This window comes from Manis pentadactyla, chromosome 13 (assembly GCF_030020395.1).
Source record: "Manis pentadactyla isolate mManPen7 chromosome 13, mManPen7.hap1, whole genome shotgun sequence".
NCBI classification, from domain to species: domain Eukaryota; kingdom Metazoa; phylum Chordata; class Mammalia; order Pholidota; family Manidae; genus Manis; species Manis pentadactyla.
In genome coordinates this window covers 20,680,962-20,753,050 of record NC_080031.1, presented here as the reverse complement: position 1 = coordinate 20,753,050, position 72,089 = coordinate 20,680,962, and the positions used below count along the sequence as shown (strand labels likewise).

At 45.1% G+C, this 72,089-nt stretch overlaps 1 long non-coding RNA gene across 2 annotated transcripts; it reads right to left on the bottom strand.

The window, feature by feature from the left end:
- Window positions 1–26,136: 26,136 nt before the first annotated feature.
- LOC130680363 (uncharacterized) lies at window positions 26,137–63,168 on the bottom strand. Of its 2 annotated transcripts, none has more exons than XR_008993351.1 (3): window positions 63,048–63,168; window positions 61,074–61,129; window positions 26,137–26,476 (listed from the first exon to the last, which is right to left on the bottom strand). It is a non-coding gene; the product is annotated as an uncharacterized LOC130680363 (long non-coding RNA). The 2 variants fall into 2 exon arrangements; XR_008993350.1 differs by lacking the exon at window positions 26,137–26,476 and adding an exon at window positions 52,703–52,860.
- Window positions 63,169–72,089: the final 8,921 nt, after the last annotated feature.

Sequence of the window (72,089 nt, the reverse complement as noted above, 5' to 3'; positions counted from 1 at the left end):
AACTTAAACAAGCTATCAAACTTCTCAGTACCATCATTTGCTCAGTGACATGGGACTAGTGTCAGGGCCAAGGGGGAATAAATGGGAGAATGCTTCTGAAACACTTGGCAGTGTGTTCCATGGGACACAGTAAACACTCAGCCACTGGGAGCTCTCTTTCCAGGTGCGTACACACACATGGATACCAACCAATCTTTACTTCCTGGCATGGTTGTGAAGATTTAATGAGATGTTGTATAAAAGCACCTTGCAGTGCCTGGTACTTAACAACCACTTAAATAATTTGAGTTCTTTTTCTCCTGACCTCAGTTTCCAAATTCGTAAACTGAGTCCAGAAAGGCCTGATTCACAGAGTTGATGCCAGGATAGATTGTAACAATATACATGAAAGTGCTTTGTAAACTTGGGCATTCTATCCAAATGTCAGTTAAGATTATAGCGACGAGCCACGCCCATGTTTTTGTATTTTCCCAGGCTGCCCAGAGTTCCTGATGAATTATAATGATAAATAGTCACCTTATGGCACAAATTAGCCTAGGCCTAGAGCTAAGGCTGAAAGAAGAAAGAAATAGGTCTGGGAACCTGAGAATAAAATTAATAAATATTTAAATGCAACCTACAGTAGTTGGCCTACACCCTCCCTGCCCTAGATCCGCAGGCATTGTCTCATTGTGAGAAATGTTTGTGGGAGGACACAGATCTTTACAGGTGATAGAGTCAAAAAGGAAAACAGAACAAAATCAAAACTGAGCGATGCTCTGCTGTCACTCTTGTACGTCTTCTCTGAAGCAGACACTCCTCAGCAAGCAACGCCAGGGTTTGGCCCATGCACTCTGGAAGCTACATTAACTCAGGACAGCCGTGCTGGTTAAAAGTACCTGAATGTGACTTCCCGAAGGTCTGATCATGCTGGATCTTGTCCTCCTCCCCAAAGTAGCCTTTTAGAAAGCGTGAGAACGTGGAAGAAAGCAGTAAGCAACAGTCAGCAAAGAGGATGAGAAGAGCAGCCGAAGCAAGAAGAAGAGAGTCAAAGCTGCATATTCAGCAGATGCCCATCATGTGGGGATGGCTTGGTGGGCACAGCTTGGTGGGCAGTGGCTGGAAGGAGGGAGACCACTTAAGCATTACCGCAGCGATTCAGGGAGACACTCTGGCTTCAAAGTACAGAACAGGACTGTCATTTTCTCCTGACACTGGCCTCCAATGTTAGCTGGTGGGCTGTAGGGCCACCTTGTCTTTGAAAGCATTGCTTATTGATTCTAATAAGTAACTACCTCATCTTGATTGAACACCTACCCTGCACCTGGCTTTTATGATAGACACAGCAGAGGGAGGGAGTTGGGGAGGAATTCAAATCTTCACCATCAAACACTTACCATGTCCCAGGGGAAGTGGCCTTAGCTGTGAAAATGCAGCCAACTTTACCAGCAGTCTTTGCCCAGCACAGACAGATTAAATACAGAGAGGCTTCCAGAGAGGGTGAGCACACTTCCTACTGGTGGCTGGGTGTGATTTCTTGTAGGAGAAGACAGAGAAGGGTGTCCTAGCAGAGAGGATGGCAAAATCAGAGGCAGTGAGACAGAAATGCTCTGGGCATCTTGGGAGATGGTGGGTAGACCAGTTTGCTTAGAGTGGAGGCTTCACGTTGAAAACTTCATGAGAAATAGAAAAGGGGGGATGGGAAAGGATCTTAAATGTCAAAGTAAAGATTTGGGATTTGCATGACATTGTCAGGGAAGAGTACTGACAGGGCAGGGGCCGAGGGTAATAGGTTCAGTATGCACTTTCAGGAAGATTCCTCTATACTGTGGGTTATTAGGATGGAGGCTGAAGGAAGGGAGATGGCATAAACAATTACCACAGTTATTTCAAGGTAAGAGTCCAACCAACATGGTGCCAGAAAGGGCATTTCTCATATGAAATAAGGTGAAAGAAGAAATGCCAGGATTTGGCGATTAGATGTGAGGGTAAGAACAAAGGAGGAGATAACAGATCTTAGAACTGAATGATCAGGAGCTGAGTGGAGATGATGGCACAGACGTAGTCGAATCACCCCGGTGAAGCAGAGGAGAAGAAGACACAGGGGCTTTGGAGCTTGGACACCAGATCTGCCTCTCTCTGCCGGACGGATCATGGGCAAGGCCTTTATTCCTTCTGAATCTCTATTTGCTCCTACATAAAACAGACGTCAAAGTACACACCTCGGAGAGATGTTAGGAGTTTTGAGTGAGAGAATAAACATAAACGGCCTGGCAGAGCAGCCGGTGCACCGTAGACCCTCAGGAACGGGGAGCTCCCTCTGCCCTCTTCCCCCTCCCGACTGCATGAGCAGTGGCAGGCGTCTCCCCCCAACCTGTGACTTCTCGCGGCCCTGGGAGGGCTCAAAGCAGTGATGGAGGAGGGCTCAGCAGATCAGCAACTTGAACTCTGTAGAGTGAACCAGAGAACTGGAGAAAACATCATTCACGTTTTAGGCCAAAGTTTAAATGAAATGATATTTTGTCCACCTGCCTCTTGTTCTAAAATAGTGCTTGACTTAAAAACCTAGTCACACATATTTCACCATGTCAGTTTAGACCCACTGGGGGCCAAATGCTTTAGGCTAATGAATTCCAGGGCTCTCTAGTATCAGAAGCTAACAGAAAGAAAATTCTTCCAAATTCATTCCTAAAAAGTTTTTAAAAACACAAGAAAAGTTGCACATCTTTCAGACCTCACAGGTCCCGAGGGGAGATGGACAAGCTTGGACTTGAAATCTAAGGTGCACATCAGCTGCCAGGCAGGTGTGGACTAGGCCGACTTCAAACGAGACGGGATAAACGATAAACCAGGGGGTCCCTGGCCTGCAGGCTTCCTTGAGGGGAGGCTGGTGCACCGGGCGTAGGTCCCGGGCAGCTTCGCGCTCACTGCCGGGCTCTGAGGGGAGAGCGAGCGCTGCGGCTGCCCGAAAGCTCCTGCACAGAAGAGACTTGGTGCGAGTGCCCACGGGCCTCCCTCCTGGTTGCTTTGCCAGCCCTCTAGCCCACAATACAGCAGAGTCTTTAAGCTGCTCTGCATGCCAAGGACAGAGCCCCATCAATTCAAGTGAATTTCTCATGCACATGTAAATACTTTCAAGCACATTGGGTAAGTGGCCGTAAGTACCCAAAAGCATGGTTGGAGAGGCTCACAGGAACAGAGGGAACCCCTTTGGCTTTCCACTCTCTAGTTTTAGCTGCTGTCTGAGACCAGGGTCTTTATAATTAATACTGCCAGACTTTGGCAGGTAGGAATAGAGAATAGGGGTGGCCCAAAAAAGGGAACTCAGTTAATAAAGACCTAGAAATACCAGGGGAAAGATCATACTCAGAAAACTGCCTAAGGTTGACACAGAAGGCAAATACAAGAGTTTATCGACAAATGAGAAGGTAAAAGCCAAACTATGGGGAGTCTTAGTTGCCAGACTAAGAAATTAAAATATTTCTCTGTAGGTATTGGGAGACCATAAATACTTCTGCGTGCTGGAGAACTAGAGTCAGATCTGCCCTCCGGAGCAGAGTGGATGAAGGAGCCGAAGCAGGCAGCGCAGACTGGTTTTCGCAAAAATCCAAGGGAGAAAGGACATCGAGAAAGTCAGGGCAATGGAAATGGAAAGTAGGAGACAGTTCAAGAGATACTCATCAATACAACTCCACAGCCTATGGCCTGCAGGCAGTATCACTGACCAGGCAGGGAACAAAGGAGACTGCCTATGTGAGAACACGTGATGAAATCTCAACACGGCAGGCATGTGATGGGGCACGTTGCTCTTATTCAGATGCTCATCTTCTCCCAGGACTTTTCTCTAAATAGGTAAGTGGTTTCTACTCTTCATCACTTTTGTAAATTTCCTTTTCTTTACATTGAGCAGAAAAGTTTGAAAGAACTCTACCTCTGTCTTTCACCCATCAGAGTATCCATGATTGCCAATCATCCAATCAAGAAAAAGGTAGTATGCTGGCATCACATGCTTCAAATAATTTATTTTATGCACATTTCTGAATATTTTCTTCTCCTGTTCAAGTTATTTTTACATTAAATGAGTTATGATTGCTCCTTTTTGTAGTATTGTATTCATTGCATACTTATCTTCATCCCCTACTTGACTATAAGACCTTCACGGGACATATTGTTTCTTACTCTGCTGTGTCTAGCATGCTGCTGGCTCATAGGAAAGATTAAACAAATCTTTAATGAATTGATAACTTGGCTCTGCTAAAAATCCGTAGCAGACATGTCTTTACTCTTACCCCCTCTTGACTTTTGGAAAGATTCATCTCTACATCAGTGCACTAAAAATGTCCATTTGCAGTAGGCAAACAATCTCTAGAGATAGGCAATGTAGAGAGAAAACAACAGGCAGTAGATAGTTTGACCCTGTTGAGATGTGGAAATGGCCCATGAGCACGAGTCCGCCTGCCTGAGAGAAGAGGAAGGGGATGGAGAGTCGGAGCAGAAAGATTCCCTCTTTGGAGGCGTGAGAGCTAGAATAAAATCATGGAATCATAGGATCAAAGACTATTCCAGCCAGAAGGAGCTATAGATACCATCCACCCAACACTTCATTTTATAGGTAGGAAACTTGTGGAACTGAACCATGGAAATTCTGGGTCTGGAAACCAGAATGGATAAAGGAAACAGCTCAGATATCAGGAGACTAAAGGAAGATTGGCTGTAAACTTATCTGGGCTTTTTACACCTGTGGATATCATATGTCATGTCTTCATATGCTGACCTAGGGTCCTCTCCCAATATTTCTCTTCCTGTTTCTCTATCCTTCCAGCCTATTTCAAATGCCAGCTCTTCCGTGCAGCCTCCTATGCCTCCCCAGAGCTGGCCAGTCTTCTTCTGGGCTCCCTGAGTATTGTACCCACACTCATTACACTCCTAGTCATACATTATCATAATTATAGTTGACACGAGAGAATCACTGTGAGAGCCTCAGAGGCAGAACTTGTGTGATAGCTTTTTTATCTAACCCCAGTGTCTGGCACAGTGCCTGCTGGCTTCTCCTTAAGTGTTGAACTAATGAAGGGAGGGAGGAAAGAGCCATTCAAAATTTGCTCTCTCCTCACAAACCATAAGATGTGGGAAGAATATAAACTCATCTCATAGGGTAAAACAGAGGTGAGTAGCCCAATTCCTATTAAATATAAAAGGCTGGATTTTCTAATACGTGAATTTGAAATATGCCTACATATAGACTCTTTATACTAGAAACTCCTTGTACTCTAGTGAAAAAATACTGCCCATCTTAGTAATAATTACCCTATTTTAAATTGCTACCTACCCCTCATGCTAAATTCTCTATCCCCCTTTTCTCTTCTCTTTTTTCCCCATAGCATTATCATCTTCAGATTTACTATCTACTAACTTATTGCATTTATTGTGTTTAACCCCTCTGACTAGAATGTCAACTGCCTGAAGCCAGATATTTTTGTCAGTTTTGTTGACTGCTGCATCCTAGAACAGTGACCAGCACATATTTAGCAATTGGTATTTGCTGAATGAATGAATAACTGGATGAGTGAATAAAAATCTGATCTCCTTAGCAGGGTCCACATACTCCTTCGCGCTCCCTCCGCCATCTCCCTTTCCATCTCCTCTTGCTCTTGTTCAGTGGTTCTCAACAGGGACCAGTTTTTCCCTCCATAAAATGTCTAGAGATATCTGCAGTTTCACAACTCAGGGAGAGGGGAGGATGCTGCTGGCATCAGGCAGGTGGAGGTCAGGAGCACTGCTAAACATCTTGAATTGCACAGGAACCACCTCTCCTCAGCCAACAAAAATTATCCAGCTCAAAATGTCAATAGTGTCAAAATTGAGAGAACCCTACTTGTAGTTGTAATTTCCTTTTAATCTATGTTTCCACCCTGTGTTGTGAGCCACTGAAAGCAGGGACTGGGGTTACTCTCAGAATCATAATTAGCACAGGTCTTGGAAAATAGATGGTGTTTAGAAATACTTTGTTGAGTAAATGAATGAATCCTTTGGGTGGTGGAGCCATCATAAAACCTTTCTCCAGGTGCCTCCAGCCCAAATTATCCTGTCCCACCTCTAACCAACTATAAGCTCTTAAAATCTATGTCACAAGATGTTGCTTGTTTACTCCATAACATGTCACTTTATAATTGTTCCACAGACGAATTACCTACTAAGCTCTTGGAACACACAGTCATAGTGTCTTCTTGACTTTCTCCCTCACAATGTACAATGTCTCTGGCACTAAGGTAGAAACCAAAGAAGCTGCTTGATTTGCATTGACTAACTTCAGCCAGATGACATCAATAGATGTGGTGGAAATTAATCTACTTTAACCTAGTCATGTGAAGAAGACTGTCAGGCAACCTGGGTCTGGACCTACCACTTGAGGGCTTTCAAGTGTTGATGGCTATATCCACGAACGCCACGAAAGGACAGATTCTCACCACAGGGGATCCCTTAGTCACTTCACTAGATCAGGCATGAAATATCTTTTTCTGATATTAGGAGCATCAGCTTAAATATGGGCTCCTTATTTTGTTAAAATTCAATAAGAAAGGATCATACTGAGCTTCTAAATCTAGCATAGGCCCAAATTTTGTATGAAGTAAATGAAGCACTGAGCACTACGCAAAATATTTATTATTATAATTAACAGAAATATTCACTATTTGCCTCTGACTGGACTAGTGAATTTTGCCAGGAACCAGATGCAAGCAAATAATAAACACTGACTGAAGCACTTACTCAGTGCAAAAGGCTGTGCTAGGGGCTGGGGAGAAAGCCATTCAGTTGACCTAGGTTCTATTTTAAAGTCTAGCTGCTTTTCAAGATATTGCATTTCCAGTAACAACCTATTCATTTCCTAAGCAACCTACATGTCACTGTGAAGAGATAAACAGCTGGCTCTATTATTAGTCATAACCCTACTTGGTCAATCCCTCCTCCTTTCTCATAATATTCTAGGATAACCTGTGGGGTTTAGATTTGTATGTTATGTGGGCTGGTCTGCTGAGGTGTGTTTAAGTGTTCTCTTGGTAAACAGCACAGCTTGCTAAAACCTCTGGTTAGGTTTGCCTGATGATAATAACGATAGCTACCATTTATCAGACACTTACTCTGTGCCCAGCACTGTGTAAGGACTTAGAAGATGTCAACTCATTGAATCCTCACTTAGGTTTGCATTCTGATTTTACTGCTTTATAGCTATGCCACTTTGGGAAACTTATTGAGCCTTTGTTCCTCCACATCAATGGGCCATAGCATGCAGGCTGCACACAGGGAGAGCAGCGCCTTTGGGTGGGACATCTCTGTTCCACCAAGGGACCTCCTGGCTCTACCGTGAGTGGCCAGATGGCACCACTCCAGACACCTGGGAAAGTGGTTGCAGCCAGGAAGGGAGGATCTGAGTGGCACACCACAGCATCCACTACAATGGAGTTTGGCAGAAACCCAGAGTGAAAGGAACATTAAATTTTGTGCTTTAAAAATAATGATAAATGTTTATGAATCATGTTTGTAAAGTTTTTATGGTGAGGGTTGGATTCTCTTTCTTCACTACGGTAAAGTCATTGATTACTGCTTGTTTCACGTTTTTATAAATAACATTATACACAAGGCACCAAACTCTCCATTTGAATGGACTGTTGTTCTATTTGTCCTGTTTTCTCCTGTTCTGTTGTTTGGTGTCCTAGAAGCTCTTCCCTGGGAAGCATCCATCCCTTTCTTTGCAAATCCCAAGCTGTCCTGCTAGGTGCCCTCTCTAATTTTGGAAACAGATGTGTTCAAGAATTTTAGGAGGCTGGGTTTTGAGTAGAAAATGTGCCCTGGTCCCTACTGGAGATGTCAGTGGACCGCATTCCTCAATGGAATTGTGGCATTTATGGGATTTCCATTTGGCTCATCAAGACGGCTAATAAATTACCAGCTTATTAGGAGAACAAGTTTAACAATGAGTGCTTCTTTTCCCAAATAGCATTTGGAGTGTGCGTTGAAAAATCAGGGTGAAGGGTCTTGGCTATTCTGAAAAGTCACTGCTTTCCTCAGGCCTGAAAACATGAATACGATGCATTGAATACCCCAAGGGAAATTACAGTTAGTTTATTGATAGAAAGCAAAAGTTAGCCATCCTGTGTGTTGGGGACTTAGGAAAACACTTTTAGAAATGGTGGTATTTTAAATGGGTCTTTAAAAAGGGAGAGGATTTTGTCAGGTAGAGATGGAAGAAGAGGGCCTCTATAATCACATATTCATATAGTCATACACACACACACACACACACACACACTCTCTCTCTCTCTCTCTCTCTCTCTCTCTCTCTCTCTCTCTCATATCCTTTCATACATCCAACACAAATAATTATTCAGATCCTGATTCTATGCCATACAACCAAAGAGAACTATAGTTTAAAAAAAAAATGAAGAAGAAAGAGGAGGAGGAGAAGAAATTGGTGGCACATGTTGAGTTATAGGGGCAGACAGGATGCACAGGGGGAGAAGCATTGCTTCTGTTCCGCTCTTTCACTGCTCCGCCTGCAGTGCCCTGTGGCATCTCAGGCAGAGCAAGCCCTCTGGGAATGAGAAGAGTCAGAACGATAACAACACCGGACACTCTGAGAGCCTGTGTGCGCCACGTCCTGCAATGTATTAAGTCACTCCTCGTAACGACCCTGTGTGGTGGACATTGGTGGTTCTTCTCATTTTATAACAAAGGAAACTGTGCTGCGGAAAGCCTAAGCTGAGACGGCACTGCGGGTGAGAGGAAGCCCTGGGACTCTCCTCTGGGCTATTACTCTGTAGATTTCGTGCACATACCACCACTTGCTATATTACACTGCAAGGAAAAACAAAGAAAAGAAAAGAAAGAAAAAAGAGCCAAAGATGGGTTGCAGCAATTTTTTTCTTTTCTTTTTTTTCTTTTGGTATCATTAATGTACAATTACATGAGCAACATTATGGTTACTAGACTCCCCCCACTATCAAGTCCCCCCCACATAGCCCACTACAGTCACTGTCCATCAGCGTAGTAAGATGCTATAGAGTCACTACTTGTCTTCTCTGTGCTATACTGCCTTCCCCATGCCCCTGCCCTACATTATGTGTGCTAATCGTAATGCCCCTTTTTCCCCCTTATCCCTCCCTCCCCACCCATCCTCTCCATCCTTTCCCTTTGGATAAAGAAGATGTGGTACATATACACAATGGAATATTATTCAGCCATAAGAAGAAAACAAATCCTACCACTTGCAATGGATGGAGCTAGAGGGTATTATGCTCAGTGAAATAAGCCAGGCAGAGAAAGTAATGCAATTTTTTTTCTTTAAAAAAAAAGACAAAGATTCTTTTGGGTCTGTCCCAGGCCTTGTTTGCAAAGGGGTTTGTGAATTAGGAGGGAAGCCTTTTGACCCACCCCATTCTCTGAGTCAGGAGCAAACTCCTGGGCTTCCACAAATACTCCTGGGTGAACTGCAGCTGACGGACCCCTAGGTATGCCAGGCAAATTCCAGCTGCCCAATCTCTAGAGAACTTAGCCCAAGATAAACTGGACAAAGCATCAATGAGCCAGAAATTTATATAATTCACCTGAGATTTTCATAATTTAGATAATTCACCATGATTTGGGTGGCTCCTAAATGGTTTCCTGTAAAGATAGGAAAACCACAGAACTTCTTCCCAGCACACAGGCCCATGAACTCTTTCTTCTGTATAAATTAAGTCACTAGAGTGGTGGGTAGCTTCTGAGATGGTCACCTTGGATTTATTGACTTGCTTATAAAGAACAGAATAAGGCAGTAGTGATGAGATGTCATTTCCAAGATTAGTTTATACGTACTGTGACCTCTGTCTGGGATGATTCCTACTCTCCCTCTCTCCTCTCTTACGTCCTCTTAGATTGCTCACCTACAAGAAGTTAGCTGCCATATTGTGCAGCAGCCCTAGGAGGCACCTATGTGACTGAGCGTGGACATCTGAGGCCTTCCAGCAACCCGATGAATACTCTCGGAAGCAGATGCTCCCCAGCTGAGCTCACAGCCCCAGACAACAGTCTGACTGTAACCCCATGAGAGACCTTGAACCAGAGGCACCCAGCTAGGCCACGACTGGATTCTTGACCCACAGAAACTGTAAGACACCAAATGACTGTTGTTCTAAGCTGCTAAATTTTGGGACGATTTGTTATGCAGCAATTGATAACTAATGTAGTACTCAAGCTCTGAGAAATCTGGGTTAAGAATAAAAACTAATCATTACATTGGTCTGCCATTCAATGAAACTCCCCTTGGTAACTACTTATAAGAACTTTTGGCAAGAGGTTGTGAGTCATTAATTGTATTCCAGGAGACGCCTAGTCCCAACAAATATTCCTATTCTTATAACCAGATATTACTTTATTTGATGTTCAAATAAATGATCCCTAAAGTAGGCACAGACTCCTATCCCTTTGCGTTCATTTAAGTAACAAAGACCCAGCCAAATGAAGCAAATTACCTAAGATCATAGATAATTAGCATCAATCACTCACTAGTCATAAAAATTTATTGAAAATCTACCAGTTTTTGACTTGGGGGTCTTGTGATCCTTCCCATTGTTCCGTGTTCCTTCTGGAGTTGATGTGAATGCCTATAATCTATCTTTAGAAACACAATTGTATTCCATCTCAGTGACTGATGCCATCATCCACTTAAACATGCTCCCAGAAACTGGAGAACGATCCTTGACATCTCTCTTGTTCTCATAGCTCTATCTCTAATGGATCGCCAAAGCCTGCTGATATTGCTTCAAAAATACCTTTCCGTCAAATCCACCCACTTCTTCCTGTCTCCATCACCTACTGCCTATATTAATCAAAACGGGATCTCCTCTATACTTCGGTAACAAATAAACTTCAGTGTCTTAACACAACAAAGATTTATTTCTCACCACAACTAAACACAACCAAGCATCCCTCACCCTTGTTGGAGCTCTGCCATTCAGAGCTCAGATTCCCCAAAGTCACCACAGAAAGGGAAGAAAGAAACAAAGGCAGCTCTCCTGATGCGGCCCAGAAGTGATACAATGATACACATCAGGTCTGTGCAGATGCCACTAGCAACAACTAGTCACATACACTAATCAAACCATAAAGTAGATTGGGAAATGCCCAAGACCAGTCTATATCCCACCACCATAGACACCCTAGACAGAACTACCACCATCCCTGACTGGGACCACTCCAACAACCTCTTTAATGGCATCTCATCTTCCACTCTGGCCTATCACTTAGCTCTTCTTTCTGGAATAACCTTTTTTACTGAAGATATGAAAGGCCATCATCGACTTCCCATTGTTCTTAGGATGTAAATGCAGTGCCTTGACACAACATGCAAAGCCCATTTGATGTAGTCTGTCTGTTCCTTTGGGCTGGTTTTCCTTCTCACCTCCCCTCCCACCCTGTTGCTTCCTTATTTTAGACACACTTGCTTTCTAGTCCCTCCAGATGGCTGTTCTCCGTCCTATGCCAGGTCAGTCAACAAGCTCAGGTCTGGGATTGAAAACTAAAAATGTAGTGAAGCAGTGTTGTTTCTTTTAGTTGGCTTAATCTCAGTTTCCCATTGGCTCAGCAAATGAGCAGTGTGAAGGATATATACAAGATAAAGGTAGAAAAGACTAGACATTGCTATTCATTGACTTCTAACACCTCATACAAGGTAGAGGAGTTGGGTTGTCAATTTAGCCACTCCTAATGAGAAGGCACTAGGTCAGAGGAGCTCAGAGTTCAGGCTCATGCATATCATACCATTCAGCTGGGGAAGAGCCACATAAGCACATAGTGTCCAGTTCCCATATAATGCATTTTTTTGCTGCACACCATTATATACATTCCTATTTTATTTATTTCTGTGTTATCAGGCACCCCACACCTTTCACCACAGGGTCTTTGCATGCCTTCTTGTTTCTTTCCAGAATATTCTTCCCTCTTCTCTTTGGTCAGTTAGTCTCTACTACTCATTTTGTACCTCTCCATTTCTTATGTCATGTTCTTATAGCACCAGGTACTTCCTGTTCAGAGCATTGTCACATTTACAGATTTACGATTATTTGTGTGATATTTGATTATTGATAGTCTTTCCCACTAATCTGCAAACTTCTTGAAGGCGGGAATCAGTTATAGGTTTTGTTCATCTTGGATGCTGAGCCCCTGTATAGTGCCCACACATGGCAGCTGTCAAACAAGATTTCATGAATAAATACATCAGGAAGATAGAGCTTTCCCTGTTTCCCCTCCTTCTTTGAATTAGATATGCATAAAAATCTATTTAAAACTCAACTCTCATCATGTCATTTATTTCCTGAAAAACCCTCAATGATTGCCCATCATTCAAAGAGGGAGTCTAAGCTGAGAGACACGGCCTGTAAATAGCGGGCCCAGGTTTACCTGTTACGTTTGTTATTCTAGCATAATTATTCAAAGTGTCCTTTCATTCTCAGAAGCGTTCCGGTTTGTAAACAGGTGAAGAGGATAAAGAGGTACAAACTCAAAGTCACAAAATAAATAAGTCACAGGGATGAAAAGTACAGCAAGGGGAGTATGGTCAATAATATTATAACCAAAACGAACTGTCCCAGTTTGCATGATAAATTTCACAGGATAGTCATCCTGTTCAAATGACGTCCAACATCTGGCCCCTTATTGACTTCTCGAATCTTATCACTTCACAATTTATGCACCAGTAACGCCAAAGTGCTTATAAGTCCTCCGTTGGCCTACCTCGTGGCTTTGTGCTCCCGGACGTTTGCAGGCACAGTTCCCTCTGGCCACAGTTCACCCCCCTCCTCTCTGACCTGTCCTGTGAGATTCAGCTCATTTCCCACCACTGCAGAGAGCCTTCTCCAAGCCGACAGCTCCACCCCACCAGAGGTCAAGTTAGGATTCTCTCTGCTTGCATCCTCCCGGGCCTCTAATCCTCTATGTATTGTTCCTTCATTGCATTTTCACACTGAATTACCAGTGCTGGGGTATGCCTGTCATCAGCCCCACCTCTGCACACACGCACGCCATGCCCTGAGGACGCGGACTATGTGCCATTCGACTTTGTGTGCCCCCTGCCTGCCACGTGCTTGACTCATAGGAATTACTGGTTGAACAAATCAATGTTTTTGAAGATATATTTATTCAACAAATAAAATTTAGTAAATAGTTCATTTTCCTAACTTTATTAACTCAAATCATTTATAGCTTCTTCTCCGAATTTCTACCCAGCATGAGCACATTAGTGATACCCTCACTGAGTTAATATAATCACAGCCAAAACAAAGAAAGCTGGTGCTTGAATTACCCTGTGTTTTCTCCCTTATCTTAGACTTTTTTAAATAATGAAAGTAGCTCTCATACTTCCAGGATTGTAGGCTTGCTCTAGGCCAGCTATTTCTTTTGTTTTACCCCAAATAAGAATGTTTGGCTCTAAGCCTCCCCCTCCGTTTTCCCCCCTCCCCCTCCCCTTGTCTCATCCCTCTCCCCCTTCCCCTTCCCCTGTCCCCTGCCCCTCCCCCTTCTCCCATTCCCAACCCCTCCCCCTCCCCTTCTCCGGTCCCCTCCCCCTCCCCTTATCCCATCGTCCACCCTTTCTCCCCACCCCTGTCCCCCTTCTCACCATTCGCCTCCCACTTCCCCCCCACCTTCCCCGTTCTCCCCGTCTCCATCCCCGTCTCCCCATCTCCCTCCCCCTTCTTCCCATTCCCCTCCCCTTCTCTCTCCCCCTCCCCTTATCCCATCGCCCACCTGTTCTCCCCACCCCTGTCCCCCTTCTCACCATTCGCCTCCCACTTCCCCCCAACCTTCCCCGTTCTCCCCGTCTCCATCCCTGTCTCCCCATCCCTCTCCCCCTTCCCCCTTCTCCCCACCCCCTCCCTTTTCTCCCATCCCTTCCCCTTCCCCCTCCCCTCCCCATCCCCCCACCCTCTCCCCTTCTCCCCACCCCCTCCCTTTTCTCCCACCCCATCCCCTTCTCCCCACCCGCTCCCCTTCTCCCCTCCCTCTCCCCCTAGCCTTCTCCCCTCCCCCCTTTTCCTCCCCCTCCCCCTTCTCTCCATCCCCTTGTGGCCCTCCCCCCCACACACACACACACCGAGGTCTCCTGAGTGTCCTCCCCAAAGCACTTGGGGCACAGTAGGAGTCAAATAATTTTTGAATGTTTCAGACTTCCATACTAAATCCAGTGTGGATGCTGACTGCCTAGCCAGGCTTGCCAAATAGGTTTCTTGGAGGAATTATTTTTAAAATCCTTAAATTTGAATATCAATGAGACATATAACATTTCTGCTGAATGTGTGGAATAAAGTCTTGTTGCTGAGAAGGAGAAGTTTCCAGGGAAAGCCTTAGACTTTGACTCAAACCCTGGTTTGTGTCTGGCCCTGTCAGTTCCTAGATCTGCTCACACAGGCTGTGCATTTATCCGTCAAGCCCGTGCTTCTTGGTCTATCAGCTACGATGGGCATATGGGCGTCACAGGGCTGCTGGGAGGACCCAGGGGGAAGCTGTGCAGCAGCATTTCCTTAAGTAATGTCCTTTAGAAGGGAAGTACTTCCATGGTGCGCCCCCCACCCGATGTTGATGTGAATTGTTTTTATGACAGTGTGACGTAAATACGAACAACCATAACACTGGGTATAAATTCCTTAATCTTATAAAATTAGAGATCAAAATAAATTTATAGGTTAAATATAAGCCAAAGAAATTAAATACAAATTTACAAATTAAATATGAGTCATACTTCAAATTACAACCAATATAATGATTGACCACAATTTAATGGGATAGTTGACGTTATTTACCAATTCTATATCCTCATTATTAGCATAAAATCTGTACCTTGCTCCTTTTCTTTTGTAAGGAATCTGAGCTTTCATGTATTCAACTGTAAAAGAGAGAGAATTAGACCACATAATAAAGGACCTGATACCATACAACAGAGTCAGAAAGTCTGATGAAGAGGAAATGGAAAGACAACTGACTTGACAACAAAGAATCATTCAAGGCCTCGGGCCAGGACTCCAGGGGAAGTGGGGGGACTGGGCAGGCAGATTGTATTTTTTCCCCTCGGAAGATATATCATGACAGTTAAGGGCTCACACTACAGAGTAAGACCCGTGTTTGAATCCTGACATTGTCACCACCAGCTGCACAGCCCACTTAGCCCTTCTCAGCCTCAGTGTCTTCATCAAAACAGTGAGAGGAAAAAAATTCTATCTTCTAGCGTCGTTATGAGGACTTACTCAGAACATGCACGTGAGAGCCTCCGTGAGTTCTGTTATTACCATGTGAGACCGGGAAAGGCTCAGTGGCCCCTGGACAGACAGGGAAAAGAAGGGGGTCGCCCTCTGCACTGTCGCCACCGACTGGGTGCTCAGGGGGAACCTCCTCCCGGCGGAGGTGCGGGGTCTGGGAAGCGCACGGTGCAGCGGGCGCAGCTGTTCTGGGAAAATCCAGACCCCCGAATTTTGAAACCTTGGTGAGGACGATAAAGTAGAAGAAAACCATACTTTTAAATATTCTATGTGGTTTTTGCTGTTGTTCTATGTGAGATCAAACCTTTTCAGGGAAAGTTCTTTCTCTGATCTGGGAGAACCCACCCAGGGAGGCTTTCGGGTTTTTTTTATAAAGAAGCAAAATGACTTTCTGCTGAAATGAAGCTCTTTAGAGATGCTGAGGATCCAAAGAGTTAAAAACACAGATGCAGGATAGGAAGAATTACACCTTAAAGAAATCATGGTACTTTAACTTCGGGAAGAACCGGGTTTGAGCTGAGGGGAGCAGCAGCTGTCAGGCTGTGCGCCCCGCCCAGCCGGGAAGGTGTGCAGAGGCCCTGGGCAAGGATGAGGACCGAACCCCATGCTCCTGCCCAGCTGCGACTGTGGGGAACTCTGAGGCCAAGCAGGGCCATCGGGGCCAGGGGATGGCAGGGGGCATGGACCTCGGGAAAGGGCCATTCTTCCCGCCTCTCATCGGACCCCGTGCCACTCTGCATCTCTGAAAACGGACAGCTCTCGGGGCCCCTGGACACGACAGTCTGGCAAAGGCATCATCAGACTTCTGAGAGTACCTTTGCCTTGGAGACACGAAGGAGAGCTAGCAAAGGGGAGGTGGGCCTCTGAGGAGGGAAGGCCAATCCCTCTGGAAACCGCAAGGACAGGCCGGGCAGAGAGTCCATGTGAGTATCTGAGAGTGACTGGGGACACTGAGAGAAAGGGTGGAGTCCTGGCGTCACGCGGGTGGGAGGTCAGGCCATTATAATTTAGACATGTGGAGTCCACTTGGCAAAAAACACGCTGATAATATCAATAAAAACTAAATCATCTGCAAATCAATTTAACAATAAAGACACAGGGCCAATACTGAAGAAAACTATGAAATGTGATTAAAGCATGTGGAATAAATGAAAAGATAAACTGTGTTCTCAATATATATAAATATTTAGCTTACCATATCAATTGCTCCAAAAGTAATGTAAATACGATCAGAATCCTATTTTTTAGCAACTGCATATAATAAGTTTAGATTTCTAATGGGAGAATAAATGTCTGAGACTAGCAAAAAAAGTGTATGTATATGTGTGCATACATATATATTTGAGAAAAGAATGCTGAGAGTAAATTAGCCTTAGTAGATAGCAGATATTTCATGAAGCCTTCATAATAAAAATATTCTGGTATTGGATCAGAGTAGAATAAAGAGCTCGGAATAAATACAAATAGAAATGGAAACAATATATGACAAAGCAGACTTGTGAACTCAGTGAGAAATGGAGTGTTTAATTAATGCTGCTGATACAGTTGGCTGGCTGTCTAGAAGAAAACAGAAATTCTTAGCTAGTACTGTATAACAAAACATTCTAAGTGGATTTAAGATTTAGTTGAAAATTGTATATTAGAAGAAAATTTAAGAGAATACTGATATAATGTTGAAGTGGATTTTCCCAAGATAGGCAAATCAGAAGCCATTGTGGAAAACACCAACATATTTGACTAAATTTTTTTGACTAAATTGTTAGAATAAATAAGCAAAGTCAGATACCAATAGTGACCTGGAGAACATTTTACAATACATATGGTAGACATAGAGTTAATATCCTTAATGTACAGGGAGCTATTTTAATTTGTAAGAAAAGAAAAATCAGTGCAGTATAAAAACAGTCAAAGGGTAAAAGAATTCACCACAGAAGAAATTTTTTAAAGTTGTGAAAAGTTGATCAACCTCACTTGTAATCAATAAAACATAAAATAAATTAAAGAAGAGTGATCATTCTGCCTATTAGATGGGCAAAAATGAAGAAAGAGAGAAAACTCAGAATTGGCAAAAATTGGAAGAAATTTTCACTGTCACATTCTAGAAAGGCTTGACTTGCTAGAACATTTTAGGGAAATAAACTAGAAATGTCTATTAAATTAAAAAATACACAAACCCAATAACCCACTTCTGAAAATCCATCCTGTAAGAATAAAATTGCTAGCACGTAAGTATTTACATCAAGGATGTTTATTGCCAATGTTGTTTATTGTCAAGTTGATAAGGAAATAGTTCATGCAATTATTGTATGCCCTGAATATGAAATATCATGCAGCTATTAAGAAATGGCTTGGTCTGTATGGATTAGCCTAGAGGGAAGTCCATGTTGTCTTATTAGGTATGAAAAATAAGCCACAGAGAAACAAGTCTACTATGGTTCCATTTTTATAAAAACAAGTACCATCATCCACCACCTCATATATGTTGTATGCATGTTTGTAGCAACAAAAAAGTGTGGAAAGTGCAGACAGTAAAAATAGCAGTGGTTGCCAGGGGGTTGGGGTGTGGGGTGGAATGGGCAGAGCACAGAGGCTTTTTAGGGCAGCAAAAATACACTGTATGATACTATAATGGTGGGTACATGTAGTAATACCTTTGTCCAAACCCGTAAGCTGTACACCCAAGAGTGAGCCCTGATGCAGACTGTGGACTCCGGTGCTCATCTGTCAGTGCAGGTCTGTTGATTGAAACAAAAGTACCACCCTGGTGGGGGATGGTGGGTGTAGGGCGGCCATGCCTGTGTTGGGGGCAGGGGGAATATGGGAAATTGCTGTGCCTTCCTCTTAATTTTGCTGTGAACCTAGAAATGCTAAAAAAAAAAATGTAATTAGAAAACAGTGAGGAAGGTATGACCTTGGGAACAGAAATGAAAGGAACAGTGGGAGCAGAAATTATTAACTTCTGTTATGTATTTTTGTATTTTATCAAGTAAATGTTCATGTAGGACTTATTTATTTAAAGATGTTAATAAAGAAGACAACGTTTTAAAAAGGAATGTGACCTCTTAGGCCGATGGGGCCTGGTCCGCAGGAACTGTTGTTTCTATAGAGGATTTGGAAGGAAACGGATGGAAGGGGAGAGACGGGGAGGAAATCCGGGGTGCATTCCTCCCTCTAGGAAGCCCTTCTAGGGATGCTGAGCTTTCTGCCAGTGGGCCGGCTTCAAGAGCTGCTGCCTCTCATTATCCAGTTCTTTGCATGTAATTTCTAGGGTTTGCATACCGCCTACTTAGGTGGTCTAATTTAGGCCATATGCACACACTTAGGAATGTGTCTGTTGCTAGTATATAATATTTTCACATTTAGATCCTTTAAGAGTCTTCATTTGAATGAAAAAGTGACTGCATCTGTGTCCATGTATCTCAGCCAAGCCCTACCGCAGGGGGGAGGGGGGAGGGGGCTGGCCAGTGTCTGGGGAACCTGGCCAGGCTGAACTCTGGCGGGAACACACCATTCCTCCTCAGCCACAGCCAGACCTTTCCAGGCCTGAGGTAGATTTACATAGAACAAAGTTTAAATGAGGAAAATACTACTGGGGAGGGGCTTTAAATTATTTACATTTGTTTGTCTCTGACAATGAATAAAGCCTCAGGGGCACAGACCCAGGGACGAGAGTCTTCCCACTGAAATACAGAAGAAGCATCTTGATTTTATTACTGTTTCCAAATATTCTAGAAATCTATCTGGGGCATTCAAGACAATGAAGAACTAGACTTGCTTTTAAAAAGCTAGTTAAGTTAATTTTGGCTGCTGTTGGGGTTTAGAATTCTGAATTTTTAGAAAAGCAAGGTGTGGGAGTCAGGGAGCATGACCAGGAGATAGCTTGCTTGTCCCTCTTAAGATCTAAAAAAAGAAGCACATGTTTCTTAATATCTAATTTCATAGTCTCACCACCCACCTGGTCAGAAGGCTGGGTGTCTTTCTAAGTGTTGCTGCTGTGAGTTAAGTGTCTTCTCCATTCTGGCAATGGAAGGTGGGGAGAGTTAAATGGCCACCTGGTTTAGGTCTTATCTCAAGCTTGTGCTGAGTAAGGAATACTTAACTGTCAATCAATCTACAGAACTCTTTTCACAGAAAAGTACGTTTGAGAATCAAGGAAGAAGGAATTATTTTTAAAATGCAGAGACCCAGATTGCTGAGACTTAGCTAGATATCACCAGTAATCAATGGTATAATGAGACCCAGAATCCCTGGTGTCCTGTGTTAGTTGCTTCTTGCTAAGATAGAATCCTCTTATTTGACTTTACCAGGGGAGTGCAGAACAGCATTCTGGATAGAAGGAACACAGTATGGAGAGAAAGAAGGCCTGAAAGAACAGCAGTGTCTGGGGAGCTTTGGACCACTGATGACGAGGGTACAGGAGTGCAAGGCGACAGCTGGGAGGGGGCGGGGAATCAGCCTCATGAGCAGGTTGCAGCATGTGGACTGGTAATCCTCAGACCCCTCAATGGCAAATTACGGAACTCCAAGACAATCTCAGTCAAGTAATAACAACAACAGATAGTTAACCTGACTGAGACTTAACTATCTCTCAAGCAATGCTCTAAGTCATCTGCACACATTAACTCATTTAAACCTCATTGCAATCTAATGAGATAGGGGTTATTATCATGACCATTTTAGAGATATCTATATGGAAAGAGTAAGTAATTTGCCCAAGATTACATAGCCAGTAAGAGTCAGCACTGGGATTCTAACATAGGAAAACTATTGACTCTCATGATTAGTAAAATCCATGGGTAGAAGAAATTCAGATGGCCAACAGACACATGAAAAGATGCTCCATATAACTAGTCATCAGAGAAATGCAAATTAAAACCACAATGGGATAACACCTCACACCAGTAAGGATCGCCATCATCCAAAAGACAAACAACAACAAATGTTGGCGAGGTTGTGGAGAAAGGGGAACCCTCCTACACTGCTGGTGGGAATGTAAATTAGTTCAACCATTGTGGAAAGCAATATGGAAGTTCCTCAAAGAGCTCAAAATAGAAATACCATTTGACCCAGGAATTCCACTCCTAGGAATTTACCCTAAGAATGCAGCAGCCCAGTTTGAAAAAGACAGATGCACCCCTATGTTTATTGCAGCACTATTTACAATAGCCAAGAAATGGAAGCAACCCAAGTGTCCATCAGTAGATGAATGGATAAAGAAGAGGTGGTACATATACACAGTGGAATATTATTCATCCATAAGAAGAAAACAAATCCTACCATTTGCAACAACATCGATGGAACTAGAGGGTATTATGCTCAGTGAAATAAGCCAGGCAGAGAAAGACAAGTATCAAATGAGTTCACTCATATGTGGAGTATAAGAACAAAGAAAAAATTGAAGGAACAAAACAGCAGCAGAATCACAGAACCCAAGAATGGACTAACAGTTACCAAAGGGGAAGGGACTGGGGAGGATGGGTGGGAAGGGAGGGATAAGGGGGGGGAAGAAAGGGGACATTACGATTAGCATGTATAATGTGGGGGGGGCACGGGGAGGGCTGTGCAACACAGAGAAGACAAGTAGTGATTTTACAGCATCTTGCTACGCTGATGGACAGTGACTGTAATGGGGTTTGTGGGGGGGACTTGGTGATTGGGGGGAGTCTAGTAAACAATGTTCTTCATGTAATTGTAGATTAATGATACCAAAATAATAATAATAATAATAATAATACAATTAAATAAATAAATAGATAAATAAAATCCATGGGTAAAGTTGGCTTCTTGAGCTACTAAACCCAGGAACTCCCACAATGTACTGAGGCCGTTTTTTCTCTTCCTTCCATGCATTAATTTTTTGGAAAGACTTGCAACATGAGGAGCAAAGAGACAAATCCTAACCCAAAGCAAGAATGAAGCCACTGCCCTCCCAGCGCTCAGAGATGACATTTCTGCTGGGCCCTGCTTGCCCACTCTGGAACCTGTTGCTGTGGCCAGGAGCATGGGGGGGATAAGAAGAGGGTGTGGCAGTCAGCCACATGGAAGGGACTCTCATAAGAAGAGCACGATCTATCCCTACAAAAGGTGGGGTGCTGCCAGATGGGTGGGCCGCCAGAGACTGTTGAGAGGAGATGGGCGCAACCAACTGTGAATTTTAGAAGAGTTGGTATAGCAAACAGATAAGAGGAATGTAGAACTGGAGACAGGGAGGCAAACTGGAAGAAAGCCACTACGTTTCCCAGGTGAGAACTGTACTCAAGGCCCTGGTGCTGTGAGAAGGGAATGGAGTCAAGAGGTAGGGAGGAGACAGACTTGGATGTAGGGCCCAAGGAGGAAGCTGGAATCAAGGTGCCTCTGAGGCTGTTCAGTTATCAACAGAAATAGAGAAAATACAAAGCTGAGCATGTTTGCAAATAAAGATGAGATAGTACATTAGCTCATGTGGGTGCCTATTATGTTTTCACTTGGTCTGCTTTCCCTGAAGGAAAGTAAACTCCATGAGCCAGAGATCTTGGGTGCCATGTGCACAGTACCATCCACAATTATTACATAGTGCCTGGGGATATGGGCAACAGAGAAAAGCAGGGGATTGAGATTATCAAGGGAAAGCACAGGATGCCAGAGCAAACGCAGAATGCCAATGTATAAAGGGCTGCCTGAGGAAGGTGGGCGTGGGGAGTCACTGGAAAATGAACCATCAGAGAACGCAGAAAAGAAGCTACAGGGTGGCAAACATAAGAACCAAGGACAGAAAGGCAAAGAGTTTATGGTGGGGGGAATCTCCACCCTTCCACTTAATACCCGTGTGACGTTGGCCAAGCTACTTCACTTTTGCGTGCCCGAGTGTCCCGTCTCTCCGAGGACACTAATAATACTGCCTGTCTTGGGTTCTGGGAAGCATTTTTAAAACAAACACATATGAAGCATAGTAGTACCTCAATATTTACCTTAGGACCGAGTGACAGCTGGTACTGAATGCCACAGTGGTCAGGCAAGACCAGGACTGAAATGCCTCCACCAGACTTGGAAACTGGAGGAAGCCAGGCCCGTCCACAGACAATGTGCAAGGATGCGGATGAAAAACAGACGGGATGAATCAAGGGGTGGGAGGTAATGGCACAAGAACATCGTCCACTGTATTTTTTCCCCTTGGCAAGCAGTATCAGCTGATATTTGTTGCTTATTCATCTTAGCTGCCATTTGTCTCCCCACTACAATGTGAGCTGTCTGAGGGCAGTGATTGCATCTGTCCTATGTCCTCATACTGTGCATTGCAAGCATGCTGAGGGCACAGGGGTGTAAGGATGCTCAGGGACCATCTGCTGCATGCTAGGACAGCTGGACATGGCAGTGGTGGAACAGGGACCAGAATGTTAGCAGTAGCCCTCCTCCACACACACACTGCACACAGAGGTTCTCATTTGGGCTGCACATCCCAGTTGCCTTTGAAGTGATTATTTTTGTGGACAAAAATTCCCAGGCCTCCATCCCACACAGCCTCTGAATGGACCTCCCTGGTTGGGGAAGGGGAGTGCTGAGGCCTGGGGAAGCATGTTTTTAAAGCTCCCCTAGTCATTGTGATACACACCTCTGCCTCAGAACTATCAGCTTATGCCACAGTTTGATGTGTGACTTCATATGAAAATAAAAAGAAACAATTACTGAAACCTTCAGTCACTGTTCCTCCCTTCAGGATCTGAGTCAAATTAATGTATTTTTTTCAAGTGTGTTCATATTTGACAGTTGAAAAATGTAATAAAAAATTCCACAGGCAACAGCTCAAAGGAGTTCTCTAACAAGGAAGTCCTGGTAGAAGGAATGGTTTGGGACTCTGGCAGAAAAGAAAATGCACAGCCAGCAGGTTTTCCCTGTCGTCATGTAAACCAACCATCAATCACTGCTCACACCTGCCTTTCTACTCAGCACAAAAGAGCCAATTGAAAGGTGCCCACACCCCCTCGGGAAGCACAGGAGCCTGGACAATGCAGGCTAGACAGGCAGGAAAACAGACAGACACGACAGAATTACACCAAATTGTCTAAGCAGCTAACAGGGAATTCTCAGAAACATCGGGCTAGTGTCTAAGAACGTAAGGACTCTGTGTTCAAAGAACTGGTAAAGTGGGATGGCTCGGAAAGAAAAGAAAGCATTTTGCTAGAGGAAATCAAGGATTCTAGTCACTAAAAATAGAACATTCTGGAATGAAGTGAAAGAGATCCATTTTATCAGGAATCCATCTTAAGTCTCTGTAGCCCATCCCTGGACTGACTTAGCTCTCTGATTTGTCTCTCACTGAGCGCCCCCTCCCAACACAGACACCCTCCATTCCTAACACACTGACCTTTTCACCTTCCCCAGAACATGCAGCACAAGCATTTTCATGTTTCTGTGCTTGAATAATGTTCCCCATCCTCCAGCCAGCAGGACTTCACTCATCCTCCCATACCACCTCCGGTGCACGTAGCCCCTTTGGGGTGCCTTCTCTGATTCCTCAGGCCCTTGCTCTTCTCCATGCCTCAGCTCCTTTGCACAGTATCATTTTTGTGCAATATCAAAATCAATATCAAGTTATATTGTAATTATTTGTTTGTAAATTTGCATCCTCCATTGGGATGTGGTTTTTCAAGGATAGCAGTTATGTGTGAAGATACACAATTTAATGGGTACTGCCTATGTGCTGAACAATAATACCTATATTATTTCTATTCTGTACAATAATCCTTCAAAGCCCGGAATTCTTATTTACAGATGAGAACACTGATGCTCTGAGTGTTCAAATAAATTCCTCAAGGTCACTAGCTGAGTAAGATATATGACTTCAAAATCAAGGCTCTTTCCACTATACCACCCTGCCTCTCTTTTGCTTCTTTGGATTTTCTGGCATATATTCAGTACTCAATAAATGTCATACAAATGGATAAATGTTAGGTCTACTAATTATAAATGTCTTGAGAGCAGGACCATACAGTCTACTGTGAATTCATCTCTGGGGGTACTTCAAGGTATGTACCCTCTCATCTCTCCATAAATTTTTGAATGAGATGGTTCAAAATGTGAATAAATAGACTCCATGCTACAAAGCCTATACAATTATCATGCACTCATTAGAAACAAGCAGACCTGTTAGCTGATTGCTACTACAGAAAAAGCAACTGCATCAAATACATCTAAAGGAAATCACTACCCTCCCACATGCACAGCATTAATAATGTGTCATAACAACCTTATCCAACAGGTGAGCCATCCCGCATCCTATGAGTATATTTTTCAGGTATCAGGCTTGTTAGGATATAGCTCTGCTGCAAGTCAGCCCACAGGACTACAGGACTCTAATGGAGAGGTAATGTTTAAACCTACCTTAACAAGTTTTCATACTAAAGTAGTCTCTCTCAGAGGTGATGTGTAGAACTCCAGGGCCCTTCAAGTTGCATGTGGGAAAGCCTGATAAGAGTCCATGATCTTTTGTGAGGAAAAGACTGACTCTAACACTGTCTGTGAGCCTCTCCATGCTGAAGTTATTTGCTGTCAATTTAGCAAATATTTATTTAGCTTCCTATTCTTTCTCTCTGAAAAATATAAGCCCAACTCCTAAAGTTTCAAAACCAGATGACAGCTTAGCTCCCATACACTTAGATACATGGTTTTTGTACCAGGTAACTGGCCCATCAGCCCCACAGTCACCATCACTATGTTTTAGATAATTCTATCATTTTAATTGTTTGTAGTTCTTCCCTGGCCTGATTCTCCATGAAGTCTTCAGTCTGAGAGCTCAGAGAAACTGTTTAATGGTCACATGTGGGGTTCATTCCATTGTTCAGGTCCTGTTCCTTATTATTTTAGATAATCAGAAAGCAAAATTCTTGGGTTGGATTATCATCAAGAATTCACTTATTCATTTTTTTCAACAAGTGTTAGGAGCTCAGATTCCGGAACCAGATGGTCTGCGTTCACCTTCTACCTTCTTACCTCACTAGCTCTGTGACCTCTGGCAATTCACGTGGCCTCAGAGTCCCCCCTCTGTTACTCATCTGTCAAAGGGGGATGATAGCAGCTCCCACTCCATAGGGCTATTTTGAAGCTCACATGAATCATTGGACATAAACACTTAGAAGAGTTCCTGGCACTCAATAATTTTTAGTTATTGTTATCATTATTATTGTTACTGTAAACACAACAACCAGTGCATAAGCACACTATGTAGTGATCTAAAGGCAGGGTACTCAGTACTCTGAAACCCTCTCACAAAAGGGCCTGGCCACAGCTGGCCTTGGTGGGGAGAAAGGCTTTCCCAATGGAAACTGGAAGGATGAGTAGGGTCAAGCGGATGGTGCATAGACTGCTAGGAAGACCATTCCGGGCAAAAGGAACAGCCCCTGCTAAAGCATATGCTAAGTGAAAGGTCAGTGTGGCTCCAGGACTGAGAAGTTGTCAGCAGGAAAATGTTATGTGTACAGACTTCTCTTTTGATTGTTGACAGCATAACTATATTCCAATAGAATCTTTTTAAACTATAGCTTTAGAAAATAGTTTAGTTCTACAAATAATTTGGTATCTTAGTTGTTCTTTTTTGTTTGTTTGTTTGTTTGTTTCTGTTTCAACCAGGCAATGAGAGTTAGGGAAGCAACATGCGCTCCCTTTTGGTCTGACCACAAAGTCGGGGTTTAGCTTATTGAAGAACTGCAAGAATTAGGTCATCCCAGGTGCCTTGCAACGGCTGCTCCCTTACTTATTTTATAAGGTTCTCTGTTCTGCTTTTAACCGTTATGTCCTTATTTTATTTTGAAGCATTGAAAGGCCATTAAATCCTTTTGGAAGTTGGAAGGATACAAATTCCAAACATGTAAAATAAAATATATTGATTATAAATAGCTTCGTTGATTGGAGCCTGCTTCAGGAGAGAGAATGTGGGTAGAAGTGTGGCGGGCCCCCACCAGGCAGGAGAACTTTGAAATCGTTTCCCACCTTTGGAATTGCTTCCTGTGTGAAAGTCCTGATGCCATGACTCCCCGGGAAGACGCTGTGGAAGAGAAGGTATCCAACATAACCCATTTACATTGACTTACTCGGCTTGAACGTTGTCATATTTAAATGTAAACAGTTTATTAGCCCTTTGGAGCTTCTAGAAGAAAAGAATGTGTTTGCTGAGCCTCCAGATCCATTTGCCTTGTCTCTTGTGTTCTAGGGTTGCTTGTTCAAATAGCTGATGCATTCATCTGCAAGACAAAGAAATGAAAACAACAGTGAATTTTGTTTGTGGGCCTGGAAGCCTGGCCTCATGGTTCAGCTCGCAGAGCAGTCTGACCTTAGCTTGTCTGGAAGCAGTTAGGGGAAACAGCTGACTCCTGCAACCATACTTGTTGCTTTTCCACCAGCTCCCCACGTCTGGTCCTTCTCCCTGCCACTAATTCCCCACAACCATTCATTCAACAAGTACTCTCAAAGCACTCTTACAACGCCAAGGATGTCACAAAGGGCTGGGGACAGTATGAACTCAAACCTAGGGGCTCTTCTCTTTCTCTCCCCCACCTTCTTCCCACATCCCCTAAAGTGAACCCCTGGGAACAGCCATGCTCCTCCAGGACTTCCTGCTCAAGCAAAAGGGACACTATAGCAGATTTGCTCAGCTTGAAAAGGAGGATTGTGCAAAAGGCCCTACAATGAAAAAGCCCCCAAATACACTCCTGCAAGAAGGAGGTAGGGAGGGGGGGACAGGAAGCACACCAGCGTCGCTGACTTTTCTCATCTTCTGCTCCTCATAGAGGAGAAAATAGGGATTTTATGCTGAATTGGAAAAGTCTAAATTAACAGGCCTAAATTCGAAATAATGAGATTGATTCTAATAATGAGAACTAACATTCATGCAGTGATTAAATCTAAAGAGGGAGCTTGATATGCATAATCTCAGTGAATCTTCAAAGCACCCCCACGAGGGATGTTAGGATGGCCTTTTACAAGACAAGGAATGGGGGCTCAGGGAGACTTGGTCCCAGTGTTAAAATTAACCGACTCGAGGCTTTAATGCAGGCCTTTCTTTCTCCCTCTCAAATATGGGGCTCCGTGCACCAGACCATTGCTGCCACAGCTGAGGTGACCCTGCCGTTCTCAGACTTGCAAATAATATCTAACTCAGTCTGTTTTTTCCATGCACTGAGGACACTATTTTTCTTTAGTTAAGAGAAGGGCCATCCTGTGAAGGTGAATCATCATTCTTATCAACAGAGGAAGGAATGGGGGTTGAGAAAAGTTAAGCAAATTGCCTCAGGCCACACAACTCAAAGTAGTGGACCTGTAATTTGAGTCTGACACCACCATGCAGAAGCAGGAGCCATCCTGCCCAGCAACAAAGGGATGATGGAGCCTGGAGCTGCTGTGTGGCAAGGGACAAAATGCCTTGCTTAAACCAAAAAGCCCAGAGTAGGAATATTATTTATGCCATCTTCTGACTGTATGACCTTGACCAAGTCAGGCAACCTCTCTGACTCATCTGTAAAATGAGGAAAACAGGACTCTAATGTGGATTGAATAAAATAGTATGTGTGCACGTGGTACGCATACACTAAAACTCTACACAGGGCATGGGCGTTTCCAGAGGACAGTAAGCTCCTGCCCCCGGAGGAAGAACACAGCAAACAGTGCAGACCCTGCAGACAATCACCCTTTGGAACAGGGAGACACCGACTGAACCAAATCTGAAGCTTCAATCCTGTGTCTCCCCAGACTGACTCTGGCCATGAGGGACAAGGGCACTTTCAGGGACCAAAGTAGCTCCTAAGCTCCAGGCAGCCAGTGATTCCTGACCCATAAACGCTATGGGTGAGGGAGAGGTCGCCCTTCCTCCCCTGGGAACACAAGAGGCCACCCTGGCCTCGTTCCCCAACAGCCACTTACACATTCCAAATGCTGACACTTCGCCCAGTTCCTTGTAGCTCACTTGTACGATTTCTCTGATTCCCATATCCAAGTATTTTCCCTGCATATCAACTTAAACATGCCAGCCCTTTTTCGATTATCCAATACATCAGCAATCCAGTCATCCCCTCAACAAAACATGCACCGAGCACCTACTGTGTGCCAGAACAAATTAGAAAACATTAGCACATGATGCACTTTACAAAGCACCAAAGATTCACATTTGACTAAGTGACAGAACACGAAGCGCGGCTCTTTGGGGGCTTCTCTTTGCAAAAGCAGGAACAGTCCTCACCCTGGGCTTGCATGCTCTACATCTGGATTGGCTTGATCATGTTGCCTGGCCTTCCTCCAGCCATCAACAGTCTAAACTTCCCTAAAGTCTAAACTTGAACTTAACCCTTTTCAAAAACAGTCTCATTTTCCTATTTCATTTTAGAGAAGAAAACACTAGATAACTCTCAGATTAGTGGATTTCTCCCCTAGAACATGGTAATAGGTAGTACCTTCATAGTATCAACATAAATGCATACAATTAAATCACACTGGTTGAAACAGTTTGACAAAGTGCATTTTGTCATGCAGGTGACTTTGTTTCTACATTTTTCCACTTCTTTGTATAAACTCAAAAAGGCAAACTGAAAATTCAATTAAGGGCTTTCATCGAGAAAAGGCCTTCTTAGTGCTGGTGAAGTTCAAACTGTACAGGTTGCAGCTTTCAGGAGTGGTGTGCTGTGCTTTTAACAGCAGTGAGATTTCCCTCAAGAACACATCTTGTACCATGTTCACTGAGCCTGCTAAGTAAACCAAGAAGGAGGAAAAAAAGAATTAGCAAAAAAATGTCTATTACAGAACTAAGGAAACTCGAACATTCCAAACAGCCAAGTGCCGTTCAGCACTTCCCAGGGGCCCGCACCTGCGCTTGGGCCCCGGCACTCCGCATGTGAGCAGTAGCCTCATCGCCACTCCAGCCCAGGTTGCACTGGAACGCCGCCCTCCGAGGCACCTGAAGGAACCCCTGAGTCTTACGGTTCTTATCCTCAGGGTCATCTGAGATGCTTGAGTCCTCTTTCTCAAGAGCTCTTCTGATCAGAGACCTTTGAGGTCTGCTCTCCAATATGATCCTAACCAGCTCTTCTCATCTCCCATTCCCTTCCCACATGACCCACTCTTTCGGTCCAGCTAAACTAGTCAGTGTTCCTTGCCCATGGCCCAAAGTTTGCTCTTCTGGTTCTTGCTCTTGCCCCTCCCTCTGGAACATTCCTTGTCCACATTTCTGGTCATTGTGCCTATAATATCCTATCCATCCTTCAAAGGCTGTCTCTGTGCTACATTTTTCACAAAATCATTTGAATTTCTATGTCTTTATCACACACACCCTTAGCATTTTGCCTTCTTAAATGACATTTCTCATTCTACCCATGATTTCATAATCTCCTTAGAGTAGAATTCCAGGTCTTATCCAAATGTTTAACCCCTTTAACATATGGGCCAGGACAGAGGTACAACTCTGTGAAATTATCTGTTGAGCTGCTGCATACCTCTCCTGTTAGAATATGGACAAAAACTTTGTTTCTCTGCTCTCTGGTCTTGCAGGGAGAATAAACACTTAAGTAGGAGCTCGAGGAAGTAATTCAACAGCCTTGGATGAGTCAGATTGGAGAATGGAGGCTATATGGAGCCTGACATAGCATCAGAGTAAACTTGCACCATGCAGATGTGCCTACATGTTTATAGAGGGAGGAGTTGAGTTGCTGGGCATATGGCTCTGCTTGCACCCAGGGGATGCAATATTTTAACAATCTCTTGGCCACACCAAGAATTTGAAGTCGTTGCAGTTTCCAGGCATTCTGACCAAGAATAGGAGTCGGAAGTGACTTCATGGCATGTTTTGCTGAAAAATGACACCCACAGTGATGTCCAGGGACAGACACAAGAGAAGATACTGAAATCCTCATGATCTTGAGACCCATGCCAGGAAAAGTGCCTAGACTGACAGAAAAAAGGGAAATGCTGGCTCTGCCTCAATCTGCCTGGAGATTGCATTTTTCTTTACAACATCTCCAAATTCCCAAATATCTTAGGGCATAGACGATGGTGATTGGAACTGTGATATAGAAGACCTGGGTTTCAGTTTGAGGCCCTGCATTAAATAGTTAGGTAACCCTGGGAAAATCACTTAGCTGCTCTGGGCTCCATTTCTCAGCCCTAGCTTTTGACAAGTGGAGAAAAATTTGTGAAATGATTTTCACAACCTAAGAACATGGAGATGATACTGCATTTTCAAAAGTCTACTTTGATATATTGCAGTAGGGATACATTTAACATTTAAATGAAACAAATATTTTTCAGGTGTCAACAAATAGCTAAAAGAAGGAAGAAAAAGAAGCACATGACTTTGAGGTTCATGAGAGTGAGGTTTTTTTTTTAAAAGAAGTAATTGCTTTATTATGGCTTTTAAACATTGTTAAAAAAAAAAGCAAAAGGGCAAGCATTAACATTTTTTGGATGTCTAGTTGCATGCTCAATCTTGTGATAATTGCTTTTGCTGTCTTATACTATTTAATAGCCACAAGAACCATATTTTCAACCACCTTTTAAATTTGGGGAAATTAAAACAGAAACCCACATTCTAATGCATGCCTATCTGACTTCGAATCTCTGTTCTTTTCCCACAGCATATTATAAATCCAGAATGTAGCCTTGAAGGTATGAGATTTCAACCAACTGTCCTTCTTCCTGCATGCTCACCCTGCCTAGGCATGACTATTTTTGCAACATCATTGAGCTTAGCTCTGTCCTTTTCTTATATCCTACACAGGAGACTTTCCACTATATTCGTTGATAACCCACTTCAGGGCTAAAAGCCTTTATGAGGAACAGGAATTTTGATAAGAACCTAAATCTCTTCTGGTGCTATTTGAACTCAGAATTATTTTACTCCCAGTTGTGATTCATTTTTTCACTCATTCATATCTGGCCCAAACATACTTTCTAACTTTAAATCTTACAGCTTCCTTTCATGAATATTTTGATTAAGATTCTTTGGTTTGAAATAGCACAGTAAATAAATTCATAAACAAAATAGCACAAGAAATTCTACTTAAAGTGGAAAAGGGAAATTTCTCTGAGCACCCAAGGGCAGGAATCAGTCAAGTTTACAGAAGGTTCTGGAACCAGAACTGAGAACTCTCTCCATTCCTCATCTCTTGTTTTTCCTGGGTACATGCTCCCTTTGTCCATATTTCTATAGGTCACCCCTGCCTCCCAATCTGCATGGCTGAAAACAGGCCTGTTCACAGCTCCTATGTTCTCAGATTCCAGGTTCAGTTACCCAGAAAGTCTGAATACCTCATGAACCAAGTTCTGACTTCCCAGAGATGGGCATGGTTTCTATGAACTGTGTCCAGGTAGGGGAAGCTGTCCTGGCCCAGCATCCTCACAGTAAGTGCTGGGCCTGACTGGCAGCCCGAGCGGCTTCTAGGAGCCACTCTGCTGTGAGCTAAAGGGAAATGCAATAAAGAGAGTCACTGAGAACTGAGCAGACACATTCATATCCTCTGTGCTGTGGACAAGATGAATCTCTCACGTGACCTGCCCCCACCCCAAGGCCCCCATGCTCCACCACGCCGCCTGAGGCATCAGAATCCTACCTACCCTTGCGGACCCCAGGCGGCTCCAAGATCTGCAGCCGCTGCGGCTTCCTCACTTTTCCTGGGCCTGTTTCCTCTCCCTGCCAGGCTGCAGGTTCTGGGGGAACCGAGAGCATGTCTGGTCCACCTTTAGATGCATTCTATATTCAGTAAAAATATTTAATGGATGATAGATGAATAAATAAATAATTTCCTGGATGAAATAATGTTTTCTCCTCTGTTAAAAATTTAAAGATAGTTTTTACTTTTCAGCTTATTAACTTTCACTTTCCAAGACAAACTTATTCTTGTCCCTCTACATGTCTCTCTCTCTCAAGTTCAATTTGGAAGATTATGATTATTTTCTGTGAAACTGAAGAGGCCTGGTATCAAAGTAGTGACTGGAGAAAAGAAAGACACATTAAAATGGGTCATTTGAGGAGACTTTAATAAAGCACAAGTCATAAAACTGAGGATGGAGTTCAAGGACACCACTAAGGTATAGCGCAGTGTCCTGAGGCTTGTCTTAGTGGGGATCCTTTGCTACCCTACATCCTGGAGCACAGGGGACGGAGCTGTTCCCCAAACCCAGAGAAGGCAGCTGGACTGTGAGAGGCACCTTACAGGAGCCTGCAGATGCTAAGGCCAGTTCTCAGTGACCCAACAGGGAGGAAGCCGGAAGAATAGGCACCCCAAACTTACTCTCTTTCCCCATCCCATCACCAGCCAAAACATGCCAGTGACCAAACCAGACTTGAAGACAGAGGACAGAGGGCGCACATTGATGAAGCCCACACTCAAGGTGGCCTCCCCAGGCTGAATGGAGCAGGACGGAGGCTGGATCTGGATGGACAAACAGGCCCTCTCCATACTTCTTAAACAATAGATTCTCCAGCTAGGGGTGGCCACGTAGCTGACCCAGCTCCACTACCCTAGGTCATGGAGAAAGATGAGTACATTTCATTTGGGGATTGCATTCATGTAAACTTTTAAGGAACTTAAATGTCCTTACTCATTCAGCCTGGCTATTACTTTTCTCAATTGCAATTTTGTGTTAAAACTGCAAGAGAAAAAAAGCAGCAGAAATGCCTATTTCGCCACTCTCTGAGGTCACACAAACAACTTCCATATCAATTATGAGCCTTGGAATAATCTGAGGGTCAGGAGACACGGGTTCAAGTCTAGGCCCTACGACTTACTTCCAGGGGATTGCTGTATGGAGGTCCCCCAACCTGGGGCTCAGTTTTCTTCCATCTCTAAGACTGCCCTACCTCTTCCAACTCCATCATTCTGTGTTTCTAATTCCTAATGTCCTTCGCTTCCAAAGAAAACCCAATTTCTGTGTGTGGGTGGTGATGGTAAAAGCATCACAACATCCTGCCAGGGTCTTCCTGGGTATCTCAGAACACTCACTAGAATGTGAGGGTTTTTAAGGTCAAGGACGATAGTTTTTTTCACATTACTTCTCTACTCATTCAATCCAGTGGTTTGCATATTGCCAAGATTCAATGTCTTTATTTGATTTTTTATTCTTTGATTCTTTCAAAAATTTTCAGAATAAATCACAAAGGGGAGAACAAGCAAAAATAGAACAAGATGTTATTGATTGTGACTCAGTGTCAGTTGTTTTAGGTGTGGTAGCTCTTTTAACACCCACAGCAACCCTCTCAGTTGGGTTCTATTTTATCCTCATTTTATCAACAAGGAAACAGAGAGCTAGACGAGGTAACCTGCTCAAAGCTAGTATTTGAACCACAACTTAAACCCTGCTATTGTTGCATCAAAAGCTCACGTTTTTTTTTTTTCTTTGCAACTCTGCACGTGGTGCTTAATTTAGGTGTTTGTGGAATGAATACCCCATCTCTAAACTTTGTCTTGCCAGGCAGGACATCCCAGTAACCTTCATGAATCCTGCATCTTTCCAAACCTGCTGCCCACTCCCACTCCCACCCCCACCCCTGCGCTCCAGTCCCACCCACCCTACATGCGTGATCTGCATGACAGAAAGGCTGCAGGGATTGCTGGGCCTGGGCAAAGCCTTCCACAACTCAAAATGGTTTTCCTGGCTTTTTAATGGCATTTCCTCTTGAAACTTTGGTGCCATAATTCAACATTCTGCTCCTCAGGGTGTAGATTAAAGCATGGGAGGAAGCCTGGAAAGGTTGTGACTTGCCCTTTTGTTGGAACGTGAGCTGGCGGCAAAGCCTCCTGTCAGCTCCTTCGCTCCTCTAGTCTGGGCCTCAGCAGGCTGAGATGTGCTCAATGCTGGGAGGGCGGCGTGGCTGGGGTGGGCAGGCTAGGCTAAGGCAAGGGAGGAAGGAGTGCAGCAGCTGAGCACGGAAGACATCACTGAAGAGGGCCGGGTGATTCTTGAAAGGGAAACACCTAAGAGGGGAGACCAAGGAGAGCCCTTCAGTGAAAATTACTGGAAGAAATAACCTGAAAGCAGAATAACAGGAGCAGTTCAGCTCCATGGTCAACCACTCGGACTTAAGAGGGTGGAGAGAGGCCAACAGCAACTCCGACCCCTGACGGTGCAAGGGTTGGGATGGTTCAAAGCAGAAGACTCTTATCTCTTACTTCTGGACTGAACACTAGCCATTATATGTCACTTGACATGACATCTATTATGTAACAAAAGTATCTGCTGCTTTTATAACATCCACCTGCGTGATAGTGATGCCTCACCCCACTTGCCCTCTTTATTTCCAAGGATCTCTGACAGGATGCCTCACGTGCCCACAGTCAGCCTGCCAGCCTCACTGTCCACAGTGCCCTTCCTCTCTTGCTGACTGTCCACAAAGTGCTCACGAGAAGCTCACGCTTACCTCCGCCCAGAACATCAGGGGCCATGCCAGGGGCTGTGTCTGGAGTCTCCCAAAGCCCTTAGCCTGCCAGGCTCCAGACAGTTTCCTCACCAACTTTGTGCTAAGCCCAGAATCTCATCAAGCCTGCCTTGGGTGGCATCTGCTGGCCCTGTGTCCACCTGCAAACCACAGTACCAAGACCCAGTACATAAGAATACAATGAGATGCCAGCGACTTTCCAAGAGGAAAACACTTCTTGATCTCCACATATTTATTTAATAACTTCTATATTCCAGCCATTGAGGCAGTGTTACCCCAAGAAATGAAAATGTTAGACCAACATGTTTCAATTTTTTCTCCACTTCAACACAGCTAATGGCTGTCCCCAAGCACTCCTATATGTAGCATAGGTTCACTGTGGGTGCAGTAATTCTCAACCGGAGAAATGTTCTTCCCAAGAGAAAGGAGGTGTGCACTAATTTGAAGATGCCTCCCAGGCAATTCTAATAAGAAGGTATAACCGTTCTTGTGGCCTAACAGCCCCTTTCACCCTCATAACACTGAGAATCACATTTCCATAATCAAAAGACCATTTTCAAAGAGATGCATGAAGCTCTCCATTCATAAGCGAAAATAATGCAAAACCAGAGAGAGCTGGAGCGTGGTCAGCAGTGCACAGTTCTTCCTTCCTATTGCTCTCTTCACAGAAAACATTTAAGAAAACACAACTTCTTTCCAGGGAGCAGGGGATTTCAGAAGCACATGTGAGCACCTATTCCATTCAGTCCTCCACAGTGCATGCTTCACACCCCGTGCCTTGCAAAGAGGAATGATAGAAAGAGAAAAAAAGGCCTATGTGGCACCACAAATGACCTCTCCTGCCCACACACCACTTTAGACGACTCCCCATGTTTGCAGGAGGCTGACTGTGGTCATTGTTCCCTGTGCTCTGAGATGATCCAAGAGATATTTCCAGGGTGTGGTGTGGTCACTTGGAACAGAATTTCATCCTCTCGTCCCACAGTGTAAAGCTCCTGCAGAGCATGCAGAAATGAGGATGATGGCACTACCATCATTATCAAATAAACAGTGGGCTTATCCTGAGTGATTGCACAGAAAGCCAGACAAGAAGAAAACACAGTCTCTTTCTCTGACCTCTTAGGTGTCTGAACTCATACACATGATATCATAAAAGTAGTATGGCCTATGCCAGGGCCTTACCACTAAAAAGCTAGACTACTAGGTCTTCAAAATTTTTTAGGCATAAAACATTTTAAATGTTCCTTAAATTTTTAAATACATTTCAGCTTGTCTTTGCTGCTACACTGACAGCATGCTGGTGGGAAGTCAGTTGTAGAGAAGCAATTCTATCAGTCCATCCCCAAATTCAAAATATGCCAGGGGAAGGAGAGAGGCTTTAGAATCAGGCAGATGTACATTCAACCTTAGCTAGGTCACTCTCTAGCTCATGATCTCCAATACCTTGGTTAGCCTCTGTATAACACTGTTACCAATACCTACACTATAAGATTGTAGAAGCTAAATAGAAATAAAGTTATTTCATGGAAGTAAAGTAGAAATAAAGTAACCTAGCAGAGTGACTGGCATACAGGAGGGAGGGACTCCATATATCTGAGTAGTTACAGGAGAAGGAGAAGGAGTGGTAGTCATTGAGAATCAATAATCATAGGGGTAGTTACAATAACCTTGCAGGGGAGACAATGACTAGGCAGAGATAAGATTTGCTACATCCTGAACTAGAAGGGAAAATATTCACCCAAGATTATACAGCGAGAGTTGCATAGCAGAGACTTGAATTCAGGACAATAGAACTCCAGAGCAAGTATAGAAGCTGCCAAGTAAAGATGTAGAACTAAAGGCATTGTACAAAAAAACAGTATAGGCTGCTGATAGACTAGCTGTGGAGTCAGACCTACTTAATGCCTCAAAACCTCAGTTTCTCCATCCCTAGAATCAGCTTATTGACTGCCATGTACTGAATGTACATGTCCCCTCCAAATTCACATGTTGTAGCCCAAACAGCCAGTGTGACTGTGGAGTAAGGAACTAACTAAGATTATAGGTCATAAGGGTGGGGCCCTGATCTGATAGGATTAGTGTCCTCATAAGAAGAGATACCGGAGAGCCCTCTGTCTGTCTGTCCATCTGTCAGAGCTCTCACACACTCGGATATTCTCCCCCTCCTCCTCCCACCATGTGAGGATACAGGCAGAGGGCTGCCACCTACACACCAAGAGAAGAGGGCTTAAGATGAAATCTACTAAGGCAGTACCTTGGACTCTTCAGCCTCTGGATGTATGAAAAATCAATTCCTGCCATGTAAGCCCCCCAGCCCCTGGTAATTTGCTATGGCAGCCAGAGCAGACCAATATGCTGAGTCCAGATGGGAAGGTCTGGGCCATTTAACATAGGTCAGCAGCCCACACTGCGACCAGGATGAGAGTCCTAGCTGTGGCCCACGAGAGGAGCCAGAGGTCAGAGCTGGAGGCCCTTGTAGGAGCTCACGTGGGAAACAGGACAAGAAGACAGGTGGCAGGAAGATGAGGAGTGAGTCAGGGAGCAGCATCTGAGGCAGACAGGGGGAGGGGGCTGCTCTAAACTTTCAACCCAGAGGCTGCAGCCCCCATGGGTGTGTGAGAGCTCCATCTCCACATGCGCCTGCTGTGCAGCACAGGAAAGAGCGGATGGCTTAAAGGCAGCCAGCAGGACAGGGCAGGGAAGGATCAGCTCAGAATAGTGCTAATGGGAGCAGGGGTGTCCACATGTCAGAGGCACACAATTCCCAGCCCATATCATCAGGAACGAGCTGTGGACACTAGGAAGCAAGGGCATTGGTGATCAGCACCAGCTGCTCGAACAGGAAAACAGGACATTCAAGGACAGACAGCATGAGGCACGCACTCCAGGGTCCCAGCAGGGCAGCAGATGAAGGGAAGGAGGAATTTGGGAGAACCCGAGCTATTAGTTTTTTACCTGCTTCCTATTAATTGCTCCCTCTAGGCTTCTGTGACCAGGCAAAAGAGGATTCATTTACTTAGCCACTTAATAAATCTTTATTGGATAACTTACTCTGTGCTGGACACTAATTGAAGCACTGAGGATACTGCAAAAGGACAGAAACAAAATAGCTTACTTTTAAAGAGGAAATGCAGACAGTAAGCAAGCAAACAGGTAAAATCATATCAAATGGGGCAAGGCATATAAAGACAATTAAGCAGGGTAACGTGGGAGAAAGTGATGGAGCTGTGGCAGGAAGGCTTCTTTAGACAAGGTAGCCAGGGAAGGTTGTCTGAGAAGGGGACAGTTGAAGCGAACCTCAATGACTGGAAGGACACAGCCCTGCAGGGACCTGCAGGAGGCACATGCCAGCCCGTGGTGGTGGCTCCCTTCCCCTGAGGCCCCCTGACTTCAGCACCGGAAGGTGAAGCAGGGAGCAGCACCTCTGTGGCCTTCCTCCCTTCTCAGGTTTTCTCCCAGTCTTTGTCTCCATCTGGAAACTATTTATCCATTTGTTTCTTAATTTGTTCAACATGTATTGAGTTCTACCATGTTCCAGGCACTGTGCTGAGCACAGAGAATGCGATTCCATGTAGACACTGACACCTGACATGGACACACGTCAGTGGATAAATCCAAATTTTAGACCAAGAACAGGATTCGATACGTAATGGGGATTCCAGGTGGATCAAATTAAACTAGGGAGAGTGTGTGCGTGCATGTGCATGTGCGTATGTTTATCCAGACACATGTGCACCTGGCAGCACACGAGCTCACAGACCAAAAGCACAGCGTCCACTCTATTTGGCCGAAGCGCACGTAAAGTAAATCTTTTTACACAGTGAAAGTGACTTCCGCACACTCAGCCAAAACAAGGCTCGCTGCAGTCTAAAAAGCGAAGACTGGAGCTGAGATAATCATCCTGCTGCGAGCGAGGCTCACAAAGCTTAAAATACAGAGGAGAAAAACAATGATCTCAGCAAGGTAGTTGCCGGTAGGTGAACAAATGAAGAGGGCAGCGTAGGCACAGCCATTCGGCCGTCCTCTAGGGGGGCGCACCCGTGGGGGAGGCCTGTGTGGCCACAGTCACAGCCCAGCAAACAGGCTGAGCCCGGCTACACAGCTACTCCGGCCACTTCCCGCTAGGGGCCCTCTGGAGGCATTCCTCGAGGTGGGAGAGGGCCGAGGGACGAGAGGGGAGAAAGGTGGCGAGCTGACAGGAGGGAGGAGAGGGGAATCTTCCTTCCATCCCTCCGGGGAGCCCAAACGGCCCTGCTCTGCTGACATTTCCTCCCGAGTGGGTTTCAGGCGCCGTGGCGGGCACGGTCCCGGGAAAGAGGAGACTTCGTTTTTGTTTCAGCTTAGCCAGGCTCTCTGGGCAGCCCGCTTGTTGCTTTATTTTAAGAAAGCAGCTGTATTTTAGCTGAGGAGCACGTTTTGAGCAGAGACTTTAAAGCGCCATCTTCCAGAACGGTTCAGTGCAGGCGGGAAGCCGGAGGGAGCTGGGTGAAATGAAAGACCGAGAGGAGTCTCCCCAGAGGTCTGGTTCTGTGAAAATAACTCGGAGATGGGTCCCTTCGGCATCTCTCCGTTCTCATCTACACAACGAGAGTGCTACTACCTAAAACCTCCGCATCTTGCTGGGACTGGGAACTGATCGAGTCACCATGAAAACCACACAGGTACAGGGCTGCAGGCTCTCAAAGGATTCCGCCCTCAAAAAGCTCTTGGCTTGAGCCCGGAAAGAACACTACCACATTTTTCTTGGCTTTTTATAGGGTGTTGATCCAAGGATCTGTTTTTACATTTGAATGCAGCAGTCAGCTGTAGCATAATGGATTGCAGACCTTTGTGAGAAATCCCTGTGAAGGCTTCAGCAGGGAACTGTGGGCTGCTGCAGAGAACTGCACTGTCAGCAGGTTTGGAACTGGGCGCTGGTCCATGTTTTCCCTATTTTTAAAGGAGTCATTGACCTTCCACAGGCCTGTATCAAAATGGGGCGAAGCACAAATGTTGCCAGACACGGCAGGATTGGAAGACACTTCTTTCAAGGGCTGGAAAGGGCTTCATTTGGTCTATTTACTGTCATGGAAATTCTGAGTGTGACTTAGAGGCCTCCCTGGCTCTGAGCCAGGTGGAAAGGTTTGGAAGAAAAGCAGACTCAACTTGGAAGTGAATGGGGTGGGAAAGCAGCTGCCCTGGCACAGCCCCCAGAGCAGTGCCGGGAGCCCCAGAGCCTAGTGTGCAAAGGCAGATTCCGAATTCCCTGCAAGTCTGGATGAAGGGACGGCCAGTGTCACTGCTCTAGGTCCCAGGCTTGGTGCGCATGCTGGGAACTTGCTAAAAGTTGTTCTCTTTATATGGGAGGTCGCACCCAACATGCCATTCATTCCTTCATTTATCCTGTGAACAATCCTTAAGGGCCTACCCATTTGAGACTCTGTGCTCAGCACTGAGAATGCAGAGGTGGCAAACACGATCTCTGCCTCCTATTCTGTAAGAAGACTGTCTAGTAAAAGCTACTGTGCCACCATCAGAAGCCAGACCAGAGCTGCCATGAGGGGATGAGGTGGAGTTCTGCCTCAGATCTTCTCGGCATGTGCCCTCTCCGGGGAGCATCAGTTACTTTCAGTCATCACCACAGGCATTGCCACTAACCCTGTTCTAAGAAGGGCCTCATCCCTCCACATCACCAGCCCACAGATGCCAAGGCAGTGGGTGCTTGCCCAGGTTCAGAAACGCACTCACTCTCATGTGCAAAGGATGCCTGAGGAGCAACCGTCCCCTCTCCCAGGGGGATTTGCGTTTGAAAGCGGACTGTCACCTCAGCTAAAGGTGAGGCTCCCCAGCACAGGCATTAGGCCTGAGCAAGAAGGCAGGGGTGACTCAGGGAGCCAAGGAGAACCTTCTGAGAGACACAGATGTCACTCCTGGTGGGCAGGCTGCCTGCCCTGGGCTCCAGGCCGTTCTGGAACTGAAAGGGGCTTGGAAACCGTCTGGCAGGGGGAAAACAGAGAGCTGTGGCGAGCAGCCCCGGGAGCCTCCTTCCCTGCTCTCCTCATGTCCCAGCTGGCCTTCCCAGGCTGCCCGCAAGCATGGACTTGTTTTCTGCTAAGCTCTTGGGTTTAGGTGAATATGTGTGTGTGCGTGTTCACAGCTGAAAGACAAACATCACCTGGGAAGCCTGTGAGCTAAGTGGGTCAGAGGGAAGATGCAAAGCCTCTGAGTGAGGGAGCCGGCTCTGGCAGGCTTCCAGAGCTGCTATTATTTTTGTGGTGGATAATCACTAAGCTTGATTACCTTCAGAGTTGGGGCAGGGCAGGGGCCTGGTTCCCTGGAAAGGCTTATTAATGCCAGGCAAACAGGATTGTAATTAATCATCAGGGTGAACTTGAGCCCCTAGGGATAAACCTCCAGCCCTTTAAATGGTATCTTTATTTCAGGCAATTTTAAAACTGAAACGTTCTTCTGAACAATATTCCCATCACCACTGCCCTCCATAACTCACATGAAACTTCTGGAGTGAAGCCTAGTGACCATATTGTCATGTTTTCAACTTTACAGTTTTATTCTAGAGACTTTGAAATATTATTGACTCTGACGTATCTGCTCTGGCAGACACAAATGAAGTAATTCAAAACATCAGACAACTTATGAGTTTTTACATATGCCAGTATAAATATATATTTTTTCTTCCAGCTGCTATACCTTCCTTATTATTGGGATAGAGTTAATAGAAACAATTCTTATGAAAAGGAAATCTTTTTTTTTTATATATGCTGATTCAGTTATTGTCTGGGATAAAGGTCAGGTTTATGCCATCTGCGAAGACAAGGGTTACTAAGTAAATGAGGACAATAAACAAAATCACAGTCCAATTCTGCTCTGCTTACTTGAAAAAGCACATATTTTAAGAACCATAGGAGTAATCATTTGCCTGTAAACATTTTTATGCTACTTACAAATTATTCTTACCTTTTCTTAAAAGCTGATCCTCCAAGAACCTCTAGTTGATAACACTTTTTAACTTAATCTTCACTGCCCTACACCCTATCTGACATTCATAAAAATGCTTTTCTTTGCATGTGTTTCCCCCAAAGTTAGCTTGAATTAATGTCAGTATATTATTAGAGTTTGTTTATAATCTGCTATTGCTAAATGGGTGGGTGAATAGCTGGATGGGCGAATCTAGAAGAAAATCAACCTGATTTATGTCCCTATTTTCCTCAGATATAGGCCTCACATCTCAGAAGAATCCCCCAGGACAGAGAAACAGTGTCCACGCCTCTCAAGAATAGTTCACTATCCAAGACGCTTTTCTACCCATAATCAGATAACAACCCTCACCAGTTCCAGGCCTGCCTCAGGGTCCTCCGAACTGCCTCTTCTCCATCCAGTTCTTGTGCCTACTTGGGCTTTTTGGCCCATTACCCATTTTGATTTGGCCGTGCTTTGGGTTCACTTCCCCAGGATTAGGAACAAACAAATTGGTTTGCAGACTGATTTATGATTTAAAGTCAGCTTTGAGTTGTAACAACCCCTCTTGGCTTTGACAGCCTAGTCTTTTCCCACAACCTTTGGCACGCACTGCTCCCACGGCCTTTCCCCCAGGCCAGCTCTTCTTCCCCCGGACCCCCTGCCCCACCCCAACACCAAGCCCAGACCGCTTGGGGAAGCAAGACTGGACGGTGTCCTCACAAACTCTCTCAGGAATGCTCATCTCTGATGTAGGTAAACTCCTGGCTGCTAACTATCTGGTCTCAAATCTACATAGCTTTAGATTTAGCAGAGCTTTATTTCCAAAGGATATAATCAGTACTCTTTAAGGAGACATGGTACTCTGCCACTTGGTTGTGAAACCTTCCACTCCAGAGTAAAATGACTGCTGACGGCCTTACTGAAATCTGTGTTCTTTGGCTCCCATTTTCCCTTTGAAACGGCAGCATTTCTTTCATTTACCAAGAAAGCCTCTTTACTTTTCCCCTCATCGCTTCAACAGACCCAAACATTCTCCGTTAATCTAATTTTGCCTTTAATCTAATACCTACCCAAATTTTCCAAAGATTTTTCTTAAAAGTATTTTTTACATTTTACTTACAAAATGCAGGACAAATAAAATACAAGCATTCAAATGCTACCATTTTCAAATACAAAATACAAAGTACAACATAAATCATGTTTTTATGTATAAAATATGAAATAAAGCTTCTGTTCTTGCCAAAGCTCCCAGACATAAGCCCTGATGAAGGTTTAGTGACTTCCCTTCCAAATTTTCTCCAGGCTTACACAAACATGCATAAACATTTTCAAACCAAATATCAATTTTCCTTGATTCGGCATTGCTTCTCACTACATTTGAATGCCTAGGAAATTCTGGTGGCCTCTCCTCCAACACCGTTGGAAGTCCCTGGTGTTCACTTACCACCTGCACCCCCACACTCAACCCAAGCCGCCAACACTTTTCACAGGTGGACTGTGCAGCCTCTAAGCGATCTCTTCATTCTCACGCCTCCCCTCTAAACCCATCAGCATTCTCGATTGGAAGCAAATGACAGACACCAATTCCAGCTAAGCAGAAAGAGGATTATAGGCAATCTCTTGGGAAGCTCACCAAATTGATGGGAAGGCAGTAGAACTAGTCTCAGAAATCAGCAGGAACCCAGACAGGCTAAAGAGCTGCCATAGTCCTATCCCCCTGGCCTGGTCAAATCTGCCTTGTCCCAGGTCTTTGTCTTCCTGGAATTAGATTCGGAGTTCCTTGTGGACCACCACTGGCCATTTTTTAGCTGTCAGAGCTGAGTGAGCAGTGTCTGGCCTGCTCAGCTTCTGGAGGGACTGCGGGTGGGGTGGGAAAGTGTCCCACCCAGACCCACAAGGTGGGGAATTTTCCAAAGAGAAGGTGGGGGGCTCAGAGGCTTGTCAGCTGAGAACAATCGTGACAGCACTATAAACACCTCCATTCCATGTTCCACACACCAGCCTGAGAAAGGTTTTAAACCTAAGTTACATGAGGCGACTTCTCTGTCTTAAGCCTTGTAAGGGTTTCCCATTGCCCTATAAGAGAGTCCCAAGCACAGGCCCCGGGTGCCACATGTGTGGGCAGAAGATCCCCACAGCCAGAGGGCCAAATGGGATCCACGGGAAGCCAAGCTCACGGGCCTCCTGGCCTTGGCGACAGCTGGTAAGACGCCCTCCACCTGTGCTTCTTCCTGTGTGAGGACTTCAGGAAAGTGTATTTAGGCCCCACTGCTGCTCAATGACTTAGAAGCATTTTAAAACATCAACTTAATGAGCTATTTTAAATTCTGTTCAGTTTATCGTGTGTGTGTCACGTACCCCATACATGTCGGGGAACTAATGACCATCTTCAAGAAAATCACTAACATTTGCACAGTTGTTCACAGTCTACAACATGCTTTCATATACTTTAAACCATCTGATACTCACAGTGCTTCTGTGAGTGGGCAGAAGACATGATCACCTCATTTTAACGGGAGAGAAAACTCAGTCTCAGAGGTCAAAGGCACTTGTCAAGCACCCCAGGTGTAAGGGATGGGGGACCCCAGACTGAAGTGTCTCTTCCTGGCTCTAGCTGTCCTTCATGACCATCAGATTCACCAGACAGCTAAGTAATCAAGGTTTCATTGGTATGTGTGAGGAGGTGAAGACAAAGGTCATGACCCCCAATTCAGAGGCAGGTGGGATGAAATAAAGAGAGCTGGGTTTTTCATGGACTTGGGAATATCCGACTGGTGGGCATATGCCCAGGGAGGTGTTAGGACCAAGAGCACTGGGCCTCTCCCAGCTGACAGCCCACCATGCACATCACCATTTCATGGTGGGTGGAGTAAATTGAAATAGTCACCAGACACAGCCTCAAAGAGGCAATTAAATATCAAAGAGACTGGGGAAAGGAGGTGAGGCAGGAAATACTGGTAATTGTATAAAAGCTGATGTCTTAGGAAACCAGCTGCCTGGACCTCCACAAAGATACCTCCAAGCCTCCGCCTAGAGACAGTCCCCTCCCATGGAGAAGGAATGAGGGGAGAAGTCAGCAGTGGCATGGCTGGGCCTGTCACCTTCTCTACCAAGACACCAGGGAGAAGCTCTACTAGATCCAATCTTCTGCTCTGAGAACAAGACAAGCCACAGCTCCCACTCGCTTCAGTTTATCAGAGAGTAAATCTCCCGGCTGAGGCAGCCTCTCTGCAGTGTTAGGTTTCCCCCAAGGTGACAGCCTACAGACCCTTGCTCCTGGGACAAGGCATTCAGTGCCTGGCTCCTCCCCTGCACTGTCCTCCATTCTCCCACGGTTGTGCCAGGCCTGGCCTCAGACAAGAAACCAGAGTGTCTCATGACCCAGTGTAAATCGCCAGCACAATGGCTCTTTGTAGTCTGTTCACACCTTTCATCCCAGACTTTCAAAGCACAGTGCAAATGTTAGCTTGTCTTGAGACACCCCAGGAGAGGCAGGTAGGTGGCATATGCTATTATCATCTTCTGTTTTATAGAAGCAAACCAGGTTCTGAGCCACAAACAGCCTTACTGGAAGCTTCATGGTGAATAATTGTATGTCCCGGGGACCTACATCTAGGCATTAACTATATAGTGTAACTGCTGAAATACCACAAATATCAGCTCTCTAATTGATAACCATTTTCTTCCCTCACTTTCTTTTTCTTTCTTCCTTTGGAGTCAGAGCTCTCCTGCAGCTTTATAGGTAAGTCCCACAAACTGACACAGCCACCAGCCATCTTGAGTTATCCTCTTAAAAGAAGCTGAAAGGTACATTAAATCAGCCCCTTTGCTACATGTGTGGCAAAAATGATCACTTGCCTAGGGAAATAGGTTAGGTCAGTGTGTTCTTTAGAGGGAACAGCTGACTAATCATAGCACCCATTCTCCCCACTGTCTCCTTCTAAGGGATCCCCCACCTCTGGCTGTGACTGAAATGGGCTGGCCATCTTTTGTGCTACAGACTGCACTCCCCTGCAAGCCACACCTGACTGGACCAGGGACCCAGGTGTAACTATTCCAGAGGCTTGTCTGTGCCTTATAAAGGGGACTGGGGGCAAACCTCTATTCAAACAGGGAGTTTGGTGGGGTGGGGGGCAGTGAGCTTCTCTTAGATGGGCAAATAGAGAAGTGGGCAGACTTAGAGAGAAAAAAATTTCTGGAGAGTAGTGAATCATGTTAATGACAGAGAATTAAAGAGTCTGGAACTTATGCTATTATGAAAATAAGAGTTTAAAAGAGTCCTTGGAACGGCTGTGGATTGTGAAACGGCTTGAAGTTCTGGGGTCTTGAGTCCTGACTAACCATAGTTCCATTTTTCTTTATACATTCCTACCTCCTTTCTTGTTCTGCTTTGTAAGATGCCCTACTCTTAACCTCAGATCAGAGATATCCAACCAAGTATTTCATTTAAGTTCTATGGCTTAATGCTTGAGTCAATATAAAGTTGAGCAAGCCACTTGCATTTTATGCTTCAAAGCTTTTATCAGCAAAATAGGGATAATTATGTCTTAGGCCATGACTGCAGAGTTGATTGGGCTTCATACATATCTAGTTGATTTGAAGTGAGGTTTTCTAGCCATTATAACATCGAATCACTAGGCAATACTGAATGTCTACCTGATTTGATTATTTAGAAATTTGAAGTAATGACTAACCTTTTGAAGCCCTGTCACACAGTCCTCTTAAGAACAGGATAATGTTGGCTTTGCCTCACAGAAGTTCTGACTGACCAGTCCCTAAAAGGCAGACCAGTAAATACACTCATCCTAATGGCCCCATAATCCCAGGATTCTTCAAATACTTGGACATGAGTTGCAAGATGGATTACAGAAGACATCAATTATGCTGCCTGAATGGTACAAATAAATCTCATCTAAGAGAGAGGGAAATTCAAATAGACACTGCGTGCTTAGAAGAAAAAATACAACTCCCATAAACCGTCTTTTAGAAATGAGATAGTCGACATTTTGATTAATCAACCATAGCTATTAAATGCCACCATCTCTGCCAAATTAATTACCCGCAAATGAAGAACCAGCACTCTCCAAGGGCAGTGCCACCTGCATCCACTCTGCAATCAGACAACAGGAGGGAAACCCCAGAAACTAAAGGGAAGCAGGACAAAGCCCAGAGAAATGAGAGCTGCTAAGCGTGCAGGGTAGCGCTGCCCTAAGGATGACCCGCCCTTCGCATCTGCTGGCACCCCTGCCACCTGAGGAAAGGCCGCAGGCAGAGAGGGGCCCGGATGTCTAGTGAGCCTGTCCGTCTGTCCCTCCACACCCAGTCCAGTCAGCTCCTTACTCTGACGGCTGCTCCTCCAGACTTCATTGGCCACCCCTCACTCTGCCCGGCACCCATGCCTGCTGCAGGGGTAACGGCCCAGGGACGGGTGAGCTCTGCTCTGGCTCTGAAGCTGCCACTCAGGGGGAAGGGAATGAGGCCTATCCATGTAGATGGGGACGAAGGGGCAAACCAAGCATGCTGGCTTTATGTGGGTGCTGGTGGCCAAGGCTTCTGACTTTGGCAGGACTTTGGGGAGGCAGAGCCTAAGTATATGAAGGGGGTGGGAAATCCTTTTATCCCACTCTCAGCCACAAACACAGTCCAAGTATTTTCTTCAGAGGCAGAGCAGATCCTGGTGTTAAGGACCCAGATTTTATATAATTTGAGGGGGAGTCCTTTTAAAAAAAAGAATACAAAGTTAATTACAGGCTCTTAAAAGCTCTGAAGATTAAGTTTCATTAGCTTCATGGAAAATCTGTCTCTACTAAGAATACATGCGTTTTCTGTGACTCTGTTTGCACGTCCCTCACTTTCTCTCTCCCTGTTCTCTACCACTGCAGGTTCATTTGCCTTGACAGGGGCAGAAAGAGGGCCCTGTTATATGAATGTTCACCTGTGTCTTCTGGAATGTTTTTTAGCATCTCTTCCTCTGAGATTCTCCAGTAGCCCAGTGAAGCCTTATTGGCCATAGGGATGGACTCAAGGCAGAGGGATGGACTTCACTGAAAATCACCTCCACTTCTGTTATTCCTGCTCGACAGGCTTTATGACTCTGGGTTCTGAACTCAGTTCAGCTATCTATTCACTGAGTCGCCATTACAGGTTGAATTATGTCCCTCCAGAAGCCATATGTTGAGGTCTGGAGCCCCAGTATCTCAGAAAGTGACCTTTTTTGAAGACAGAGTCTTTACAGAGGTGATTAAGTTAAAATGAGGTCGTTTGGAGTGGTTCCCTGATGGAAGTGGAAGCAGACACACACATAGGAAGGGTGCCATAACATGGAAGCAGAGGTCGGGGTGGTACTCCTACAAGCCCCGGGACACCACAGGTGGCCAGCAAACCACCAGAAGTGAGGGGAGAGGCCAGGACAGATCTTCCTGCAACCCCCTCAGGAACATCCAAGCCTGCCAACACCTTGATTTTGGACTTCTGGCGTCCAAAACTTGAGGGCATACATTTCTGCTGTCTAAGTCAGCTTGCAGTCCTTTGCTATAGCAGCCCTTCCAGTCTCATACCATCAGCCCTGAGTATATCTCTCCTCTCTGTTATTTGCCGTAAAATGAAGACCAAAACAGTTTCTTCATCATCTAAGCTGCATGGAAGTGACCAGGACAGGAACATGAAAGGGCTTTGCTCTATTCTGTTTATCAGGAATAACTCATAACCAAGGAGTTTCTCTAAGCAGTTCTACTGAAAAGGCCTCTTTATTTGCTTGATTGTATTATTAATGATTTCACTCAAGCCATCAGTCATTACATGAAAGAAAATTTCAAGCAATTTGAATGTACTCAAAAATCATTCTTATAGTACCAGGCCTTCGTCCTGGGAGAGGACAGCCTTTGTTCATGAAATTTCAGCGAGCATTTATTGAGCAGTTGTTACCCAGATGCTGGGCAGGGGACTGGGGCACAAAATTTTATAAGACAGAGACAGATACAAGCTCTCAAGGAACTGTAGTCATGTGGGAGAACAAACACAGCAAGAGCCATGACACAGCTTGACAAGTGCTACCGTGTGATGTTCATAAAGTGCTATGGAAGCTCAGAGTAGGGAGCATCCCCGTAGGATGGTTTTAGAGGAGGTAACATTAAAGTTGGGCTTTGGAGGATGAATAAGAGTTTGCCAGGCAGAGAAATGGAGGCAAAAGGGAAGACATGGAATGTTTTAAGTATGTTAAATGAACCAGTGTGGCCCTGGTGCCATGCTTAGATCAGAGAGGAGAATATTAAGGAAAGGGCAGAATGAGTGCATGTGGCAGGAGGAGTGGGTAGGCAAAGGGCCGGACTTGGGGACAGAAACTCTAATGTCACAGTCCCCCCTCTTGATCTTTCTTGTGTTCTGATATTGATACACATCCCTAGGAAGCCTGATTTGGCTATCGGTCAGAACGCAGACAAGGTCGGTGACGAGGCTCTGCTGTTGGCTGCAGTTGGGACTCCTCTGTAATGAGAGGACCCTGAGCGTGGAGCTGGGAGGAAGGTGGGAAGGCAGGGAGAGAAGGGGAGGCGTGGCTCCGTGCTGCTCCCTTTGCATCTGGCCTCTGCTAGGTGCTGACTGTTCAATTTTCACTCTGTAATTTGTTCCAACAGTTTCCCTTCTACTCTGCTTCAGAGCAGAAGATAACCAGATAACCAGAGACCTCAGCCCTGGCTCTTCCTGCTTTGGCCTCTTACCCTGGTCACACAATCCAGTCATTTACTCAGCCAACACTCCAGGCACTGTGCTGGGCATCAGGAGCAAAGGTCATCCTTTCCTCCCAAAGCCAGCGGCAAGGGCAGTGATGCAGGGGGCACAGAGCACACAGCGGGGAGCCAGAGGCCCTGGTTTCGAGGTCTGGCTGTGCACTTCTACACTGTATGACCCGAGGCACATTGCTTAGAATCTCTCATCTTTCGTTTCCTCATGTTTAAAAATTAGGCTTGTGATTTTTATCCATCTATTAAGAAGGATGGAATGAAATAATGAATATGAAAATACTTTCTCATCTGAGAAACCCTAGACAATGCTTTTTGTTACCGTGACCAGACCGGTTAGGTGAGCAGGAGCCTCAGTGTCTTCACCGGAGCTCTCTGTGTGGCAAGGAACCGGAAACCAGGCCACGCCAGCCAGAGCAACAAAGCACTTTATTGACTCGTTTGCCTGGGAAGATCCTGGAGAGGCTCCGAGACAAAGGAAGGGCCACAGGATCTGCGGCCTCAGGATCCAGAGACCTGGTGCTTTTTCTGACTGCTTAGGTGCCCACTTGTTTCTGCTTTTCCTAGCACAGGGACCTCCTTTCTGTCTAAGACCCGCTTTCTCTTTGTAAGAGGCGATGTGGGCACCTGTAGCTCAGGCCTGGAAAGAGTGGGTGAGGTGGAGGGGAGAACAGTCTGCTCCCTGCCCGCTGACTCCCACCACACAGCAACCGCTCGCCCAGAGACTGTGGTTTGAGGACCTGTTCTGTGCCAGACCCTGGCCCATCCTATCCTAGACCCTGAGCAGAGGAGTCTCCCGTGGTGCCCGAACTCTTCAGTGTACCCGCTCACGTCCGAGGGCCAAGAGGAGGGGCGTGATCACCACTCCAAGAACGTGTTTGTGGTTTCATAGCAGCAAATGAGACAGATGCAGACAAGACCCTGCTCTTCCTTCACAGAGGGAGACAGAAAAACAAATAATAGGCATAAACCAGAAACTACCCAATGTCTATCAACTAATGAAAAAGGAAATACTGTGTTGTGTATCCTTTCAATGAAACCAAATTTGGCACCAAAAAGGAAAGAAGTGTTGATCCATGCTACATCATGGATACACCTCCAAAACATCACATTAAGTGGAAAAAGCCAGTCACAAAAACTGCATGTTGCATGATCCTACGTATACAAATGATCCAGAAGAGGTTCATCTATAGAGACAGAAAGTAGATTAGCAGTTTGCAGAGACTGGGGTGTGAAGCAGTCATAGGAGGGATGGGGCACTGCCTCACCTCTAATAGGCACAAGATTGCTTGCCTCTTGGGGTCCTGAAAATGTTCTAAAATTAGATGATTGTGATGGTTGCACAACTCTATAAATATACTAAAATCCGCTGAATTGTGCACTCTGAGTGGATGCATTTTATCATGGGTAAAGTATATCTCAATAAAGCTGTTCTAAGAAAAGCAAACAATGCTAGGTAGAAGGTAAATAGGGTGATGAAATTGGGAGTGGCTTCGTGGTTACTCTAGGGTAGATGGGGAAGTCACAATATCTTCTCCGAAGAAGCAACATAAAAGCTCAGGTTGGAGTGACAGGAAAAAGCAGCCCTGCTGAGAGCTGAAGGAACATCCCTCCAGGCGGAGAGGCAGTAGTGCAGGGCCCTCACGGACACAGCTCAGTGCTGTCAGGGAACCCAGACGGGCAGTGGGTGAGGCGGGCAGGGGCCCGGTCACCGGACATGGTGTCCACCAGTGGGAGGGGTGGACTTTACTCCAAGGGCAGAAGAAAGTCACTAAAGAATTTCAGAAGTGAAGCAGCATGACTGCAATTATGTCTTTGAAAAATCATTTCTGGCTGCTAGGAAGGGAACGGATTGTCGGGACCAGTACTGTTTTCTTTGATTGATTAAGTGCAAAGTATTGAAAAAGAAGAAAAAATAAATAGGATTGAATCTCTGACTTAAAGGAGCTAATAGTGTAGTGGGAAAATGATACATACAGATAGATGTCTGTAAGAAGCAGAATGTAGAAAATGCCCGGAGGGAGGTGTCGAAAGGGTTGTGGGGACTCAGAGGTAGACATGTTACGTGGCTGGGGAAGAAGTTTGTCAGTAAGGAAGATATTTAACGGGAGCGGGATGGATAAATAGGAAAAGATGGGGGTGCAGGGGTAGCCTCACAGCCAAAATAGTATCTTCAAGGCCTGGTGGAAAGAAAGCAGTGTGCTGTCCAGCTAATCTACAGAAGAGAAGACCAAGTAAGAAGTGATAGGAGAGAATACTAATAGTTAACATTTATTAAGAGCTTGCTATGTTACAGGCACTGTTTTACATAAAGTATAGATTAAAACATTTAATTCTGAAAACTGTAGCATAAGGTAGCAACTATTATCATTAGACCTGGCTTCAGTCAAAGCCCCCAAAGGAATGACACACACAGTTCAGAGAAATTCAAGGGGTTTACTATTTACAATGTTGTGGGCAGAGAGCACACAGGAGTGCCACACACAGGAGGTAGGAAGCCACGGTCAGCAAGATACAGCCCTCAACGAACCAAGGTCCAAGGGGTGAGGAAAGAGAGAGACTCTCAGGGTCTGGACAGACAGAAAGTCATACAGAGGCCGCCTCAAGATAGCAATGACCCTCGGCCAAGGGGCATCCTTGAAGGGCACAAGATAAGAATCAGGTACCTTGCCATAAAAGGTCTGGAATTTCAGGTGAGGAGTGCGGTATTAACTCAGCGTGTAAAGAACAAGCATTGAAGATTTTTGATGGGTGGGCAAAGAAAAGGACCAGAAACAGGAAAGCTCCTGATTGATTAAGAACGAATGATGTACAGGGGATGGGAAGAATAGAAAGAAGGGACAAATTCCAAAGCATTTTATTTTCAAGAGCAATACTGAAGATCGACCCCATTGGGTCTGTTCGGCAACGGGATGTGATGGGAAGTCAGGATGATGTAGGGAAAGTGCCAAAGGGGACACGAGGGCTTCAGCCTGGGTACCGAGAGAAGAGAGTTCTGACTATGAAGAGAAAGTTTAATGCGATCAGGGTCTAGGTTTGAGAGTATTACAAGCAAGGCTTTATCATTTGAAGCCCGCTTATGCTGACTTAAGTAGAAAAGGGAGAATTTATTATAAAATTCTCAAATATCAGGATTATATCTCAAAATGGAAGGGCAGAAAGTATAGCCAAACCTCACAAGGGACCAGGATCACGAATGGTCTGTACATCTGAGGCTGTGATACTCTTGGCAATGCAGAGTCATCCTGAATCTCACATCCCAGCCTCTCCACTTGTTCCATTTGTGCCTCATTTTGCAAATCAGATTCCTCAACATCTCCATACACATGTTGGACAATAGATAACAGCCTCGCCTCCGAGTATGTATCACTTCTCAGTTCAACCAGAGTGATCTTTTGCCCGTGTCCTTGGGAGACTGGATCCAACCAGCTATGGCCAACAGTGCAGGATCATGTAGCAAGCCCACCTTGGGCAGGAAGAAGTTCTCAGAGGAGGTCCCTGTGCTGGGGGAAAATACCTAAGAGGTGAGGGAAAGATGAGCTCAGTACTGAGTATTTTGAGTGGCAGGTACATGTAAAATGTCTTAGTTGTAATATCTAGCAAGCTATAATGATAGCAATCTAATATGAGAGAGCAGATTGGCAGGAGTGCAGGGCTAGCGCAATAGAGGGGATGGTGGACGGCCAGTGCTGGAAGAGGGGATAGAGAACAAAGGGCCAAGGCAGGAACTCTGGTGAATGCTTCCATTCCCAGGACAGGATAAAGAATATTATTAGTAAAGGCTAGCAGTAAATACTAAGAAAAATAATTCACTGGAGGGTGTAAAAAGGAAAGAAAATAGTGCTGCATCCTAGCATCAGGGAGAGAAGAGCTGATCCTCAAGGTTCTGTGAGCTTCTGGAGGACAGCGGCTGAATGTCTCTCTAGGAATGGGTGCAGTGCCCAGTGAGGAGCAAAGGGCTTAATAAATACATGTGGGATTGAATAAAGATGGCAAATAAAGAGGGTAGTGGAGTGGTAAGATACAGCAAGAATGAGGTCCTTGGTGACTTTTAAGAAAGAATTTGCATTAGAGTGTAAAAGCAAAGTCAGGATAAAAGAAAGGAGTGTGGACACCCTAATCATTTAGTATTTTGGTGATGAAAGGGAGAGATGACTTGAAGAAGAAGTAGAGTTAAAGGAATGGTTTATTATGATGATAATGATTATGATTATTGCATTTATGTTTTATTTTTAGGATGGAAGAGATGTACATATTTGGAAAGAATGGTCAAGATAAATGCATCAAACATATATCGAAGAAATGGGCAATTAATGGAACTACCTTGAGAGAAGAGGTGAGGGGAACTTCAGAAAGTAGCTAAACTCTTCTCAGAGACCAAGAGAGGGAACAGAGTCTAAAGGTACCAGGACCATTTGAGACAGAGCAGAGCTGCAGGAGCTTCCCCACAGGCCTTCAGTTCCTGGTGGAGGAGGAATCCTCCTGCAGGTTGCCTGGGGCAGGTTGGAGCTGGGGATCAGGAAGGAGTTGGGACCTGTGGTGAGGCAGAGTGCTGCAAGGAGCCCTCAAGAAACAGGTCAAGGAATTAGCAACAGTAAGAGGCCGACTAAAGTCAGCATGCATGTGTTACGGCCTCAGTTTGTACAACTGCAAGGCGTGCTCCAGGGAAGTCGAGCAGGGTGCAGCTGGAGCAGAGGCCATCGCTGAGCTCTGGAAGGAGAGGGGTGGACGAAGCCAAGGTGGTGGCCAAGAGCCTTGTGGACGGAGTTAGCCAGGGACCCGAGTGCCACATGAGGCTGGTGACTGGAGAGCCTGGGACCCTGGTGATCAGAGGGAGGTAGAAGCACAGAGAGGGAAATAACGGAACATTGTCTCCGAAGAGAAAGTGTCCACTCTCAAACTCATGAGTGCAACCATGCTAAGAAAACCAGTGTGCCAAGGAGCAGCTCCAGCTCTGAAAAAGCAGTTCAAAGCATGAAGGAGTAAAGAAACATTTGGTAAACTGCAGCTCCCCGCACTTCCTGAGGGGCTGTTGCCACAGAGGCTTCTGATCTCCAGGGCTCTTGGTTCCCACCAAAGCCAATCGTAGGAAAGTCGACATTACAGTTTGCCCTCACATGTGGTGAGAAGTGAAAAGTAAATACTGAACAAATCATATATACAGTGTGATTACAACTGCGGGGAAATACTTCATAGAAAGAAAGGAGGATGGAAGTGGGGGATGGGGAAAATCACTAAAAGCTAATGCTTTTGGTCCTGGGCAGGTGTCACTGAGGATGACCTGATGATTTTCTTTCTTTTCTTTTTCTTTCCTTTATTCCCCCATCTTTTTTACATTTTGGTGAGAGTGGTATTGTTGTTCCAAGGAAGGTTCGGAGGTTTTGGAGCCAACGGCACAATTATAATCACCAGCAGTTACGGACCACCCACGAGCAGGGCATTGCACCCAGTGCTTTACACATACTACTTCTAATCCTTACGACAGGCCTTGTAGTTACTATCATTCCCATGGCAGATGTGAAAAGTGAAACTCAAAAATGATAAGCTTTGCCAAGTCCAAAATCCATCTGCATTCTATCTAATTCATAGCCCATTTTGATTCTCTCTTACTTTCTTACTAGATGTCAGACCTCAAGCAAAATATTCCACCTGTCTGAGGCTCAGTTGCTTCACCTGTAAACTGAACACTTCAAACACATACACACACATGGAGAAAATAAATTTACCATAAGCTCAAAATCTGTATCAGAGTCACCAAAGTAAAGGGGATTAAATGAGTTCCTGGGAGTGAACCACATTTTCCAAACCACTAGAAAATGAGAAGCCTAGTTCAATGGCTGGATTATGTTCTTTGGCTCAAGAACCAAGAGAGCCCAATGTTTGTAAATATTCTCTTTACTAGAAATACAAAGGCTGTTAGCTTAAGTTTTTCTAGGATGATGTAAGTCCAAGCATAGAAGGACAGCAGTGGTGCAAGAATTCAGCTGTTTTCCCAACTCTGCCAGGGCCTCGCTTGTGCAGACTGTCTATCACTGGCAGCTGAGCGGCCCATGGAAACTTTAGGGAAAAGAGAAAGTTCACCAAGGTGGGCTGGACCTGCTCCAGACGTTCAGCTCAGTCTTATATCCAAGGGTGAGTGTCAGGCCCTGCAGTGAAGGGGTGCACAGTGATCAGATCATCCTCCCACCATGCTGTAACTCACCTGAAACACTACAAATGCCTACTTCAAAGAATTGTGCAGATTACAAATAATATCCTTAAAGTACCTGGTGGGGGGGTCCTGCACAAAATATGTCCTCACTAAATGGTAGCTTTTATTGCTGTTTTTCAAAATTTCTATATTGAACTTATATTACCTTTATGGGTAAGAAAATGAATTTTTAAATGTGCTTACATTTCAGCTGCAATGATAACTACAGAGTAGAATTGAGATGAGTAGTAATATTGAAGGAAAGATATTCACCTTATACTTTATACATTTTTGTTTTGCTATACATTAAGTCTGTTTGAACTGTTTGGGCTTATTTTCTAAAATAATTTTTCTTTCATGTAAAATCTTTAGTAAGATCATCCTTAGTAGGCTGAGGTACTTATTGGGCATTCCAGTCCACCAGCCACACCAGAGAGATCTGGTTAAAATGAAATGCAGGCAACAGAACTAGAATCCCAAACACCAGTCACAACAGTAGGTAAAAGTGATGGCAAGGCTGAACAGCCAAGAACTGGAAGCAACTCAAATGTCCATCAACAGATGGATGGATAGCAAAACATGGTATTACATACATTGGGATATTATTTAACCTTAAAAAGAAGGAAATTCCATCATATGCTGCAATATGGATGCACCTTGAGGACATCATGCTATGTTGAATAAGCCAGTCACAAGAAGACAAACACCACAGGATCCATTCACATGAGGTTTCTACAGTAATCAAATTCATAGAAACAAAGAGTAGAATGGTGGTTACCACAGACTGCTGGGAAGGGGGAAAAGGGGCATTGTTTAATGCATATAGGTTCTCTTTTGTAAGATGTATTAGTCAGGGTTCTCCAGAAAGGGAGAGAGAGAGGCAGAAAGAGACAGACAGAGAGAGATTTATTAGAAGGCATTGGTTACACAATTATGGAAGCTGAGAAGTCACATGACCTGCCATCTGCAAACCACAGGCCCAGGAGAGCTGATGGTGTAGTTCCAGCCCAAGGGAAGGAGTGAACCAATGTTCCCCTGAAGCAGGCCGCAGGAAGGGGACAAGCCCTCCCTTCTCTGATTTTTGTTCTCTTCAGGCCCTCAGTAGACTAGATGACACCCATCCACACTGAGGAGGACAATCTACTTTACTAAGTCCACCAATTTAAATGCTAATCTCACCAGAAACACTCTTACAGGCACACTCAGAAATAATGCTTAATCTGGGCACCCAGTGGCCCAGTGAGGTTGACACATACAATCAACCACCGCACAAGATGGAAAAGTTCCGGAGATCTGTTCCACGATAAAGTGAACCTACTTAACACTACTGAACAGTACACTTAAAAATGGATAAGGTGTTTAAAAAAATGTTCATGGATACAATCACCAATAAGTCATGTCAACAGATCTTTACTTTATCCATAAAAACAGAAAGGAATGTCCTTAAATATGTAGAAAAATAAATTTGAATTTCAAATCCGAATTCAAAAAAATGGATGCGAAAGGAATGAAACCCCTCAGTGGTAGAAGATGTCACAAAGGCAAACTTTGAGGGAAACTGAGGACAGAGCTGTGCAGGCAGCACGAGGCCTGCCCACACCTCCCAGCTGGTTGCAGAGGAGGGTGTGTGGGGGCCATCGGTGTGCCAACCTCATTATGAAACTTAAGACCTTCTTCAGAACAGCCAGCAGAACAACCTGCCCTGACTGCCATAGCTCCAGCTGCCTGTCTGGTGTCTGCAGAAGGCCGGCCTGCAGCTCTCCAAGCACACGCGTTAACCAGCCCTGCTGCAACGTCAGCGCACAGCCTTCGCCATTTGCCTAAACCAGGGGAACCACGGTCCTGCTTCTGTGCATCACTAACATGCCACCTGCTGCCTCAGACATGGGTCCGTAGCAAGGCTCCCTACACCCTGAGAATCCAAATTATGGGCCTTGATCATAAAAATGACTAAATAGGCCAGTGAAAAACTTCATGACAAGACAAAAGTAAGAAAGTTCATTAACCAGGGTGCTTCAGACTACAAACAACAGAAAGGTCTGACAGAAGAAGTTAGTTAAAAAGTAAGGGAATGTGTTATTACATAATAAGAAGGCAAAGTTAAGTCAATAGATAGGATCGGCTCCAGGTGTGGTTAATCAGAAACTCAACATTATCATCAAAAACTGAGATTGCCTCAGTTTTTATGCTGCCACCTAGGCATTGGCTTCATCCTCCGGCTGGTGCCAAGTCTCTACAGTTTCAGCCATCATATTCAGAAAGAACATATCCCAGAGGAAGAAGAGCAGTTGTCTCTTCCTGTCTCTCTTTCTAAGAGTGGGAAACATCCCTCGTAAGCCCTTGACATTACTTCCCCTCTCAGCACATTGGCCAAAAAATGGAGCCACATGGCCACTGCTAAACCAATTCACTGCAATGATACTTTTACTACAATTGACAGAGTTTAATTACTGGGGAGACCACAGGGCCCATTATACAATGTAAATAAGATCAGAAAACAAACACAGCTATTATATCAAAAGCTTGCCCCAATATCTTTCAGAGCAAAACTCTTTTACTCCCTCTGACCCACCATCACCCCCACCACCCAAGTCAACTCAGTTACAGTGGTATAAGTTCTCATCATTTAAATCACTCATCTGGAAGAGGTGGGGGGGAAAGGGTTTTGTGGTCAAGTATGATTGGGAAACGGGCACTCCACATCTCTCCTAAAGATTCATGGTTATCATCAGTACATTTATTAAAAGCTCTGTAGAGTTCTGCAGGTGGCTTGATCTATTGTTTCCCAAATTTGTCTGACCAGCTCTGCTTTTCTCCCCCAGGTAAAAATTAACATCTTATGGAAAGAATGCTCCTAAAACTTGAAGAAATCTCAGTGAAGACATGGTCCTTCTTGGAAACAGGCAATACTTAATTCCCCCTTGTCCGGTAAGTCTCAGCTCACGCAGCACCTCTCCTTGGGAGCTCTGCAGCCGCCTTGGGGGGCCAGAGCACTTATCCCATTGTGTCACTGTTGCCTGTTCTTTGAGTTTTCTCCCCAACGGTCTGTGAGCTCTTGAGGGTCAGGAACTGTGTGTTTACGGCTATACATCCAACACTCAGCGTGGATGAGACTGAACACGTATTGAAAGAATCCAATGGCCTACTTACGGCTTTGTCCACAAGGAAGGGAGTAAACTAGAACAAAGCCAAGATAGACAGACACTGACTTCAGCTTTCCTGGTCCACCTACGTGATCACTGAGCACCTCTCCAAGACGGCCGGGAAGCTGACTTTTTCCAGAAACTCCAGTCAGCACAAAGGAAGCCTTTGTTAACAGACCACACCTCTGCACCAAGAGGCCTCTGCGGGGAGCCGCGGCCCTTCAGGCCTGCCCGTCCTGTTGGAGCACCCAGAAGGTGGATGCGCTCTGCCTCCGGGGTGGGCCTTTGGGGCTGCCGCGTGACCCTCACACCACCTCCGTAAACGGAAGGTAATAAGCCGCTGGACAGAGGTCACTGAGTCTATAAAAGTGCCTAGAGCATGTTGGAAGAAAGGCCTTTCCTAAGCACAAAAGTAAAGTTATAACTAGCTTTTAAAAAAATGCCTCCAGCTGGGATAGCCAAATGGATCAGATGTGGGGGCCTCAGGACAGCATTGAGTAAGGGAAGATACACGGCTGAGCTGCTTCCCCTCTCAAGGGGGGCAGGCAATCCCGACCCTGCAGAAGCTAGGTGAGCTGCCAAGGACACTCGTGGCTGCCTACCTAGCCTCTGCCCACCTTCTTCCTCGTTCCAAAGAGAAACGGGTCTGGGTTCAGGTAGCCACCCTCCTTCACTCAGCCATGCGCTTCTGGGGAAGCTGTTGCCAGTCCAAGCTCCAGATGGTGGCTCTGGTTCATCTATAAGACAACCGTGGTCGCTCCATTCCACTTGGCAAGGCTGTTTCAGAAAGGGCACGTGGCCGCATTGTGACCAATTAAACGTAAGGGCGAAATCTGGTAGAAGACTTGTGGGGAAGTTCCCTTGTTTCTCAAAAAAAGAAAGGGGGAAAAGGGAAATCTTTCTTTTCCTCTGGCCACGACTAGCCCAGGATTGACGGCTGGGAGAGCAGCAGCCATTCTGTCACCAGTCTGAGGATGAAGCCAAAATCAAGGTGGCAGAGATGAAAAAAGGGAACATCCTAGATCTTTGATGCTATTGTAAGTCCAGGTCATGTGATGATTGTAGCCCATTCCAGACTTCTTATTATGTAAGCAAACATCTTATCACTGTGGCATTTGTGCTTTTTTGTACTGTGGCCAACCAAAAGTGTCATAAGTTAAATGTAGAGGGCCCCAATCCGGGTATTATACATTCTGTGTCCAACAAGTTTGGCTTTTCTCCCCAGTGTTGGGCAGTGGACACCACCAACCGGTGTGAACTGAGGCCACGGCTCTAGAAGAAGCTGGTCGGCGTCTGTTGTGTTGCACGAGAAACCCTCAGAATGCAGGCCCCCAAGGCCTGCACAGTGAGAAGCGGGCACTCTTCCTGCCAAGAGGAGAGCGAGATAAAAAGCTCAGCTATCCATTCTGCTTGAGAAAAGACAGTTTCCACACAAATATGTAAAAGCAGTTCCATCCTCAGCTGATTTGGGAGAGGGATGTGGTCAGAAAACCTTAAGCCCATGAGCTAGACCAGAGCAGAGTCTGGTCTGGGCTTGAGGATGTGCAAAAATGATGCATTTGGACTTAATTTACAGATGAGATTATTCTAGCCAATTTAGTTAACTTTGATTTTAGTTAATTTTCAGGGCAGCTAATAGTGCAAAATATATAAACTAAGTTAGGCTAAGGTGGATGGACATGGCTCCTCACTCACTGCCTTATTTCTTATGGACTCTTGACTGAAATTTGGGGTCTTGGCAATTAACCAGGGATGACATGCCTGCCTGATCAGAACTGCACAAAGCTGTGAGTGCATGGCCAGTATATCCCCAGTCACAGAAGCACCCAGAAACTACATGTAGTCCAGATAATTCACTAATTGTGTCACTGAGGAAGCTGTACCCCTGTCCTCATATCTGGGTTCTGGGCTATAGAACTCTTATGTGCCACTACCAGGGCGTCTTTCCCCTCCTGTGCCTGTCCTGCAAGGGAGTTTTCTACTGCTGTCTACTTGGGGGTGCTCATGAGCCTGACCAGGGCCGACCACAGCAGGCACATCACGACCTGCCTCCCACTCTGGCACACGCAGCCCTGGGAACATGCAGGGCACCTCGTCTCACTGAGCTCCAGATCCTCATTTTCTGTTCCCCACTAAAGTGGAGGCTCCATATGGCGGGGGGGGGGCTTCTCTGTGTTATTGACTGATATATCCTAGGTGCCTGAAACAGTACCTGACACATATCACTCAGTTAATAAACACACAATGAATAGAATATCTCTAAGGTGCAGATAAAAGTAGTATCTCTGCCATAGGATTGCTTACAGGACTAAATGGCATAGTGTGTAAAATCCTGGCTCAGTGCCTGATACACAGTAAGTGCTAAGTACATGGTGATTGTCACTGTATTATACAAACCATTGTCTTTGTCCTGTTGTACAGGTGACTTGTTCCGATAAATGGTAATTCCAGATCTGTAATAAAAGAATTTATTGAGTGACTACTATGTGCCCACATGGAGGCACAGACAGAACTAGGGTTTAAAAATTCAGATTCTCTATGACTGGGTTCCAAATGCAATTCCCCCTTCTAGAGGCCAGCCGGAGACCCCATAAAAACAATTCCTCGCTTGGCTGAATTCCATTCTATCTACCCCTCAACAATCCCCAATTTCTGGTGCCTCAGTGACAGGCTGACCTTAGTAAATAATGCATTAAGATCTCTTTTGCCTTCCCTGTAGGCCAAGGATGTTTAACGCAGGTTTCAGGTTAAGAAAATGGTGGCGTGTGCATATGAAGTTATTCAGAACGAGTCTCTTGGTTTCATTCGATTCTCAAAACCACTCCTGTTCTAGGTTTCACCTTCTGGATTCTATCAACCGCTATGCTTTTTGACCATTCAGTGTGTCCCCAGTCCTTGCTTTTAGTCAGACTGTCTTCTTTCTGGACATTCTCTTCTAATAGGCCTTTCGAGCCTATCATACTGCACCCTGCCTTGCTCTACCCTGTCTCCCCTCCCCAACCCATTTGTCTAATCCTGACCTCCTGCTGACAGTTCATGACAAAATCGTCACCCCACAAACCACACCCACATGTCACACCTGTAAAGTGACCTTTGCCTTCAGTAGGAAGGGGCACAATTGTACTGCACATGATTAGGACAAGAAGCTCTTCATTACCATCTTCCATTTCTACAGGAAAGTACACTCTCAGCTCTACCTCAAGTTCCTTTGTAGACAATCAGCGCAGATAATTCAAGATAGCAAGGGATTTTTTTCCTTTATTTCCAGACTGATTTTCTAATACCCAGAAAAGTGGCACAGAAAGAGCAATAGACTTTGGACCAGAAGACTTGTATTCAAATGCAAGCTCTACCACTACCAGCTGGGTAATTTTGGGAAAGAGGTTTTAACTCTCTTAAGCTCAGTTTACCCACATGTAAAATGGGGATGATAACACCTACTTTGCTTGGTTGCAGTGAGGTTTGGATAACCTGTATTACCTGCAAGTACCCAGCCCTGTGCCTACCCAGGGGTTAGCCTCCGAAGTCTCTGGGAGCAAACTCAGATAAGAAAAACCACTGGATTTGGAGATTTCCCTTTGCCACATAGTAGCTTAGTAACCATGGGCAAGTGAATTATCTTAATCTCACAGGGTTTTGATTTCTTCATCTTTAAAATGAAAATAACGTCCCTACCCTGATTACCTAATATAGGACATTTTGATCTGATACTGCTTTGTAAACAGAAGCGCACCATGTGGTGGTATGACGGTACCTCTCATTTTCAGGGAAGTCTGAACTGGGGAATTTTAACCAGATTCTCCCATCTGCCCCAACACCACAGCTTTCCTGTAGGTAGTATATTCCCCAGGAGGGGGTCAAACAAGGAAATCTTTACTGGCTCCTGTCTCAGGGAAAGTAGGGCAGATTCTAGCAGCCCAGAGGAAGCTGGGCCTGAAATTAAAGCCTGAGGCACTCCTAGGACTTGGAGATGCCAAATCATCAAACTTCCATTGCTTGGTCTAAATGACAGCTAAGCTCCTTAAAGTCTGCCAGAGAAATTCAGCAAGAATAAGGATTTTTCATATCATCATTTTTTCCCCAGCATTTGTGTAAAACTGATGTGCTTAAAAATAGTTTGTTTCTCAATGATGTTTTTAACCTTAGCCCATCCATGCAAGTGTTTTCCATTAATGCAGGTGGTGTTGGCCTCCCACACCCCCATTGGACACTGGAGCCTCTAAGGTTACAGCGTTTCACCTAAAAAACTGAGTGTAAACACAATTAGTGTCAGCCCTGCCCCAGGAGACAGGCAATTGGGTCAAATAATAAAGCATAAAAGCTGCTTTCAGGAAGGTTTCCTTCCGAGGAGAAAAACACACACATGCATACCTGTGACTCTCCAGGACCCCTCCTAGACCCTGGACTCTGGCCCTCTGCAAATACTCAGTTCCCAACATGTTCCAGAGCTGTCCAGCGGCATGTTCTCGGAAGAAAACAGCCTGACTTCCGCCCTGCCTTTATTTGGTTCAAATAAGCAAAGCCTTGCATGTCACTGGAAAGTGCAGGAAGGGGTGGGAGGAGGAAGGGATCACGTTTTGTTTTCTGATAACCGTGCATTTTTTTGTATTTCTTCTGGCTTTCAATGTTCATCAAAACAAGTTGTTTACCAAGATTAATGTCGAGTATAATAAGGGCCCCAGATAGTTCTGCCTGTGAGTCAGGAGAGTCAGTAAGCTGTGCTCACATTACCCTCTCTGCTTCCATGGACAGCTTCGGCCTGTTGTTGTGAGCTGCTGTCTGTTGATTTAAAATGAGATGACACAGAGACAGATTAGTGAAAACCACAGACATTATAAATTGCAATTTGGCCTCAAAAGATGAATAAAGAAGAAATGGTTTGATCTGTGACTCAGAGCTGAGCTGAGTATTTACGGAAAATCATGTCTTCCGGGAAATAGAGTAAGAAACAAAGACACAGAGAAAGAGACAGAGTTTGTAGCATAGAAAAGAGCCTTTGGATATTGAAAAGAGTATTTCATCCAATTACAGATGACCTGAGTGAGTGTGAGGGCTCAGGCAGAGAGCACAGGGGCTTCTTGCATGGTGTTAAGCCTGTCAAGGTTGATACTGAAGAGATGCACACTACAGGACATCTGGTCTGATAAAACATTGCAGCACCTGACCCAGTCCACATCTGGCAGTCCAGTAATGCAGGGCTGCAGAGAGACAGTGGCTCTGTGGTGCATGGAGGTCCTCCTGCAGTTTTTTTTCCTTGCCTGGATCCCCAGCAGGTATTTCATGGATTCTGTATGACCAGAGCAGTTGCCCTCTGGACCAACCATCAGCCCGCCCTTCTCCCAGGGTAGGGCACTCAGCCATCCTCGGGACTCCTGGGACTCTGAGACTGAAGACCACGACCCCAGCAGCTTCCTCACCTCGCCCAGATCTAGCAGGTCCTCAGTCAACAAGTGGGTCTTCACCTCACCCTCCAATGTCCTCTTCTTACCCTGCTCCCAACTCAGCCCCTGACTGTTTAAAATTACAGTAGCGCCCCCTATCCATGGGGTCGCTTTCTAAGGTTTCAGTTACTCAGGGTTGATCGCAATCCAGAGGCAGAGGTTCTGATGATTCTCCTTATGGTATTTGAAGGTCCATAGTAAGTAGCCTAACACTGCATCACAGTGCCTATGTCATCCACCTCACTTCATTTCATCACGTGGGGATTTTATCATCTCACATCATCACAAGAAGAAGGGTGAGTGCAGTAAGATATTTTGAGAGAGAGCACATTCACATAACTTTTATTGCAACATATTGTTATAATTGCTCTATCCTTATTATTCTTATTAATCTCTTACTGTGCCTAATTTATAAATTAAACTTTATCATAGGTAGATATGTATATCAAAAAAAAGTGCATATAGGGTATGGTACTATCCACAGTTTGGGGCCTCCACTGGGTATCTTGTAATGTGACCCCATGAATAAGGGGGTACCTCTGTAGTGGCATCATGGAATATTAAAGTGGGACATGCTGTCAGAAATCAGAGAATCAGTCCTTCCAAGCTACAGGTGGGTAACTGAGGCCCAGAGAGGGAGCATCACCTCCCCAAGTTCATACAGTTGGCTATTATGTCCCCCCTTGAGGAACAACAAAACTTCATAACAGACTGGATAGATGACAGAATACTGTAATGGGGAAAGTGCTTAAGAAATGTCCAATTCTCTCCTACCCAACTTCCCACCTCTGCTACCTATAAAGTAAAGGCTGTTCAGGGATTCTGTAGGCATTTCCCTCCCATGGGGGGAAGGATGCAGATCAACTTGGAAGCAGTTAGTAAAATGTCAAATTATTGTATCTGATTACTGTTGCTGATATTTACTGAGCATTTACTGTGTGCCAGGCACTTCTTATATATATAAACTCACAGAATTTTCACAGTGCCCTTAAGAGGTAGGTCCATTTATTAGCCCCATTTTGCTCATAAGGACACCGAGGTTTAGAGCTCTCCCAAGGTCACCACCCTAGTAAGTGGCAGAGGCAGGACTTCACCCCAAGCAGCTTTTTGTGAGTGCAGAGCCCAGGTTCTTTAACCATGACCAGCAGATTTCAAACCTTGCTGCGGCTCCACACTATCTGGGCTGTTTGTGAGCAAAGCAAACAGTTGGCCTCAGCCCTGGATTCCTCTCAGCAACTCTTGGTTCAGCCCCCCCACCACCACCCAGTTTCTCCCCATCTTTCACCCTTGAAGCGTCCCCTTGCCATTCTTGTAGCTTATCTGACGTCTGATCACATTCCTCCCCACCACACCCTCTTGACTCTTCATTTCTTCTGTGGCCTCCCTTTAAAGCTGCTCTAGATGGCCTTTCATCACAGTCCCCTCCTCCTCCTTCCCCTGATTTTCCACACCTGGCTCCCAGGCTCCCACACCCACTGTTCCCATCTCTTCCCTGCACAGCTAACAAATCCCCCTTTGTTCTTAGATCTGGAGGCATTGCCTGCCCTCCCTGTACTTTCCCTAACCTGGACAGTGAGTGTTGTTTTGTAGACACCAGTGTATACCGACACTTGTGCTACCAGTATTCATATTCTGTTTATTTATTAGGGCATGGGGAGCTGGGATGAGGGAAATTTGAGCCAAAGTATATCTCCTTTGAATTATTTCCTACTCACCCAGCAAATACTCATGAAGCAATTTCTGTCTGCTGAGCACCTCGCTGGGCACTCCAACATGGGGCTGAATGAGACAGTCCCTGGCCTCAGGAGCTTACCGTTCAGCTCTTCCTCTAGAGGAGGATAATAGCACCTCCCCCTCTTCACGGGGCTATTGTTCACTCATTCGCTCACTTACTCAACAGATACATATTGAGCTCCTGCCATTTCGGCAGGCAACTTGCAGGAGCTAAGAACTGGGCCTTCACTATCCAGGGCGTCACAGTGGGAGAGATCCAGCAGAGGAAGATCCTGCAGTGACTTACCACCTGCCTCCAGGCACCTTGCCACGAGGCACCTTGGAGCTCGATCTTGAAGGACTAAATGGCTGCGTCAGGGGTGGAGAAGGGAAGATCACGCGGGGAATGGCAAGGGGAAGTAAAGAGCAGTAAAAACTAGGCCGTGTTCGAGGGGTGTGCAGCAGCTTCTGTAGCTGTAGATGAGACTTGTGAAGGGGAAGATAGGAGATGAAAGTGGAGCGTTGGCTAAGGCTGAGAGTGTGAAGGCCGCCCCCATCCTCCCCTACCACCCACGAGCCCTGCCTCTCGGCCCTCCTTCACTCATCCAGGACGTTCCTGTTGCCTCCCACATGCTCACAGGCAGGACTGGGGCTGGGGCTTTCTCCCCCTCATCTCTTATCCCGCGTATCACTTGCCCATTCCTTTGACCACTTCCATGGCTATCCCTCAAGGGTTCTTCTACTTAGACAATGACCTTGACAACACCTTGTGCCAGGACCCCTACATGAATCATCAGCCCACCACACAGACTGCCCACCATCACAGCAGAAAGAAATCTCGGGGCCCAAATGCCATACAAGTGTTTAATTATGGTGCACAGCTTAATTACTTAGTCCAGCTTTACATGACTTAATTTATAAATATAATTTACAGGTCCCTTGTTTCTTTCCCAAGCCATTTAGCTCATTAATAGTGCTGACTTATAAGAGCTCTTCAGTCCTTTCTTGCTGGGCTCCAGGCCAATGGTGTAACAAGATAAGGGGAGGGGGGCGGGAACGGGAGAAGCATTTCAAGGCCAGTGTTGTTAAGAATTTCAAGTGCATGGTGATAATAAAAAGAAGATCAACTTGTGGTTGATTTTATTATATTTTTTAAATCCTGTAAAACCGATACCCACCCTCCTCCCACATTGCCCTTGCCCAGAACAGACCACGTCCCTATGCCTCTGCTCCAGGCACAACCTTCCATTCCACACTGAACCCAGCTCTCTGCACCAACCTGCTGGGGGTTCTTTTAGGCTCTCCCAAGTAGCATTTGTTCATTCAACCAGCATTTTATTTAGTACCTACTATTGGGCAAGACATTGTTAGCAATGGAGTGAAAAGCTGGGGTAAGTATAGGATACAATAATTACCAGTTAGTGCACACTCACTCTGTACCAGGCAGCATGCCAAGCTTCTGCAAACTTTGCATTTAATTTTCAGAACTGTGGAAAAAAGACTCAGGTTGTTTAAAGCAGTGGCTCTCCATCCTGACTGCACAGTGGAGTTTTGATGGCGTTTTTGAGGCGCACTGATGCTGATACCACCCTCTACAGTTCCGGGCTCCACTGATTTGGGATATGGCTCGGGCATCAGGATATTACACAAAACCAAACAAAAATAAAAAACCTTTCCAGGCAATTTTAATGTGCAGCCACATATAAGAATCACTGATTTAAGTAATTTTTCTAAGATTGCACAAATAGAGCAGAGAAGGCAGGCAGGCAGACCATGTGAGCCCTACTGTGTGCCAGTGTGAGCGCTAGGACCTTTCACTACTAAAGATGTAACAGATGGCAAGTGCCATAAAAAAAGATAAAACACTATTACAGCCCAAAGGACAATTACTGCAGTGAATTCTTCATGAAAGAGGTAACTTATGAGTTCTTTTAAAGAATTTGCAGACTATGCAGAAGTGGTCAAAAGGGACAGCCAGGCAGAAAACCGCATGAACCAAGGTGTGTGGGGTGGGAAACATGGCAAATATCCAAGAAACAGGAGCAGGCTCGGTGTGCAGTGGAACGTGTGAGAGAAATTAGGCAGGAAAAGTAAGTCAGGCACAGGTTTGAAGGACAGTGCTTCCCACACCATTTCAGGTTGTGGCACATGTGGAGTAAGGATCACATGTGTAGAAAACACCAGTGTAAATGGATAAGCTGCCACCATCTGTGTCAGTCTGCCCGGGCTGCTATAACTAAACACTATAGACCGGTGGTTGAAAACGACAGAAATGTATTTCTCATAGTTCTGGAGCTTGGTAAGTCCAAGATCATGGTTCTCGTAGATTCGGTGTCTGAGGAGGGCCCACTTCCTCATAAACAGCTGTGTTCTCACTATCCTCACATGCCTGAAGGAGCCAGGGATCTTTCTGGCGATTCTTTTATAAGGGTACTAATGCCATTCATGAGGGCTCCACCCCATGACCTAATCACTTCTTAAAGGCCCCACCTGCAAACACCATCGTAATGGGGATTAGGTTTCAACAGATGAATTATGAGGGGACACAAATATTCAGTCCTAGTGCCTCCTCAGCATTTCTGGGAACACCCACTGGGAAGCTTTGGCATAAGGCCTGGAATATGCTCCCAGGAGTCTGCACTTTATTCTATGGGTGATAGGAAGCTGATACATTGGAGTGGAGAGGCTGTGAGAGGAAGTCGTGTTTTCAATACAAATCTAGGTATTGTCACGACGACTTCCTAAACACAAAGTCTTGACTTAAGGAATGTTCCACCAAGCACGACTAATAGAATATTTTCATAATGTATCATGATTAGCTACATAGGTGGTGCCTTCCCTCCAGACTCAGCTCTTCAATAAAAGGATTGTGCCGTATGCTTTTTTGTTTTCCTTTGAGTAATTCCAGTGTCTAGCACAGGGCTTGGCACACAGGAGGTATACAATTAGGAGCAGCCTTTGAATCACTCACTAAATTCCATTCAGCAGGCAGCCATCTATTCCAGGGTCAAGATGATGGGAATGTGTGTATGTCAGAAAGAGAATGGGCATCAGAGGCAGAGGAGGCACAGCGTGGAGACCCCAGGCAGACAGACCTCGTTTCCAAGGACCTCTTCCCCCAGCTTCTGCTGCTCTTCTGCAATGGAAACAAGAACAACAACAAAAATCACCTAGTCGGAGTGCTATCAATACGTGAGAAGAGCATGGGGACGGGCTGGCATGCAGCTGACACCCAGAGACGTCCACTGGCTCCAGTTCCCTTGGCCATATTTAATTTTCAAATGCCTCAAATCCAATAATGAGTCTCACACTAATGGTTCTAATTTGTATGAGTTACTACTTCTAAATATCTGTTCTCTTGGATGTGTGCGTGTCAGGAGAGCTGGCATACCTAAGCCTGAAGCTTCGGCTATTTATTGTCTGTAGTTAGCCTTCTGCACAATCACTAGGTGGTAATCACACCCACCATTTATTGAAAATTTACTGTGTTTTAGGTCCAATACAAAGTATTTATATGTTGTCTCATTTAATCATCACAATAAACCTAAACAGGGGCCACCATATTTGGACCTAAGTCTGTTTTATATAGTCCTCAAGGTAAGAAGAGTTTGTACATTTGTAAAATGAAAACAAAAAGGAATATGCAAAAGACTGTATGTGCCGCAAAGGCTAAAATATTTCCTACCATTTCCTTTACAAAAAAGGTTGCCCATCCCTGGTCTATAAGACAGGTGCTATCACTATGCCCACTACATAGATGAGAAAAATAATGAGTTTTAGAATGGTGAAATAATTACCCAAGGCCACACAGGCAGTAGTAAATGGCAAGTCTTGGTTCCAGGTTTAATTCCATACCCATGGTCTTAAAACCAGCCTTATGGCTTTAAATTATATATTTTAAAAATTATATTAAATTATATTAAAATCCTTTCCCTTTAACTTAAACACGAATTTGACCCAACCTAGTTTGTTCCTAAAGGATCTGTGACATGTCCTCTCAGTTGCCTACATCCCCATACATGCTCCATCTCGCCTCCCCTTATGTTTAAAAAAAAAAAAGCCCGAACTCTGTATCGAGTTCCTCTCTCACACTCCCCACAGAGTTTTCAAAGCAGCAGCGGGTCAAGGGCTGTGAGGAGACTTGCAATCCACCGGACAGCCTGCTGAGTAGGAAACACAGTTCTTTATCTTCTGGGAGTCTGGCTCTCACTGTGGGGGAAGGGAGAGATCTAGTGTTTTCCTTCCAGCAGACGGAAAGCATGGGCAGAGGTTTCCGCGTAAGCACAAATCTGGGCAGCCTCCCTGTCCCTCTGTCTGGGCTTCAGGGAGAAAAACACCTGAGAACCACCGGAGAGCAGCTGCTCCCATTTCATCTGCTCCATATTCAGCAGGGGGATTAGTTTAAGGCTCTGAGCCCAAGGGAGTCAGGCCCACAGTAAGCGCTCTGTTATCCTGTCCAGCTAGGGAGCGAGGTGCCCTCCTTTGTCAAATACACTGGCTCATGGAAAGCTAGTTGCCACGTATACACACCGTCAGCAGGCCACCAGTATTCAGGCTCAGAACACAAAAATACACTTTGTACTAAAACTGTCTGGAACGTAGTTCCATCTTTCTCAGAAGTTTCCACAGGCATGGTTCCTCGGGGACATTGTCACAGGAGGAAGAGTGTGCAGAAAATGAAGTGCACGCTTCCTGAGTTCTATGCTGCTAACAGCGAGTTGGATGCCTTAAATAAATATGTCATTTCATGCTGACAATTGTCCAATGTTTGCTGTCTCCTCTTTACAGAGGAAGAAAACTGAGGTTTGAGAGGGGTTCCTTCATTCATATGATATTTATTGAGTGCCTTCTATTGACCTCAGCCCTGGGAATACCTGTCCCTGGCCTCACAGAGCTTTCTTCTTATAGGGGAGTGTCAATTAAGCAACTTCAAGCAATTTGTCAATTAAAATAGGGGTAAGAGCCGCAAAGGGTAAGTGAGGATGTGAGGAGAATGTATTACAGCAATGCAGACTCAGTCTGAGGGCTCAGGAAGACTTTGCTGAGGAAGCAGATTTGAAGCTGAGATGTAAGGAGAAGGGACAAGGGAACATTTCCAGCACCACGGAGCACCCCCAGTGGGAGGAAGCATGGCCCTTCCAAGAAGTGAAAACACTCTGGGGCAGCTCGTGTGGAGAGCAAAGAGTGGGGACTGGCTCAGGCGAACGGGTGAGATTAGTACAGCCTAGAGCCGCCAGGGCCAGCCTCGCAGACAGAGCAAGGATGCTGGACTTTGTTCCAGAAGTCACAGAGGGATTTAAGCCAAAGAGAAACATGGCAGTCCTGCAGGAGGTCCACCTCGGAGAGGTAGCAAGAGTTCAAGTGCAGGTTGAGGTCTAAAGTCCATGTTTTTTCCATCATCCTCAGCACATTTCTTATGTTTTTAAAGCCAGGGGGTGTGATCAAGTGATAGGTTCTTCCAGCCGATGGAAAGGGCATTTGACGTAGAAGGACGGCCTTGGGTCGGGGGTCAGAAGTCTTGGGTTCTGGTTCTGCCTCTGCCCTTCCTTGTCATTCGGCTGAGCTCTGGTCTTTCATGACTCAGTTAACTTCTGTGACTCTGAGGGCTTTCTCAGAGCGCTCCCTGACTAATAATCAATCTTGGTTATTTCTAGAATAAGGTGCTAAAATTATTCTTTTAACATAAGCCTAGGATTCTCCAATAACATTTAAGAACTCTTGTCTTCCTGGGCTTTATATCACTTCAATATTCACATAATTGATTCACCCCTCTTACAGGATTTATGCACATAACCCACAGGCAGAAATTTAATTATGGTTCTGACTTACTGTTATAAAGCTGGCAGAGCATCCATAGGTTAAGTGATAATTGCAGTGTAAATCCCCTGGGGTCAAGCCACTTTTACATGGGTCCTCTCCCACCCCATCCCAAACTGCAACAGACATGCTTTGGCTTTTGAAACAGGATGATACCAAAGAAGAAATTAGTTTCCACACCATATGTAAAGTTGTACCTGCTTTTATTTGGTTCCTTGATTTAATGGTAATAAATAAAATACAATTCCCATGCTGTGTCCCTATAGTGTATTTGTGGAAATTGGGAGGAGCCCCGAAGGCTGTCCTTGATTATTGTAGCAAACATTCAGTCTCAGGCCGCACTCCTCCCGACTGCTCCTAGCCCATCACTCAGCAAGTCTTTGGATCCTCGCTTTTCTTTGCCCAGCTGGTGTGTGCTTTCTCTGGGAATGCAAACTCATTT